The sequence below is a fragment of the Mus caroli genome, unplaced genomic scaffold (genome assembly GCF_978045245.1).
Source record: "Mus caroli unplaced genomic scaffold, Mus_caroli_1 scaffold_14, whole genome shotgun sequence".
NCBI classification, from domain to species: domain Eukaryota; kingdom Metazoa; phylum Chordata; class Mammalia; order Rodentia; family Muridae; genus Mus; species Mus caroli.
The window spans coordinates 18,974,558-19,046,646 of NW_028227269.1; the positions used below are offsets into that span (position 1 = coordinate 18,974,558).

At 43.4% G+C, this 72,089-nt stretch overlaps 1 protein-coding gene across 1 annotated transcript; it reads right to left on the reverse strand.

Moving 5' to 3' along the window:
- Positions 1–10,463: 10,463 nt before the first annotated feature.
- Positions 10,464–29,977, reverse strand: LOC147001159 (uncharacterized). Its single transcript, XM_085830234.1, is given in 4 exon segments — positions 10,464–12,156; positions 13,496–13,556; positions 13,759–13,885; positions 29,614–29,977. Coding segments are annotated over 4 exon segments (1,857 nt in total). The 5' UTR covers positions 29,740–29,977; the 3' UTR covers positions 10,464–10,613.
- Between the last annotated feature and the right edge of the window lie 42,112 nt (positions 29,978–72,089).

Sequence of the window (72,089 nt, forward strand, 5' to 3'; positions counted from 1 at the left end):
TGTGAGGAGGGAAACCACCGACCTGAAAAGCTTCTCTTGCAGGTCACACCTAGTGTAGTGCCATTAAAAACCGTATTCTGTGCTGGTAAAGAGCCTGGGGTCACTGTGATCTGGAAGCATCCCTGGGTAGGGCTAGTGACGTCCTAAGTCCTGTACTTCAAAGAGGAAATGAGGGGAGGGAAGGAAGGATGTAGCCAGGCAAATATCAGGGCAGGGAGTGCAGAGGCTCCTGTTGCTGAGGGGCAGGTCTAGTACAGGGGCCCAAGACCAAGGGCTTGCTAGACACAGGGATGGGGTTTCAGGAGGAAGGCCCCTTATCTCATGGCAGCAGGTATCCTGGGAAGTCCATGCCTACTGCTTGGGAATAGGAGTGTGAGTGTTAGGGACCCTCAGGCAGTGGCTCACACTTCATACCATACACCTTGCAAAGTTTACAGACACACACACACCCGAACACCCCTTCACCAACACAGAGATGTGTTACCTCACTTACTATTCAGAGGCTCCCATCTCCCATCCCTCCTGGCTCCAGTGATAGCACAGGAGGAAGAGCGGTTAGAAGGAGGACTCCTCAGAGCACTACATAAGACTCCGGAAGATATTTGCCCTGGGAGCTAGCTATTCTTACACACAGCAATACAAGTCCTTTGCTCATTCATTCATCCAGCCACCTTTACCAAGTATGCATGGACTTGGCCTGAAGATGTGCTGAGCGAATGACCCTAAACTTGGGCATATGGAGAAGATGCTGACTGGTGGACAGGAAAGATGGATGCTCAGAGGAAGCCTCACTGTGCTCAGAGGTGAGTCACTGTGACACAAAGGGAGCATGTGGAGAAACATGTGGAGAAATTAGGGAGGGAGGGAGCAGGTCATTATCTACTACTGCAGAGCTGTCACTCAGTACATGTTGAGCTCTGAGCTGCAGAGATTCACTGCACCCCATCAGCCTGACCCATCTTCCCATCCTCTCAGGCCACGAATATCTCCACTGCTTCTGTATCCATCCCGATGGCTGCCACTGGGCCTTTGCTCCCAGACCTTCTTCAGGCTCTCTCCGAGCTCACATCTCTTAGCATTCCTGGAATACTTTGACGAAAAGGGAAACCTCTACACACAACCTTCTAAGCCTAACCGCTTTCCAGCATTACTTATTCCAATATTATATAATGAATTAAAGGCCCAGGCTTTACTTTGCTTTTCTTTGCCATTAGAAGCCAGAGCCCTCAAGATCACTGGGGACAGAGTATATCCTTAATACATGCTGAGCACAGCCATACTGACTGCCAAGGTAGACAGCTAGCAGGAAGGCTGTGCCCCAGACTTGTACATGCTTTCATCCATAGGCAGGTGGGTGGGAATGGAGGAGGTGCCCATCATCAGAGGGATCTTTCTACTGATCATCCTCTGACTTCTGACTATATAGCAAAGTTCTGACATAAGATTAAGAACTATCTGACCCAGACTCTCCCCATTCAGTGCCCAGGTGTGTTTGGCTACAGAGGAGTCACTGGGTGTACACCAAAGCATCCAAGGGCCTCAGGATGAGAAGAGCCACTATAGGCTAGAACTTGTACTCCTCTGACCTCTTTGTCTGCTCCAGCTTCCAGACATCAGTTTCCAGGCTTGACTGGACCCTACCATACACTTGTGCATGGATGGCATCTGGAGTCAAGGACCCTGGGGCCTGGAGGTACATATGCAGGTGACATTCAGTCATATAGACTCAGAAACTGCTCTCTTTAGCCCCAGCAGTGCACACCATATTCCATTGTGTTTATTTTCCATTGAGGGGACCCAAAGACCCTCTTTCCGAACACAAGGGCCTGTTTCTGGTTATCTCCTTCAGACTTACTGACAACCTGGACAGAGTGTCTGGAATGTGGGGGAGTGAAGAAAAAGGCAGCAGGAGATATCCTCTCCCTCCAGGAGATGAAGGCCAGAAAGGAACTCCACCCACCGAAGTCCTGAGGACACCCTGTGCCATGAAATTCCCTCTATGAATGCTATAGGAGCTTGAGTGTCTGGGGCTGGGGGTATGGGTGAGGGAGACCCAGCCACTCCCCGGTCTGCTGGGAACACCTGGTCTAAGTCTCTAGGGAACTAGCTACCTTTACTAGAGCCAGGGACAGAAGTACCACTTGACATTTGCCTCTGCATCTTGCAGACCTCTTGAGGTAGCAGCCATTGGGATTAGAAAGAACCATGAAACATGCACAAACTCTGAAACAATGGTGGTGATGCTGGCCTCATGGTTAAGTAGGCCTGGCTCATCCTGGTACTTACAGGGTTCTTCTTACCTCTCAGCCTCAGTTTCCTGACCTGTCCTCTGAGATCCCTGAATAGACTGTCCCCACAGTCTCTGCAAATGGCACCCCTTTCATTCACAGCTCTAATGCTCTGCAGGCCTATTGGCCTTGGGGTGACTTATATAGGACCAAGTGAAGCCAAGGCAGAGCAGGGATCAGAACCACTTGGGGATGATGCACAGGCTCGACAAGCTGCTAGACCATGCCTGTGGAAAAGAAGACCACAGATCACAGGGCACTGGCACATGGATGAGCTCACAACATCCCTTCACTTACCCCAAGTACCCAAGTAAAGCTGAATGTGTGTGTGTTTACGTCAGTATGCACGGGTGTACTATGTGTGCATTTGTGTATGCATGTTCTGTGTGTGTGTGTGTGTGTGTGTGTGTGTGTGTGTGTGTGTGTGTAATTCCTATGATCCCCATTAACAAAAGCCTGGTGAGATACTGGTCACCCTCAGCTGGAATAACATTGTCACAAAGCCAATGTGGGTGATGGTCATGGCCATTGCTCTATGGATTCAGGTGAATGGGCTATCCAGATGCAGCTGTGTGTGGCTCCTAGAAATTTTTCTTTTCTGGTCATTAGGATGCTTGATAGAGTATCCTGGCTGGGCTTGGGAAGGCTCAAAGGAGCGCCCAAGGTCCTGCTCTGGACCTTATTGGGAGTGCCAGAGCCAGGTCTTTTCTTCAAAGCCCATATTGCCCAGATGTGCTTCGCTGGCTCAGAAAATGGCACATAGAAAATGTACACATGGAGTAAAAATATATCCCAACTCAGCACACTACCGTCACCAATCTGGTCAAAGATACACAGTCCGCATCATGAATATTACTTAGCCACCCTGTAGAGCCAGCCCTGAAGGCCATCTCTTTCCTCCCTGTCTATTCCCCACATGGGGACTGGAGGCCTCTTCCCAGTGAACAGTATTATGGGATGTTCCTACATAGTCTTGTACCTCACTCAAAGCTGTCATTGTACCCTGAGATCCTCAGGACAGATCAAGGAGGGAGGCCCAGTGTTACCTCCATTTCTTCGAGAGGGAAGATGGGGCTCACAGGGAGGCTAGTAATTGACTCAAGAGCTAAGTGGCAGTCAGAATGGGACAGGAAAGTCCTGTCACCCGAGCACAACTTCTCTTTCTAGGCTACAGCACTGTCTCTGTTTCCCCTTTTGGTACAGTCTCTCCATTCACAGCAATGATCATACTTGCAATGTTCTTACTGAACCAAGCACTGGTTTGGCCCAGAGTCTGTTCTAAAGAGCAGGAGGACCTAGGACTCCCCTTGCTCTGCAGACTAAGGATAGTGGTGGAGACTGTGTGTCTGCCCTCCTCCCACCCAGCCAGGTTGACTGAACACCATGAAGTCAAGAGGGCATCACTTCATTCATTACCTTGCATCAGTGCCTAGCCAGGAGCTATAAACAAAGCAGGCACTCAATACTCAGTGCTTTACAAAGGACTGCACCTGAATTCAGACTCAGACCAAAAATCCAAGATCTGGACTAGAAAAGCCATGCACATCCCTAACAGATATGTGCACATTAGTGTGGGAATATGCACGTTAGTGCAGGTGCCCGCGGAGGCCTTATGAGGGTTCCCGATCCCCCAGAGCTGGAGTTACCAGTGATTGTGATCCTCTCAACATGGGAGGAACTGAACTAGGGTCTGCTCAAAGAACAGTAAGAACTCTTAAGCAGGGACCCACCCCGCCAGTCCCCATATGTATTTTTTATTAGATATTTTCACTACTTACATTTCAAATATTATCCCCTTTCCTGTTTCCCCTTTGAAAATCACCTATCACTTCCCCCCTTCCTATGCTCCCCAACCCACACACTCCTGCTTCCTGGCCCAGGCATTCCCCTATACTAGAGCACAACACCATCTCAGGATCAAGGGTCTCTCCTCCCATTGATGACTGACTAGGCCATCCTCTGCTACATATGCAGCTGGAGCCATGGGATTCTTTTTGGTTGGTGGTTTAGTCCCAGGGAGCTCTGGGGGTACTGGTTGGTTCATATTGCTGTTTCTCCTATAGGGCAGCAAACCCCTTCATCTCCTTGGGTCCCATATGTATTTTTAACTGACTTTATTTTAGGGCCATTTCAGATTAATAGAAACATTGAGAGACAGGCACAGAGACATTCCCTGGGCCCATCTGGTCAACACCCTCCACCAGAATGGGGCGTCTGTAGCATGGACAATCATTGCCCTCACTCAGTCTACAGCCTACACAGCATTCATGCTTTGAGCATGTTCTGGGTTCACAGATCCATGTCCTCTACAATGTATACAGACCAGCTTCACTGACCTCGGATACCCCGTGCTCCACCTTGTCCATATTTTCTCAAAGTGTTTCAAAGCCCCAAGATTCAATAGCTTCCAGGAGGTCTGATTTGACACTCATGGGGTCAAAGTGCAGGCAGATGGTGGATCCTGTGGAAGGTCATCAGACACACAACCTGGTGGTTGCAGCAGAAATCACCAGGCAAGTAGGTATACAAACAATGTCAGCTACTGATTTCCTCATCCTGCCTTCCCCACAACCTTGGTCAAGAGCCATGCTCCAAGGGGCTCACTGAGGGAGAAGAGACTCTGGGACATTCCATGTCACTCTTGGCTAAGTGGAACACCCACAATGCAAATTCCTCAGCCCAGGCCCTGCTTTATGCATTCATTCTTGTTAACCAAACTGATCACAGGGTGTATACATGACATGTTTTCATGGAGTCAGGAAGAAAAGTGAAATCATGATACTTGCACAGAAACAGAAGGAATTAGAAATCATTGTTAAGCAAAATGAACCAGAATCAAAAAGGGAGGTGTGTGTGGTGTGTTTGTATGTATGCGTGTGAATGTATGTATATGTTATGTGTGTACATGTGCTGTGGTTGTATGTGTGTGTGCATGTGTGTGAATGTAAGTATGTATGGTGTATGTATATATGTGTGAATGAATGTATGTGACTGTGTAGGGGTATGTGTGGTGTGTGTATGTGTGTGGCTGTACGTTGTGTGTGTGCATGTGTATGTGTGGTATATGTGTGTGAATATACGTATGTGGTGTGTGTGCATATATATATATATATATATATATATATATATATATATGTGAATGTATGTAAGTGGCATATATGTGTGTGGGTGTTTTTGTGGGGGCATATTTATGTGTGTGTTTGGTGTATGTGTGGTGCATGTATGTTTATGTGTGGTGTGTGTGTGTATATGTGTGAATGTATGTATGTAGTATGTGTGCATGTTTGTTTGGAGGTATGTGTGTGCTTATGTGTGTGTGTGTGTATGTGTGACCTTATTAGCAGAGATCCCAGAGAACTTTCTTCCTCTGAAGAAAATAACTGTTTCTTATCGCAGGAAAATAAGTGTTGACCATGTTTCTGTTTTGTCTGTTGGGTTCTGAGGTTACAAGTGTGCAAAATCACATCTTACTTTCAATTGCATTTCAGTCATTGGGTACAAGCTATTTTTACAGCCAAGTTGTTGTGGTAAATGTTACTTGTGGATTTCTTACCACCACATAAATTATAGAGGTATTAAATAATAATAATAATAATCGAAGAGAATAATAAACTACTAATAAGAAATAGTAATAATAAATAATATGAAATGAGAAATAATATGAAATAATAAAATAAGAAATAATATTAATATGATGTAATAACATATTAAACAATAGTGTGAAATAATATGAAATAATAAAATAAGAAATAATGATTATGACTAATAATGATTATAAGCATTAAAGCACAAGCATGGGGCACATACCATTCCTCTATGCTAATTTCTCTATTTCTTTACTAAGAACTGTGAGATATCACTTGCCACATTCTTTTTTTTTTTTTTTTTTTTTTGAGACAGGGTTTCTCTGTAGAGCCCTGGCAGTCCTGGAACTCACATTGTAGACAAAGCTGGCCTAGATCTCAGAAATCCCCCTGCCTCTGCTTCTCTAGTGTTGGGATTAAAGGTGAGTGCCACCACGCCCTGCTCACTTGCCATATTCTGCCCAGGCTCCTCATATTCTTAGGCTAGCCCTCCTGGCCATGCTCTTCCAATCCATCCACCCATGGGACCTTTTTCCCCGCTTCTTCTTCCCTCTCCTTCATGGTCTCTTCCAAAGACACCAAGGCTGGGAACTGAAATGCCATCAACCTTTCTTCTTGCCAGCTGCAGGCATTAGATGTGTTTACTGATGATCACAGGAGGTAGGAATGATGTAATCATAATCCCCAAAATTATCGTAAAATATGGGTCCAGAGTCGAGGATCTGGTATTAGATCAAATGTTACTCATACTGTTTCCTCTCAGGCTGAATGTCTAAAACCTAGAACATAACAGTCGTTTTAGACAAGGCTACATCAAGCTAAACATATAGACAAACTTATAGATAGACTTTTATATATACATATATATATATATAAATATATAATGATATATGTATAGATATGTGGTGTATAGATAGGTGTATATATAGATATATACATATAGATGTATAGATATGTAGATATATAGATTTAAAGGTGATATATAGATATAGAGATGTATAGATTGAAGATCTATAGATGATATGTAGATATAGAGATGAAAAATATATATATATATGTATATTGTCATAGGGGGAAATGTCCGTAAGGACAGGTCAGTGTACTGACTTCAGGGGGAGAAGAGGATGGCAACCAGATAGGAAGAACAAATCTGTGAGCTAACCTGGACACTTCAGACCTCCCAGCCAAAAACCAAGGAGCATCCAGGGGCTGGTTCATTACCCCAGGTACACGTCTCTCTGTCCACAATGGGACAGGAACAGGACGTACTTAAATAAATAAAAAAATTAATTAAAAAAGGAAAAATTGAAACATAATTGAATATATATATGTGTGTGTGTGTGTGTGTGTGTGTGTGTTATCTGGCAGAAAAAAAATGGCATTAATTCAATATTCTTTGACTTGGCTCCTGTGTGCAATATCAGTTACTATGATCTGTCACATGACACACAACTACAGCCAATAATCATATGACACAGCTAATAAGGCCTGTGTCATAATCATCTGAGCTGACTAAACCCTGAAAGTGCATTGGACATATCTCTAAAGTAAGAAACTCAATATTGCTTGGACCAAGCTAAAGTCCCCAATTTACATATCTACCAATCTGGTCTGACTTCATGCACAAGACATGAATAAATACACGCTGGAAAATTACAAAGTTGCTCACCCTGTCACCATCAGCTCTATTTTTTTTTAATGGTGACTTCAAGGTTAGAGATAAAAACAGGTGTCTCACAAAAAGTAACTCTTTCAAAAAGTGCCTCACTTGGCTCCCTGTCCAGTGTAAGGAGAAAGAACAACCTTGGAATCAATCACACACCTGATTAAATCTAAGCTGAACACTTTGCTTAGATAGCGCCATTCCATTCCATGACATTGGTACTCTATAATGTAATAAGGACCAGCATTAATCACTCTCAGGCTAATGACTCTGAGCTCATTTATATTGTCAAAGAAGGTCTTAAATATTCCAACAAAGCTACATTACAAGAAAAACACTATAGCCCCAAATGTATGGAGATGACAGAGTACCTTAAAGAGGGAATGACCAAATCACTTAGAGAAATCCAGGAAAACAGAAAAAAATTGGAGGAAATCAATAAATTCCACAAAGAAGTCCAGGAAAACACAAACCAAAAAGTAGAGGAAGCCAAAATTCCTATAAAGTCCAGAAAGAACACACCAACGGGTGAAGTAAACAAACCTATTCAATACATAAAAGTGGAAATAGAAACAAAAAAGAAAACTAAATCTTAGGAAATAGTAAAAATAAAAATTTAGGACTGCAAAAAGGAACTACAGAGGCAAGGTTCACCCACAGAACACAGACATGGAAGAAAAATCTCAATCATTGAATAAGCAATAGAAGGAATGGGTAAATCAGACAATGAAAATATTAAGTCTAAATCTTCCTGATATAAAATATCATGGAAATCCAGGACACTGTAAAAGGACTAAACATAAGAATACTTAGGAAGAGAGGAAGGAGAATCCTCCCTCAAAGTCTCAGAAAGTATTGACAACCAAATCATAGAAGAAAAGCTTCCTAACAAAAAGAAAACACAAGAATCATCAAAACACCAAACAGAAGGGACCAAAAAATAAAGTCTCTTCTTGTGTAATAATCAAAACATATAGTTCAAGGAAAGAATACTAAAACCTGCAAAGGTAAAAAGCCAGGAAAAACATAAAGGAAGATCTATTAAGATCACAGATGTCTTCTCCTTGGAGTCTGTAGACGCCAGAAGGGTTTGTACAGATGTGCCGCAGAAACAACAGATGCCTTGATTTTAATATGTAATAAAATGACTACACCGTAAATGAAAAAAATTAAGATAGTCCACGATAAACTCAAATTTAAACAACCTCTCTCTAAATATACTGACCAACACAAAGAGATAGAGGTAGAATCTAACCCGAGGAAGTAAAGGATACACATGAAAACACAGGTAGTAAATAATCTCTTACTGTCTACAAAAGAAGGGAAAGCACACACACAGCCCAACACCAACACCCCCGGCAGCTGCAACAACAACAAAATACAAGGAGTTAGCAATCACCACTTATTGACTCATTCAATAAAAACAAGTTTTGATTTGGGAGAAAATGTAGCTGTAAGTTGGCACAGGACTTTGAGGTTTTTGTGTTTGAAAGCTATACAACTTTCTGTCTCAGGTTGCATGTGGGCGGTGGGGTTTTGAAGATAAACTTCTGAGTATACTTTTGTGTCTCTCACTGATCAGTAGTGACTTAATTCCAATAAATTCTTTTTTTTTTCCTTTTTTTTTCCCCAGACAAGGTTTCTCTGTGTAGCCCTGGCTGTCCTCGAACACACTGTAGACTAGTTGGGCCTCGAACTTAGAAGTCGGCCTGCATCTGACTCCCAAGTGCTAGGATTAAAGGAGTGCACCACCACAACCCAGCCCAATAAAATCTTATCCTTTGCATTGTCCTGGTGTGTGAGTTGTGTTGAGCCTTACTGGACCCAACAACTTAAAGGCTTTACCACTCTGCTGACATTCATAGCATCTGTCTCCAGTATGAATAGTCTCATAAAAAGGAGTATATACATAAAAAGAAGCTCAATGAAAAAGCTTCACCATACTAAATAGATTCACAATGTTTCTACCCAGTTCAAATTCTTCCATGATGAAGATGACTACAAAATTGTGCAAAGGCTTTACCATATTAAATATGCTCAGAGGGTTTCTCCCTCAGCCTTTCAATGGCTAGGAACAGATCTCATGACCAAACCAACTCTCAGAAAAGCAAATATTTAAATTGGGGTTTCTCTGCCATGCAGTTTGTCTTGTGTGTGCCTAAAGAATTATGACATGCAAAGGCATTACAACATTCATAACATTCACGTGGGTTCTCACTTGTATGTGATCTTTTATGTCATCTTAGATGACTGTGACATCAAATGCTTTACAACACCGATTACCTTCCTAAGGTTTCTGTCTTCTATGTGTTCTTTAAAAATAATGGGGACTATAGAGTTGTAAAAAGTCTTTATCACATTGATTATAGAGACAATAACTTTGTCAAAAGTCTTTTATCACATTGATTAGGTTTCGAAGGTTTCTCTCCATTATGGGTTCTTTTATGATACTGGAGACAACTGTGACCTGCAAAGGCTTTACCACATTGATTACATTCATAGAGTTTCTCTCCAGTATGTTTTTTTTTTTTTACATTTCAATCTTTTATTAGATATTTTCTTCATTTACATTTAAAAAGCTACCCTGAAAGTCCCCCTATACACTCCCCCAACACTGCTCCCCTACCCACCCACTCCCACTTCTGGGCCCTGGCATTCCCCTTTACTAGGGCTTAAAAAGTTTGTAAGACCAAGGGGCCTCTCTTCCCAATGATGGCAGACTAAGCCATCTTCTGCTACATATGCAGCTAGAGACATGAGCTCTGGGGGTATTGGTTAGTTTCTATTGTTGTTCTGCATACAGGGATGTAGACCCCTTCAGCTCCTTGGAGACTTTCTCTAGCTCCTCCAGTGACAGCACTGTGTTCCATCCAATAGATGACTGTGAGCATCCACTTCTGTGTTTGCCAGGTATTGGAATAGCCTCACGAGAGACAGCTATATCAGGAAAGTATGTGTTCTTTTATGATACTGGACATGACTGTGACCTGTAGAGGCTTTACCACATTGATAACATTCATAGGGCTTCTCTCCAGTACATTTAGTTTTCTGACTTTGCACATGATACCAATTACATTCTTAGGGTTTCTCTCCAGTATGTGTTCTCTTATGACATTAGAGATAACTGGGTCAAGCAAACCCTTTACCACATTGATTACATTCATAGGGTTTCTCTCCAGAATGTGTTCTTTTATGACGTTGGAGAGTACTGAGTTGTGAAAAGGCTTTACCACATTGATTACATTCATAGGGTTTCTCTCCAGTATGTGTTCTTTTATGATATTGGAGAACAATGTGACGTGCAAATGTTTTACCACATTGATTACATTCATAGGGTTTCTCTCCAGTATGTGTTCTTTTATGACGTTGGAGAGTACTGAGTTGTGCAAAGGCTTTACATTGATTACATTCATAGGATTTCTCTCCAGTATGTGTTCTTTTATGACGTTGGAGAGTACTGAGTTGTGCAAAGGCTTTACCACATTGATTACATTCATAGGGTTTCTCTCCAGTATGTGTTCTTTTATGACGTTGGAGAGTACTGAGTCTTGCAAAGGCTTTACCACATTGATTACATTCATAGGGTTTCTCTGCAGTGTGTGTACTTTTATGACGTTGGAGATGACTGGGTCTTGCAAAGGGTTTACCACATTGATTACATTCATAGGGTTTCTCTCCAGTATGTGTTCTTTTATGACGTTGGAGAGTACTGAGTTGTGCAAAGGCTTTACCACATTGATTACATTCATAGGATTTCTCTCCAGTATGTGTTCTTTTATGACGTTGGAGAGTACTGAGTTGTGCAAAGGCTTTACCACATTGATTACATTCATAGGGTTTCTCTCCAGTATGTGTTCTTTTATGACGTTGGAGAGTACTGAGTTGTGCAAAGGCTTTACCACATTGATTACATTCATAGGGTTTCTCTGCAGTGTGTGTACTTTTATGACGTTGGAGATGACTGGGTCTTGCAAAGGGTTTACCACATTGATTACATTCATAGGGTTTCTCTCCAGTATGTGTTCTTTTATGACATTGGAAACTACTGCATAGTGCAAAGGCTTTACCACATTGAATACATTCATAGGGTTTCTCTCCAGTATGTGTTTTTTTATGATATTGGAGATGACTGTGACCTTGAAAGGCTTTACCACACTGAATACATTCATAGGGTTTCTCTCCAGTATGTGTTTTTTTATGATATTGGAGATGACTGTGACCTGCAAAGTCTTTACCACATAGATTACATTCATAGGGTTTCTCTGAAGTATGTGTTCTTTCATGACGTTGGAGATGACTGGGTCTTGCAAAGGCTTTAGCACATTGATTACATTCATAGGGTTTCTCTCCAGTATGTGTTCTTTCATGATATTGGAGACCACTGTGACTTGTAAAAGCTTTACCACGTTGATTACATTCATAGGGTTTCTCTCCAGTATGGGTTCTTTTGTGATATTTAAGATGACTGGGTGTTGGAAAGGCTTTACCACATTGGTTATGTTCATATGTTTTCTCTCCAATTTGTTTTTTTTTATGACATTGGAGATGACTGAGACATGAAAAGACTTTAGAACGTTCATTACATTCATAGAGTTTCTCTCCACTATGATTGCTTACATACCTGCAATGAAAATTGGCACATGTGATATGGTTACTATATTAATTTCCCTGTTCAATCATTTCATCAAGATGAATAAAGTTTACAAATTGGTCTACTGATAAAGATGTACCAGATCATCTGGTTTTATCACTTTATATGTTAATGGTGTTCTCCCTCATTATGGGTTGTTTTGCATCTTTCGAGATATCTGTGATGGTTATTACATGGCTAACATTTATAACATCCTTTTTATATGGGATATTTATATGATGTATTTCATCTATAGAAGGAAAATAGAACAACTCATAGCTTTATAACCGTAATTGCTTTCATAATTTTTCCTGTATGTGAATTGTACCACATTTGAATGTGAACCAGGACAAACAAAAAAATTTACAAATTCCTAGTACCCATAAAGATTTTCTACAGTGTGAGCTTTGGGAAGTTCCCAGTAAAATTAGAAAACCAATTCATTGCAAACTTTTATCATATTCAGAATGTCCAGCAAAGATGGAATCTTACAATTTTCTCACAGTTCTGGAATAGAAAGTGGTACATTGCTTCTTTCAATATCCCTATGCTCACGTGGCTTTTATCCATTGTGACACATGATATATATATATATATTAATAGAAGAGTAACAGATGAAAGGTTTCCATGCTGCATTCACGCTGTTTGACCTTTTGTTCCTCATAGATGTGTAATATATGAATTAAGGTTTTTCCTATGACAACACTCTTGACTCTCATAAACTGGACCCTAAACAAATGATCAATTTCACTATAAGAATATGAGTATCACCAACTTTCCCATGGATTATTGGCTTATCGGAAGGTTTTGCATATATATTTATCACTATTCGATGTGCAATATCTAAGTCTTGTAAGTCTATACACATTGTCAGATCAGTATAGCTCTAATAGAGGTAAAAATTGAATAAAGGTGTCTCTTAAGGCAATGTTTCCTCGTCTTTTTTTTTTTTAAAGGAATGCTTTGTTAAATAAATCACATAACTACATCTAGGCAGTACATTTTTTTAAAGAATATTATAATTAGGGCTGGAGAGATCGCTCAGTGGTAAAGAGCACAGACTGCTCTTCCGAAGGTCCTGAGTTTAAATCCCAGCAACCACATGGTGGCTCATAACCATCTGTAACAAAATATGATGCCCTCTTCTGGAGTATCTGCGGACAGCTACAGTATACTTATATACAATAAATAAATAAATATTAAAAAAAATTGTAATTATAGTTATACTTCAAGTATTGACATTTTACACTCCTGCTTTGATTTAGAGCTTCCATATCATAGTAAAATTTCCTTAGAGGCATAATTGCATAAGCTTTCTCATGAAAATTACCTTTCATTTCTTCTTGAACTTTGACAATGTCTTTCAATACGATGGTTTTCCCAAGTGTAGCCTAAAAGACAGTACCAGAAAAATGAATGATACAGTATTGGAAATGAGGCAAAATTCAAGGTACTGTGAATTTTCACTTCACTGGACACTATTTATTCAGCTCAGTCTTCCTTGTTCTCAATTGTAATAACAGAGCACCATCACTCACCAAGAGACATGTCTTCCCACTATTTTGAAAAGCAAAAGAAAATTCACAGTCATACCTATAACAGTGAGGTTCCAGTAGGTCTCCAGCATCACATCTTTGTAGAGACTCTTCTGGGAAGGATCCAGCAAATTCCACTCTTCCCCAGTGAAGTTCACGTGTACATCATTATAAGTCAATGCATCCTAAAATGTCCCATACATGCGTACATCACAAAGCATGGTACTGACATCACTGTAAAGTAAATGTACGCTTCCTTGACCATATATTCATGTAATTCTGGTGCTTCCTCCACTGACTTCTGGACACAGAAGTTATAATCTAAGTACCATAACATTTTAAAGGAAATTGAGTTGAAGGTTCACCTGTGTTGCTTATGAACATTTTAAATAAATAGGGTAAAGACTTTCGAGAGGAATTTCAATTGAGAGGGAGATGTAGGGTGAAATAGATCAACAGTACTGAGGACACATCCCAGAAATTGTAAGAAGAATCACTAACGAGAAAAACCATGGACAAGCAGGGTGTATTTGTTCACGTCTTTAATCCCAGAGTCATGGACAGGTATAAGTCATTGAGCTGGATCCTAGTCTGTTCTATGTAACACATTCCAGGACAGCAAAGGTTACATATTAAGACCCTTACTCCACTGCAAAAATCAACCACTGAGACAAAAATGATAGAAAGAACTCAGTTGTGTACTACAATTCCTACAAAGAAGTAATGATATTCATATTCACGCACACAGGCAAAACACTCCTATTTATTTAAAAATTTCAAAACAAACACAAGAGTTTGGGGAAACATCAATACCCAAAATCCAATGACTCTGAAGCCTCAGGCAGTATTGATGTCATGAGCATATGCCATCCTAAAAAATAGACTATAATCTATGTACGGGGTACATAGGGGGCCCCAACCCCAATCAAAGGAGAAACAGAGGAGATTGGGAGGAGGGAGTCTATGAGGGCAGGGACCTAGAGTAGGGACAGTGATCAGGGTGATAATGAATATCTAATTTACAGGATAAACAAAAAAAAAAGGAAAGAAAGAAAATGGAAAATTTTGAGTGTATATACACTTTCATCTTCCCCAAGATAAATCTAGAAATGCTCCTGAACTGTTCAAATGTTTAAAGTCTCTGCTGACACTCAAAACAATATTTTGACAGCCACATCAGAAAGCAAAGTTGCAAAATCAAACAGCAAGTTATATCTTTCCAACATAAAATGGCACTGAATACCCCTTCCCATTCCAATCAATAGGAATGTGCACACAGTGAGAGAAGATTGGACAAAGGCAAGAAAAACAGCAGGGCAAACATCAAATCCTATAGCTTTGTCTCAAACACATTGGACTTCAATTCCTAAAGGCATAGATGGTGCTCTTCCTGTAACTTCTCATACATCTCTCAGTTTGGGTACTTCATCTCCCTGTAAGCATCTCTCCATGGCAGATTTCTCAATGCGTTAGTTTTCTCCACAACCTGTGGTCACAAAATGCAACTCAAGCATCAACCTCACCACTTACAAGCAAGGAACTCAAACAGAGTCTTCCCTGGGATCCTGACTTTGTCAAAAGATGGCTGGAGTGGTGCTAAACTGAAACCATAGAGAAAGAATCTATGACCATGGTATTTTCATCTTTCAGTTTCCAGAAGCAGCACAATGTGGATGATCCTGTGAAGTCTGACTTCTAAATTAACGGACCCTGCCTCACTTGGACCACATTTGCAGCAGGTTTTGTTTAAGGTTCCATTGTGGGATGAGGAAACACTGTGAATACTCCTCCCATTAATTTAAAACAAACAAGCAGGAGGAAGTGCTACACTTAGGGTACCTTCATAGGCACATACCCACAAGGGCATTTGCTCCACTAAGTTCATAGCCACTTTATTTATAAAAGTTAGAAACAGGAAAGAATGCAGATGTTCCTCAACTGAAAAGTAGACACAAAAACCATGTTACATTTACAAAATGGGATGCTATTCAGATATAAAAAACAAGGACATCATGAATTTTGCAGAGAAATGGGTACAATTAGAAACTAATATCTGGAATGAGGTAACTCAGGCCCAAAAGGACATGCATGTACATACTCACAAGTGAATAATAACCATAAGTACAGGATACCCCCACTGCACTTCATAGACCTAAAGACAGTAAACAAGACAAGGCACAAATGAGCTGGTTGAATCTCACTCAAAAGGGGGGTATGAAAGAGACAGAAGAGGCAGGTGGAAGGGAGAAAACTGGATGGGATGTTAGTCAAGAAAGAAGGGGAGTGTTAGGAACAGGTGTGGTAAGAGACAAGAGAATGCCAGAAAGCCAGGAAAATGAAATGAAATCAGCAGATGATGGGAGGGTTAGGGTGGAGGCATCTGTGGAATGTGCCTGAGAATATGAATGGGAGGGCACAAATGTGGCTAGGGAGGTGATCTCAGCTTAGATATAAAGCATTGAGTTATGGGCCATGAAGAGGTGACATCTTGCAGTCAGGCAGAACCACCAGTGAAGTGTTCAGTACACCAAGAAAACCAAATACCTTTCCTCCCAAAATTTGTTCTGTCTGCAAGTAAGGCAGGCAGAAACTTGAAACAGAGACTGAAGGAATGGCCAAACTATACCCTGCCCAACTGGTAACCCATCTCATGGGCAAGCATCAAGGCTGGCATTACTGAGGATAATTTGTTATACTTGCAGATAGTAGCTTAGCATCCTTGTCCTCTGAGAGTCTCCATCCAGCATCTGACTGAAACATATGCAGAGACCCACAGCCTAACATTGGACAGGGCTCAGGGAGTATTTTAAAGGAGTTGGGGAAAGAATTGAAGGCCTCTGAAAGAATAGGAAGGCCATGAGGAGACCCCCAGAGTCAACTAACCTGGAACCTAGGAGACTCTCAGAGATGGAGCCACCAACCAAAGAGCACACAGAGGCTGGGATGGAGGCCCCCACCATATATGTAGTGGATGTGCTGCTCAGTCTTCATGGGGTCCCCAACATCCAGAGCAGGGCATGTCCCTTAAGCTGTTCCTGTCTGTGCAAACTGTTTCCCTAACTGGGCTGCTTTGTCTGACCTCAGTGGGAAAGGATGTGTCTAACCCTGCAAAGATTTGACATGCTATAGTTGGGGGATACTCAAGTGGTTCCCACCCTCCATGGGGAGATAAAAGGGAGTCAGTCATGAGGGACTGTGGAAGGTGGAATGGGATGGGTTTAACAATTATAATGTAAATTGAATAAAGAAATAGGGGAAGTTTCCCAGCACTCAGGAGGCAGAGGCAGGGGGATTTCTGAGTTCTAGGACAGCCTGGTCTACAAAGTAAGTTCCCAGACAGCCAGAGCGACACAGAGAAACCCTGTCTCAGAGGAAAAAAAAAAGAAATCGGAAGATTGAACAAATACTTATCAATAGATAAAAATCGACAAATCGGGCAATATTTTTTTTGTTTGTTTTCCTACTCAAAATCTCACTGCATAAGCTAAGTACAAAAGTTTTCTGTATTCTTTCTTTCTTTCTTTTTTTTTTTTTTTTTTTGGTCAAATATCACAGAAATGACCTCTTCCTAAGGTTTTCAGTCTATTTTGCACTGAAATACTATGACCTCAACTTTGTGTGGCTGCATTACTGTCAACTCTCCAATCTTCCAGACCCTATGGGAACAACCGATTAAGCTCCATATACAGCTTTCTATGACTTTTGCCATCTCAATTTCTGATATTTTCCATATTCCTTCAAAGGAGACCATAGATTCTGTCCAGCAGCAAAATCAGCTTTTGAAACAATTGCTGTTGTTGTTGTTGCTGTTGTGTTGTTATTGTGGTTGTTCTACCTTGCAACTCTGCTGCTGTGATGGTTTCCTCTGAGCAGAAGCATCTCAGGTAAAAAATGTTTGTTTTACATGGTTCTGTCAGATCACAGCCCACCATACTGGGAGCTCAGACTAGAAACTGAAGCTAGAAAATGAAGGCAAAAATATTTGACAAACACTACTTCCTGCCTTGCTTTCTTGCTTGGCCACTTTCTGTAGCCTCCCTAGTCCTTGAAGTAGGCTGACCCAGACTTTGACCTTGCTGCCACTAAGAAGGAGATTACCTAGTGTCTTAGTCAGGGTTTCTATTCCTAAACAAACATCAACACCAAGAAGCAAGTTGGGGAGGAAAGGGTTTATTTGACTTACACTTCCACATTGCGGTTCATCACCAAGGAAGTCAGGACTGGAACTCAAGCAGGTCAGAAAGCAGGAGCAGATGCAGAGGCCATGGAGGGATGTTACTTACTGGCTTGCCTCCCCTGGCTTGCTCAGCCTGCTCTCTTATAGAACCAAGACTACAAGCCCAGAGATTGTCCCACACACAAGGGGCCTTTCCCCCTTGATCACTATTTGAGAAAATGCCTTATAGGTGGATCTCATGGAGGCATCTCCTCAACTGAAGCTCCTTTCTCTGTGATAAATCCAGCTGTGTCAAGTTGACACATAAAACCAGCCAGTACACCTAGGGTAGAGCCTTCTGAGTTGATGGCTCTATTTGCTCTTCTTCAATATTCTGCTTCTTGCTGGAAGGTCCTGGAGAGTATCTGGACACAAGCCCTGTAGATCGTCTATGGGCTGGCTCCAGGCACAAAGAATGGGCTGTCAGAGGATGGGCCTACCCTCTTTATGAGCAGGGACTCTCAGTAAACTTCTGAGGCTTTGGACAAAAAGGATTGTCTTGGCCTCATTCTTTTGTTGCCCTCTGATATCTTTCAGCCCCGGGCTGCCTTTCTGGGGAACCCAGTTCACATGGCCACAGGCAGCTACAATTCTCACCTAGCTCTCTCATCCAACCCAAGACACTTGCTTCCCAATATTGCCACCCTTCATGGAAGAGTTTTCCTATATCAATTATCAACACTATCTCTCAGAGACATAGAAACCAGCCATTCTGATGAGGGCATATCTGCAACTGAGGCTCCTTCAGATGACTGTAGTCTGAAATGTTGAGTTAAAACAACTATGACACAGAGAAATAATAAATGAGAAAGTTGTAAAATTTCAAAACCAATGATCTAACCATATCAATTACAGGACCCCTGCCACCTCATCAGGGAGGTGGAGTAGTGTCTGAGCCAGGATAAAATGGGAAGGGCTCCTTGCTCAGAGCATGGGAAAATACAGTGGAATGGGGAGAAGAGAGGCTGCACTGCCCTGTGGTGAGGTGTCCTTAACCCTGGATTCCCAGGTCAGTGAGACCAAAGAGGTAGCCAAACAGCTGGAAGGTGAATAGAGGAGCAGATTGCCCCACAGACCCAGAAATAAGACGGCTGGTCTAAGGAAGATATGTTAACTTTGCTGGAAGGGATGAAAAACAACCTCCCATATACTGACAGCTCCAAGTTCAAAACTATAGAATCACATATAGACTGAGAACAGCATTGTTTAGAAGGGGGCAAAATGAGGTCTTTGTCCTTTCCACCATTTTGCAGAGTCTGATTTTGCCCTGAAAGCGGTCATAAAGAGCTCTCTGTCAGGGGCAATTTAATGGGTACAGGTGCTCTTGATAAGAAGGACTCAACCCAAGGTGGAGGGTGAGTAACTATATCAATTGGGATGGAAACAGTCTCACTTCCTCTCTCAGTAAGAGAATACTAAAGTGGCACACACATAACAGAGGGCCACGAGGGGGCGGTGAAGGCTACGCAGCAGATTCCACCTCTTGTACAGAGGAGAAAATGGCAGTTGTGAGCCATGGAGCAGGGTTCCAAGACTTCTGTAACTTCCCAGAAATTAAGACCAGGGGCACAGAACCCCTGTTGCAGGCCCTGGAACATCTTCCTAGCCCATTCTTGCCATGACTCTCCAGCATTTCAACTTCACTGGAGTTCCACATTCACTTTGTTCATCTCCCTCCATGAGTACTCAAGAAGAATCAAAAAACCAAGGTACCCAGACACATTTCTGACAGACAGGGCACGGATACAAAGAACTAATGACACATCCTAACAACGGTCTTTCAACCCTTACGATGGGAGTTCTAAGGGTCTTGGGTTTCCAGTCAAAGCATCAAGGTTTTATGCCCAACTCACAGAAACTGCAATGACCAGCACAGAGCGTATTGCAATGAAAACACACAGAGGTCTTTTTATGAGCTCAGTAACAAGGACTCTCAGCAGTCAAACTCACATTAGGTACAAACTGAGAGATCAAGTCTAGAGGTTTTGAGTATATATTGTAGTTACAACAAGAGTGGGGAGTTTGCATACAAATCAGCATTGTTAATATTTGAAAATTGTATGTCTGGCATAATGTGCAGGAACCAAGCAAGGGGGGCAAAAAAAAAAATCTGACAACCATGATGGGTAAGCTGTTTCTGTTTTTGTTTTCTATAGGAGGTCTTAGTTATCTCTATGTAGATTCACCCTGCTGATGTACCTTAACTGGCTGTTGATAAGGGGATTTTGTCATGGGATTTTGGATGGAATGTACAAATGTACATTCTTAAAAAGCAAACTGTTTGGGCTTTACAAACTCATTTCTGTTCCTGAGCCCCTGATTATCGACAGAAACTCCTGGTTAACCACAACCATGCCTGTCTGTAGACTAGACTTTGTCCAAAGACTACCTCACTATCTGTTACTGCAGACACTAATATCAGCTGCCCTTACCACTGGAACAGAATACCACTGGAAATTTCCTATCCTCCTGTGCACGCCTCCTATAAACACCATAGACAATCCCCACCTGCACATCCATTCCTGCCTCATCCCTGTGTCTCAGCCCCCACTTGGGCAGATATTCCCTGTTCAACCACATTCCATGCCTGAAAGGACACAAGGTAAGCTTCCATAGATCAACTTCATGATTGATTGATTTCTTATCCCAGATTCAATTTTCCCACTTGTTCCAACATTGTATTAAACAGGATGGGGTACTTGACCTCTCTCCTGACTATGTCTCCTTGTGGATTACTAAGATCTTCTGTTCCTGCCTGTCTCTTCTCCCAGCTTTTATATAACAAAGCATCCACTGTTGACCATACCCACCAGTCAGTAAAATAGGAAACTGTCAGTGAACACTCTCTTCAAATCCATGCATCAAACAGTAACCCAGGAACAAAACTCCCACCCAAAAAGACAAACCCAGAGGCCAGTACCTAGGTCAATAATCACCCAAACAGAGATGGCTACACACCAGCATAGCAACATAGAGAGTAACAGCCAGGAACAATTGCAACCAAGAAATCCAAGCTATCCCATCACAGCAGGTCTGAGAAATTAAAGCATGCAACAGATAAAGTGCAAAAGAGGTTTTTTGGGGGAAGGGAGAGGAGTGAGAACCTGGGGAAGGGATAGAAGTAGACAAGAGGACCTGCAGACAGGCACACAGACCGGGAGGAGAAAGAGAGCCATGAGGGGAGAGATGACAGAGAGTGTACATGTGCAGAGAACAGAGACAGGGAACAAAAATAGAGAGCTGCTATAGCTGGCGGCTGATGTATATAAAGCACGCCTGATAACAAACACAGGGGATGGAGGCAGGAAATGACATAAGCAGTTGCTAAGTCCCTGAGCAGCACATGAGATTACTTGTACACTGACAACTACAGAGGCAATGTTCACCCACAGAACAGGAAAGGAAGACAGAATCTCAGGGATTCAAGAGGAAGAGAAAAAATTGATATCTCAGTTAAAAAATGTGGATTCTAAAAGTTTCATGGCAATAAACAACTGGGACTTCTGCAAAACATGTTAAGGCGAAATTACAAACGATTGAAATATAAGAATATCCTCTCAGAGGTCAATAATTTTTCAATAAAACCATAAAAAATTCTGAAATTATTAAAGTCCCTTTGCCAAATAATCAAATCACTAAACATATGAAGTAAAAAATATGAAAAAACTGCAGCAGAACAAAAATTAACAAAACCTAAACAAAACCAAAACAAGTATAATGTATGAAATCAGACCTATTAGATTTTTACCTGTCTTCTTAATGTATACTAAAAGACAAAGGGGTTTGGACATGTGTGCTACAGACTCAAAGAAACCACACTTGTTTTCACAAGCCAGCCTAACTAAGGTCCAAAGGATTTGCGCAATGATAGGGAAGTCATTCAGAGGTCACCCCCGATGGAGCAAGTAAGGAGCAACACGAGAGACCTCACAGGTGCTCACATATGACTTATACTTCCCATTCAGCCCCAGAGAGGACTCACCACCCCAGCTTCCACTGCTCAGCACCACCCTGCCCCTATCCTCTGTGGGCAGTAACCCTGTGCTCATCATGCCTCGAAATCAGAGCTTCCTGAGTTCCTCTCACAGCACCCAACAGCAGAGCTCAGAGCAGGACACAGAGAACCATTCAAGCCTGCACAGCCACAGTGAACTTGGGGAAAGGCACCTGGAAGATCCCTCCTCCTTGATTGGTCAATGGGTCTCACCCTTCCTCAAGGTTAAAGTGTGCTTCAAGTCCAGGGCCAGAGCATTTCCAGATCTCAGATGTGATTTGCACTACATTAGCATTTGAGCCTGTCCTACAAGTGGACTCTCACCCCTCCCAGCCCTGGGAGAGAACTCAACATTCATGTGGGGCATTGGGCTATGCACAGACAGGTTGGTCTCCAGTTGAGCTGAGGTCTGAACCCCAGAAGGGTGATAATTCACTTACTTGACAAGGAAGGCATTAATTCCCTCATGCTTCTGGAACTCAGGCTCCTGCCTAAATTACTGTCCCCCACCCCCACCCCAGCCACCACAAGAGAAGCCTGGCTAAAAGTCACTTAGACAATGCCCCTAGTTTCTGACCTTCAGGCTAAACTACTCCCCAGTTACCTAGCAACAGTAAAGCCCATAAAAAGGACTGTTCAGCCCCACCTATCTCTCTTGATCTAGCTCCTTTGTTCTCTTACCTCTCACTTCTCTCACTCCTCTCTCCTCTTTCCTTTCTCTTTGTCTTCTCCTCTCCTCTCTCCCTCTTACTCTCTTTCTATCTAGCCTTCCCCCTTCTAGCTTTCTAGGGGGGACTCTCTCTCTCTCTTCTACCTTCTCTCTTTCTCCCTGCCTTTCTATAATAAAGCTCTAAAACCATAGAAAGTCTCTGCTCATCAAGGCCCACTGAGCTTGGAGGACGGGATAGGCTTTCTCCTAATGAGCCCTTTCTAAATCTCCCCATGCAAGGCCTTCATGTGCGCCAGTCAAGATCCACTGTGCTCACTCTCACAGGTGTGGGAACCTCTCATCCCTCTCTCCCATAACCCCAGGACTTTAGGAAAGTAGCCCTGGGGCTCCCAGGTTGGGCTGCCCCTTGTTCAGACCCGAAGAGTGGGTCAAAGGCTTAGATGCACACCTGGGGCTGACAGGGGAGTGTATGGCAGCTGTCCCACATCTCTGTCCAGATCATAGGTGGAACTCTGGCAGGGTGTGGGCCTTCCCCCCTTTCCTTTCTTCCCCAGGGCCCCCTTTTAGTTCCCAACACATTCCAGCTCAGGCTAGTCAGCTGCCTGCTCCTGCCCTCTGTGAGCAATGATCCTGCATTACCAGGACCTGACTTCAGACCTTGCCTGAGCTTGCCTCACAGCACTTGCCTCCTTCTTCCTGAAATCCAGGGAAAGAGCTTGCATAGCCCATTACCCAAGGTGCAGTGGGGTTATCAATCTGAGTGGGAGGGAGCCCAGGCAATGAACATTAAAGAGGGATTTTAGGAAACAAGAGTTTTGTTTGTGGCTCAGTGCTGGGCTCAGGGAGACTGCAGCTCCCTTTCACCAGATGATACCAAATAATCCTGGGAGGAAAGCCAGAAATGTAAGGGAAGGCTCACTGTTGAGCCTTCTTGGTAGCCAGCACATCGCCATCAGTGGCAAAGTAGAGAAAAGCCACAGTTGTATTAGGACAGGTTCTCTAGGTAAACATATCTCAAATCAGAATGAATTTCTCTATGGATACAGAAAGGAAATTTGATAGAATGTCTCTCTAATGTCTAATATAGAAAGGCTATCAGCCAAGGGAACTTAGAAAAATCAAGGACGGGTTATCTCATGTTGCAGGATATTGCAGCTGATATTCACTATGTACCAGAATTCTGAAGAAATAAGTACTTAGTACTTGCACTAAGGAAACCCACCTCTGCACAGTGAAAGGACATTAAAGAACCAACCAGAGTGGTCAGAACTCCTGTTTTGTCAACTGCTGAAACCCAGAGTCACATGACTCCATGGTGCCAATATGACCTCTCTCAAAAAGGAATAATCTTAAATGAGCCCATTTAATGCTTTCTTACTTTACAATTACTTTTCTTTATTCTTTGAAAGTGTAATATAATCTCATCGTTTCTATTCTCTAAACCAACCCATATATCCCTGCTTGCTCTCTTTCAAATTCATTACCTCTCTTTTCATTTCTTATTTTATACATATATGTATATTCCCTAAATATATAAACACAGCCTGCACAATCTGTATAATATTATTTATATGTCTGGCTGGCAACCAACTGGCAAAAGCACATTTTCTTAACATAGAATTAAAGCACATAAAAATACTGGTAATAGCCAGGCGTGGTGGTACACGTCTTTAATCCCAGCACTCAGGAGGCAGAGGCAGGCAGATTTTCTGGGTACGAGGCCAGCCTGGTCTGAGTGAGTTCCAGGACAAACAGGGCTATACAGAGAAACCCTGTCTCGGAAAACAAACAAACAAACAAAAAAAACAAAAATAAAAATAAAAAAACAAAACCAAAACCAAACAAACAAACAAGCAAAAAAGGACAAGTCCTCCAGCCAGCCAATCTTCACAGTAGACCTGGTCTCTACCACTGAGGCATGCTGGACAGTGCCACTTTTACCTTGGAGATGATGCTTCAAGTATCATCAGGGAATGACACCCAGTTCAAAGGACATTTCTACAGTGCCACTACTGCAGACACAAATGAACCCCTACTCCTTTGCTGGTCTCCCCACTTTTCTCCAAGGCCTAGGAACTAGCACTGAAATGTCTTTAAACTGTGAAGCAGTGGCTGGAGAAATGGTTTATTGTAAGAGAACTTCCTGCTCTTCTGGAGGTTCCAAGTTTCATTCCCAGCACCCACAACCAAGCAATTCACAGCTGCCTACAACTCCGGCTGCATAAGCTCTGAGGGCATTTGCACTCTGAGTGTCACACACAGATACAAATCGATAAAAAGTAAATCCTAAAGAGGAAATCAGACCATGGGAGTCTGAGCCCCAAACCCTCTAATAGCTTTGTGCCACTCCACAGCCAAAGTGCAAATTCTCTCCCCAAGGTAAAGCCCAGTGCTATCTGGACCTAAGCCACCCCTCCACACAGACAGGCCCCTCTGCTCTCCCTCACCTCTGATCACAGGCCTTCTGTCTGCCCTGATACTCACATCTCAGCCCTTTTCCAGGACTCATCTATGCACAGGTCTTTGCAAGCAGGCAGCCTCTACATTCCAGACTGCTCAAAGGTCACCTCTGCAGAGATGCCTGTCTTGACTTCAGTTTCCTCCCCTCCAAAACCACATCCTTTCCCCAAGTTATGCATAACCTTGATTCATCACTACCTGGCACACAACATGACATAATCACCTGTCTATCAGTGATTATCAACTAGGGAGGAGCCTTTTATAAATATAAAAGCTCCAGGCCTCACCCAAATCATATGAAATCAGAATTTAGGAGACAGAACCAGGTTCTTCCAGTCCACAGACCCCCCCCTCCCCCACCCGGCAACTCTGAACACAGCCAGGACTCAGGGCAGCCTACAACAGTACTTTCAAACCCTGGTGCACACACTGCTCCTGAGAGTGCTGTTAAAATGCACACTCTATTTCCACAGCTCTGCCATGGAACCCGAGGCTCTGCAAGTTCCACACCACACTGACTGGTGCTGTCAGGTGAAGCATTTTGCAGTTGCAAGGGCCTATGCTCATCAACAGGACTTCCTGCAAGTATGTAAAACAAAATCCTGAATATACATCACACAACAGAGTGGCCACCAACCCATGTGGCCACCAAGCATCTGAGACCAAGTAATGTTAACAAAGAGCTGACTTCATTCTTGGGCTACAATGCTGACCAAAAGCAAAAAGCACAGTCCCCCACCATGAAAGGCCTCTGTAACTTCTTGGCCTAAGCAGCCTTCTGCAGCCTGGATGGATAGGAAAATTCCACCAAAGGCCTAGTTGATCACCAGCCCGAGTGGATACTTCCCTAAGGTAGGGACACAGATATGGAAGACTGGATTAAACCACCCTGGAGCCTCTTACACCAGGCTTCCATTCAAGGCCCTTTCATCCACATCCCTGATCAAATATAAGCATTCCCAGTCTTCCTGTTCTCTATATCATCACCACAGATGGTCTGATCACAAGTAAGAAGTCCCAGTCTTCCTGTTCTCTATATCATCACCACAGATGGTCTGATCACAAGTAAGAAGTCCCAGTCTTCCTGTTCTCTATATCATCACCACAGATGCTCTGATCACATGTAAGAAGTCCCAGTCTTCCTGTTCTCTATATCATCGCCATAGATTCTCTGATCACATGTTAGCAGTCCCAGTCTTCCTGTTCTCTATATCATCACCATAGATGCTCTCACAGACATGGCCTCACGTCACTGATCTGCCTGGAAAATCGGTTTCTCCCCACGGAATCACATATTCTTTCAAAGAGAAGAGATGTCTAATCCCTTCACCTAACACACAGCAGCAGGTCCCAAATGAACCACTGCAAGAGCTGGGATGCACAAGGAGTGGTATCATAGTAACTGCACTACTAATCATAAAAGGGAAATTGAATTCTACTGGAGGGAAACCAATTCACCCTAACTGATTCAAGATGTTCCAGAGACACCAATTCAAATTTAGGGGCAGCATAAAATGATGGCCTGTTAACCTACTCCCTTCCAAGGATACACTGAGAAAAAGGGGCCATCCTTCTGACCATAGATTCAAAATCTGTTAGCCTGGGATTCTGAAGGAGCTGGTTTACAAAGAAGTCACAAAGGACTACAACTCAGAATCAAATGCAAGGCCAGTTCCCACTGGAACTGCTAGGCGGAGCCTGGCCCCATGAACAGCATCCCCTGGGAGTCTGTACAGTCTAGATGTTCATTCTCCTTTTGCAGTTAGAACAGCAAAGCAATTTCCAAGGTAACCAAGGACAACAGAATAAGAGACTCATGGCCATGGAAGGAAAAAGTTAAATTTTAATACTTAAGAGTCAATATCAAATTTATTTTTAAAACTACATCAATGCCAAATGAGCAGGGTAGGCATGAATGGAGCTATGAAGAAGCCCTAACAAACAATAGGAGTGTCCCAGGAATGCACACAATGTTTCTCTATTTCCAGAGTATTTTGAAGTAACCAGAGGCTTAAATAAACTAAGACATAAAAATCAAAGCTGGGAAGGGGGTGGGGGATGGCACAGCTCAGTTTTTAGATTTATGCCACAACTACTTATTTTCTCCCTTATTTCCAAAGCACAAAGCTGACACCAGTTGCACTCTGCACTTTGCAAACTGTGCAAAGTAAGTGACCCAGAGAAAGTCAACAGGAAATCAAAAGTTTCAAACCAGCTACACTCTGACCTGTTACCAAGACAATAAGCTCCTTAGAAAGAATACATGGGGGCTGGGAAGGCAGCTTAGGGGGTTAGGGGGTCTGGTGCTTGCTACACAAGCTTGTGAATCTGCAAGGGGATCCCCAGGATTCATGGGGAGCAGAGAAAGGCTGTGGGGAACTTATTCAGCAAAGCATTGCAAGTTCATCCTCTGTGCTCAGTCAACACAGGAGCCAACACACACACACTCTCACAGGCACACACAGGCACACCTAGGGGGAAGGACAACAATTTCCATTTATATGCACACCTTCATCCATTCATCCATTTTCTCCTCCCCAGTTCCATTCTTATTCCAGGGTCTATATATTAACTACAGTGAAATCTGGTAAAGCAGCTACCATTTACTAAGTCTACTGTGTACTGTACCAGAACCTTCAGTAATAGACATGATTATCTAGACTGTGAAGTGGACTGAAAACTGTAAAAGAGTGTGTGGGCAGGGAGGCTCTCATCCTAATTCATACACCTGGAAAGTGAGGGAGCCTGACTTGGAGGTGGCTGATCTAGCTATGGGCAGTTTTGAGAAAGCACCATCACTAAGCATTAGAAAAAGCCATGCAGTTTGAGTATGCAGCATCCAGCCAAGTTCAAACTCCACTTGATGTGTCTATAACCTGAACTAATCTCCTAGCCTCAAATTCCTTATCTGCACAGCAGGGATAGAGATTAAACACAACAGTTTGATACCTGTAATACAGGCCACGCACTGGCGAACTACTGACATTCTAGCTACGGGTATGCAAGCCAAGAAAGCCTATTTCAGTCAGAAAATGACAATGGCTAGACATATTTTCCATTGGAAGCAAACAGGTTTGCCAAAGTTAATAGGATAAGTTTACTAATTCCTTAACTCATTAAGTAGAAGACCAGGGACTAATTTTTTAAGTTGTATTTCTATGAAATTCATAACATTTTGTACGTCACAAAATCTACTCTAATGTCTCATTTCACCATAAAAAGACATTTGCTTAAAGTCCAAGTATTGTGAACATGGTGTGTTACTTACTACACTAGAGAGAGAACAACACTTTGTATTGCAAGTGAACATTAAATAATGTAGGAGGAGAAAGAAAGCATTATTTAAGTAATCTACACTGAGTCCTTTCACCCTTCAAATCAGTTCATACACACTATTATCTTAGAGTGGATGCTGGCTTTACTTAAAATGAGATAAGCCTGCAAAGATTTCAGGTTTTCCCTGTTTCCAACTCAAATCCATTTTCTGCTTAGGAGGCTGAGTGAAGCCAGCCTGCAATTTAACAGAATGACCAAATCCAGTCTCTCTTTAATCTACTCAGTAACTGAGCTCTTGGGTAATCTACACTGCATGGAAAAGCAGCTTTGGGTTCATCCAAAATAAACTAAAATTAATCAGAGAGAGGCCATGCCTACTTTAATTGCAACTTGTATTTTCCTGGCTTTCCAACATCTGCCAGTATTACTGATACCTAACTGATTCAATACAATGAGAGAAGCGTCCTAACTTTATAAACACGGGCTGTCTTTTAAGGACAACACACACAAGTGTCCTTTCCACAGAGGAAATCCTACCTTTTTTGATGTAATTATTTTCATAAGCATTAATGATGCATTTTCGAAACACTGTGACTATCTTCCTAGTGCTTTTCAAGGCCCTCGTGGGGGAGGGGCTCTCATCCACCTCATCCTCCACCTGCCTCATTAAAGGCATCAGTGGAACCTAAAGGCCAGGTTGAGAAAAGTGGACTAAAGCAATCTGCTCTTACTGAACTGTATACAACAGATTTACAAGCGGATCTTTGGGAAGAGGAAAGAAAGGGGACAAGGATGAAGGAGAAGAATGGATACTGGAGCTCACTTCCAAGAGCAGGATGCTGAACCTAGTATGTTTCATTGAGTCTAGTCCTGACTGTGTAGGTCTACAAAGACAAATATTTTACACGAACTAATAATAGTCTAGTTTTGTGTTTGTTTTTTCAGGCGAAGCCTAATAGCAAGTGCTTTGTTCAGGCAAGGGGAAAGGATGTAACGACACAGCTTAATTTGAAAACTCTCTGAACAACAAGCTCTGGCACAAGTATTTTAAAATATCTACCCCATCTTAAAAATCTGGGCAAAGGAAATGTAGGCTTGGGTTCACTTTGCTACACGTGTGTGTCTCGTTCTCCAGCTCATTCTCTGGCTGGGCCCACAAAGCCTACAGAGCCGTGCGGGCGCAGGTGGAGGGCACTGGGTATCGGACACCAGGCGCAGAAGCCTACTGAGTGCACAAGGAGCAGCGCGATCCCAGCCGCCTTGCCTCCCGCCCCGCGCCGGCGACGCTACCGCTCACCTCCTCGATGGCCGCCACGGTGTCCGGGCACTGGGCCGTGCCCGTGGTGAAGCTAGAGGCCGTGGGCGCCTTGTAGTCCTCATGGGTCTCGGCCACGAATTCCGACACGGAGATCTGGTCCGGCATCGCCAGGGCGCCGGGGCGCGGACTGTGGCCGCCTCAGTCGCCCAGGGCGCTGGCTCCGACCCAGCCGCTGCTTGGGGAATCGGACAAAGGGGAGCGCGGGCCCGGAAGTCGCCGCAGGGCGCCGGAGCCTCCACGGGACACGCCCTGGCAGCAGAGGGCGTGCAGCCCACAGCTCTGCCCACCGTGCTCCGGGAGACGCCTATGCCTAGTTCTCAGCGAGTGCGCACAGCTAGGGGAAACTGCGCACCACCAAGTGGCTGGCCGGAAGGCCTCCCGCCGAGAGGGGCCGAACCGGCGGGGGGGGGGGGGGAGCGGTGGCCTGGGGCGGGGCTGGGCGGGGCGGGGCGGGGCAAAGGTCTGGCCGCCAATCGGGGCGCTTGCCGCCTCCGCGCTGCCAGGAAGTGGAGGCCACAGGAAGAAGGGCGATGTGCGCACTGGCCTGTCAGTGGCTGTGGGTCACCGCCTTGTGTCTGCCTTCGGGACGTGCTGGGTTCGAGGGCGCGCCTCTCCCGGGCTGCAGTGCCCAGCTCCCACCCTGCACCCGCCATGACCTCTAGCAACATTACCCAGAAGGCGTGGAGTGGAACCAGGAATACTGGCTTCCGGGCTGGAGAGGAGCCCACCCTTTTGCTCCCCAATCCCACCGTTAGCCTCAGAACCCCCTGAATTCCCCACCAGAACCTCAGGGAAGGGCCAGTGAGACAATGTGGGTAGCTCGCCAACAACAGGACAGTGAAATCCTCGAGGGCACTTTAGTGGGACAAGATGTAGGGACAGTTGGGGATGCAATGATAGGGACCATGTTCTGTCTGTGTGCCTTCTGCAGCCTTAAGAAGCCATGGGTAAAGGCAGGTGTTTTGCATAGGGAGTTGACCATGGTACAAGCCGAATGGGAATTCAAACCCATGACCTTCGACTTGGAAGAATACTCCAACCCCTAGTAAGCATCGTGTTCCCTAAGCTTGTTCAATTAGGGACACTCCCAGTTACTTGATGACAGTTTTAGGGTGGTAGGGCAGGCTTCACCCTGAGAAAATCATAGAATGAACTGATGTGCTGTCGGAAGTGATGGATATCCAAGAGAACCAGAGGTAGAGCATGAGGGGGGTATTGTACCTGATGGTTCTCAGAGAGTATTCCAACCCATAGCTGATTGATCACAGACACAACTGGGCCAAAAATAATCTGAATTAGGACATTTTCGTCTATATCTCATTCAGAAATTCTCAGCTGTATTTTAAAAACCCAAAGGTTCTGAAGACACTAGTCAAAAATCACACCCTCTAACTCTCCGAGGCAAGAGGCATGGTTACTGCTGCTGTCAACAATACAGCCTAGAGAAACTTTACAAAAACCTTTTGTGTGTCTGAAAAGGAGGGAATGTGAGAGACATTGTAAACCCAACATGGGAAATAAAAGTGGTCTCCTACTGCCATAGGACAGTAGACCAGTCAATCTTTTTAAGGCTCCCATGTACAAATCTGCTGTATGAGGTGGCAGCTGGGTTCAGACATTATGTATGGCTTCTGGTATTTTACCAGCACTGCCTGTGAATAAGTTCAGCCTTCAAAAATAGCTGTGCCAGTGGGTAGCTTTTATTCCTATGATAGGCAATAAATTGCAATCCCAAAACTCTCTAATTCTCTGCCACTTTCCACCATTGTGAACATCCTTCCATTTAGTGTCTCAGGGACACACCTATCTCAGCATGTATAACTCGAGGGTATTGTGTTGTAGTACAGGCTCTCCTTCACAAGGCAATTTCTGATCCCTCTGCCTCTCTTCTCACCTATAAGTCCTTTTGTTCTTTTCTGAAATTGAAGAATATTCCATGTAACTTTTCAAGGGTTTATTTTTGGAAACTTGGTCTCTGTGATGTCTTGGGAAGTTAAAAGAAAATAGTGGTTTTCCTTGGCATAATATAGTACCAATCAAACGAATCAATGTGTTTAACATACACACACATACACACACACACAGACACATAGACACACATAAACACACACAGAAAAACACACACCTACACACACACACAGACACACACACAGACACACACACACAGACACATAGACACACATACACACAGAAAAACACACACCTACACACACACACAGACACACACACAAAGGCACACACCCACAGGCACATACACACAGACACCCAGACACACACAGGAACATACTCACACAGACACACACATAGACACATACAAACACACAGACACACACAGACACAGACACACACAGACACACACAGACACATACTCACAGAGACACACACAGACACACAGACACAGACACATACACCCACAGACAAACACACACACAGACACACACACAGACACACACACACACACAGACACAACGAAGGGACACACAAACACATACACACACAGACACACACACACCCAGACATGAACATAATTTAAGGTTTAAAGGTTGAACAGGAATCAAGAGAACACTACCCACTCCTTTGTATGTGGTGCTGAGGATTGAATCCAAGGCCTTGAACCTATAGGCAAGTGCTCGAACACAGAGTTACTACCTCAGCCCTCATTTACATATTTTTAATGCATTGAGAAAAGAAGATGCTGGTATTACCATTACAGACACGGACACCACTAAGTTTATTTTAAAACATACCTGAAATATCTATTTTTAAAAATAATTCTTGTTGGGCATAGTGTCACATCACTTTAACCTCAGCACTCAGGAGTCAGAGACAGGTGGATCTCTATGAGTTTCAGGACAGCCAAGTCTACAAAGTGAGTTCCAGGATAGCCAGGGTTCTATGCAGAGAAAACCTGACTCAAAAAATATATAATGATTCTCAAGGATAAAATTGTACTAAAACTGAAGTGAGGCATATACAATTTCAATTAACCCATACAAACATTTATGTTTTGCTGTAAAATATAAATGCCATCGATCATACAGTATTCTTTTAGACCTCACTAGGGGCTGGTTCAATTTACATACCATGTAAAATATGTTACTTTTAAAGTCTGAGAAATTATGAATCCATATATATTTCAGCCTATATTTTTCATATAAAAGACTATAGTCCTATTATTTTTTTGGGGGGTGTACTGGTCTGTTTCTGTTGCTCTAATATACCTGAGGTTGAAATTTTTGAAGAAGAGGAGGTTGGCTAGGATGTTGCCCAAATGGTACATTGTTAGTGCTTGTCTGGAGTATATGGAGCCTGTGGGTTCATCTCTACACTGGGAGAAAATACGAACAGCAAGGGGAGGGGAGAGGGGAGGAAGTTAGATAATGGTTTTGGAAGCTGCCCTGGTTAGTTTTGTCAACTGGACACAAACCTAGATATAACTAGAAGGGGAATCTCAGTCAAGGAATTGTTTCCATCAGATTGGGATTCAGACATGTCTGTATGACATTTTCATGATTGTTAATTGATGTGGATGGGCCCAGTCCACTATGGGTGGCACAATTCCTAGCAGGTGAGCCTGGCCTGTGTAAGAAAGATGCTAAGTAGATCAAGGAAGGCAAGCCAGTAAGCATCATTCCTCCAAGGTCTCTGCTTCAGCTCCTGCCTCCAGTTCCTGTCTTGGCTTTCCTGAATGATGGTCTAGAATCTGTAGCCCAGATAAACCCTTTTCTTCCTCGAGTTCATTTTAATCAGTGTTTTATCACAGCACAGAAAACAAACTAGGACAGAGGTGTACAGTCTAAGATCAAGCAGCCCCTTCCATGTAGCTTCATGTAGGTGGTAACATAATGTTGACATTATTTACTTGTAAGATTGATCACAGGCTGGAAGCCAGAAAAACAGACATCAAACTTCCTACTTTAGAACTTGCTTTAATGAGAACTAATGGAGGTTCCCAAGAAAACTCCCTTAATTGCATCCAAGGATAGTACCCTCAGTGCCCTAACTCCTCCTAGTCCCCACCTGAGCCCCACCATGACACCAAGGCCAAGGCTAAAATACGAGGACCATTAGGGGATAAACCACATCAGAGCAGTAGCACAGAGAGTAAGGGTTTGTTATCCCAGAAGTTGGGATAAGCAAGAACTATGCATAAATTCATACAAGTTCACTTCAGATCAGTTTTATTTTGTTTTGCTTTTGTTTTTGTTTTTTCTTTGAGACAGGGTTTCTCTGTGTAGCCCTGGCTGTCCTGAAACTCACTTTGTAGACCAGGCTGGCCTCGAACTCAGAAATCTGCCTGCCCCTGCCTCTCAAGTGCTGGGATTAAAGGCAAGCACCACCATGCCCAACACTTTAGATCAGTTTTACCACTGAGAGTTATTTTTAAAAACTAGACCTTTGCCAGGTGTGATGGCCATACCTTTAATCCCAGCACTCTGAAGAAAGAAACAGGCAGATCTCTCTTAGGCTGTGGCTAACCTGGGATGCACAGTGAGACCCTCTCTCAGACAAGTGGATTCTTTTTGAGACTTTGAAGAGCTAAAAAGGTCTGGATAAAGACTTCTAGACCTCTGATGACATCATTGGCATCCTCTCAACAGTGCTTCTGGGAGGAAATGGAAGCTAGCAGAGAGGCCTTTGTTGGGGAAGTGTTACTAGATCCTTTCAGGGAAGAAAATGCTGGAAGTCTGGCTTCTATCCTCTCTGTGATTCACCTCTGTCATGCTGTGAGCATCTCCCCTCCCCTGCATTCCTCCACCATGATGTCTTGCCTCAATTACAGGCCCCAAACCAGCAAGACCAAAGGACAGAAACCTCTAATCCTGTGAGCCAACATAAGCTTCATCCTTTACTCGATTCAGCTAAGGCAACCAAAGGAAGAAGGATAGAAAAGCCCATGCCTGGTGCACAGTAAGATTGGGTAACAGCCCATTTTCCAGAGGAATGTTCTGCCTCTAGTAATTCCCAAGAACCTGAGATTTCTCACTGTCCAGCCAAGGGAAAAGGTAATGTTCTCAATTCCGGAATTTTCTGGAGGCTTGGCTGGTTTAACACAGACATTTCCAGTTTGCTTGCAGTTAACTTGTAAATGATTACTCTTGGAATGAACAGGTCTGAGTCTTAAAGGAACTTTGTGGTAAACAATGCAATAAAATGGGGACACCATCAAGTACCTGTGATGTGAACAGGGAAATGTCACTGGGACTTTCTCCTCCACCTCATGGTGTACTTGCCCCCAGATAATGTTGTGAAAGCAACCCATTTACACCTCAAGGTGAGAGACAGCCACATGCATGGGTCACTCACCTCACGGTTTGTGCTTTGGGGACAGAGGCAGGGAAGGATTTGGCATCACACAATTATAACACAGATAGAAATTTAGATCTGGGGATCAATTTTTTGCTGGTGTGTCCAAAGACCAGAGAGGGTGTCAGATCCCCTTGAACTGGAGTTACAGATAGTTGTTTTGGGTTTTGTTTTTGTTTTTGTTTGTTTTTGTTTTTGTTTTTTTTTTCGAGACAGGGTTTCTCTGTATAGCCCTAGATGTCCTGGAATTCACTCTGTAGAACAGGCTGGCCTCTAACTCAGAAATGCACCTGCCTCTGCATCTCAAATCTTGGGAATAAAATCATGTGCCACCACTGCCTGAACAGATAGTTGTAAGCCACCATGTGAGTGCTAGGAACTGAACCCCATTCCTCTAGAGGAGCAACAAGTGCTTTAAACTGCCAGTTCATCATTTCTCCACCCACAACTATCTTTAAAACACACTCACACACATGCACACACATGTACAAGTGCACACATACACATGCACACAAACATGCACAAGTGCACACATACCTGCACACATACACACCCATTTTAAAGTTTTTGTCATTATTGTATGTGGCTGTTTTGCTTTCATGTATGTCTGTGCACCAAATGCATGCAGTGCTCTCAGAGACCAGAGAGGGCATCACATCCCCTGGAACTGGCATGACAGATGATTGTAAACTTCTGTGCTGGGAGTTGAACCTGCTCTCAACCTCTGAATCATTCCCCCTTTAAAAGGTGTTCTTCCACTGAGCTATGCCCTAGATGTGCTCATGTCTACACCACGAGTCTCTGCTCTAGTGTTCACGATCCCATTATCCGTGTTTTGTGTTTGTTTCTGCAAAGAAAGAAAATACTGTAGGAAGCTCATCCTTGGGCCCAGACACTTGTGTTTGTTCTTATTTTTTGAGACAGGGTCTACTTTGTAGCCTGGATAGCCTGGAATTTTCTTGTAGACCAGGCTGGCCTCAAACTCACAGAGATTTGCCTGCCTCAACATTCCTGAGTTCTGGGATTAAAAGTAAGTGCCACCATGTCCAGTTTAGGCCTCAACATTTGAAAATGTGTATATTCTGTGTCACCTTTATGACAAACAAAAAAATCCCTCTTCCTTCAGCGTGTGGATGCATTCATAGGTTTCTCTCCCTCTCCTTTAGAGGGGGCAGGCATTTCTTCAGTGTTTTCCTATTGTCTATGAAATAAAACTGATGCTCTTGATTCTACTCTAGCCCTTTCCCCAATCCTTCTCCCAGCTACCCTCTGACCTCTAAGGACCTCCAAACCCTGCCTGCATGTGTAGGGGCCTTCCACTAAGAATAACTTTGACAGGTTCAGTAGGACTCAGCCATGAATGACTGGGAAACTTTTTTTATTATGCATTTCATAACATGCTCATAGTATATAATATGCTGCATAGCCTTCTAACAGGAACAGATGACCATAGCTGAGTGATTTTTCTCATTAGCCCGGAAAACACTTCCTTAGTCAATGTTCTCCAGGCGCTTGGGGCTGAACTTGAGCAGCTGTTTCCTTGCCCCTGTTGGTGAAATTGTGGATGGATGCAGTGGACACCCCAGAGATGATAAAGCACACCCCCATAATGGCGATGCCAGGGAAAATCTAGAACCACAACACCACACCATTACTCACATGCCAACCTGACACTGACTGGCTCCTCAGAGGTGACCCTGCTTTACCTCTCTTCCACTGAGAAACTTTCTTTCTTTGTTTCTTTCTTCCTTTCCTTCCTCCTTCCTTCCTTCCTGTTTTCTTTCTTTGTTTCTTTCTTTGTTTCTTTGTTTCTTTGTTTCTTTGTTTCTTTCTTTCTTTCTTTCTTTCTTTCTTTCTTTCTTTCTTTCTTTCTTTCTTCCTTCCTTCCTTCCTTCCTTTCTTCCTTCCTTCCTTCCTTCCTTCCTTCCTTCCTTCCTTCCTTTATTCCTTTCTTTCGTTTTTGTTTTTTGAGACAAAGTTTCTCTGTATAGCCCTGGCTGTCCTAGAACTCACTTTGTAGACCAGGCTGGCCTCAAACACAGAAATCTGCCTGCCTCTGCCTCCTAGGTGCTGGGATTAAAGGCATGTGCCACCATGCCCCGTCTGAGAAACTTTCTTGACCACGCCATTCATTCACCTGTAGAGAGTTGAGAAGTTGCAACACTCACCCAAGAGCCCCACACTAAAGCATATGCAGTACACTAGACCTGCTCAGCAGAGAGTGTCAGCCACATCCTTGAGATTTCAAGCTGCCCTTCCCAGCAGCTCACAGTGCCCCTCTGTGTTTCCCCACTGAGAGCAGCTCTGCTCCTCATTGGCTTCCTGTAGGACAGGCTAGCTAGCTTTTGACCCTGGAACATTGTTGTAAGCTTCCTCATCTTCACACACCTTCATACCCTCGCACCAAATCCTTGGCCTAGAATACTTTCTTTTTCTTGACTGCTTGGGAAGTGTCTTGGTCAACTTTCAGAATCAACCCCAAACCTGAGCCTGAGGGTCCAGCTCTTTTCAATTCTTTCTCAGCCTGTCTGGGCAAATTTGGTGGTCTTGGCTACTCTCCTTCCTTGAAGCTTTAGACAGAATCTGTGAGGCAGCAGAAAAGAAACAGAGCAGAGCACAGCACTAAGGTCTTGGTGCATGGGGGCAGCGTGGAGGGACATCCTCTTGGAGACTGGGAAGAGGAAAGGGATGAGAAACTGTCAGAGGTTAGACAAGGAGGAGGATAATGACTGGAATGTAGAAAGAAGAATTATTATTAATATGAATAATAATAATAGATCTTGGTGCACAGTGAGACACCCACCACACTTTTCTCTGCCTGTCTCCATCCTCACTGGCATGTGAAGTGATTGGTTTTTGGCCAAATATTGAGTCAGACAAGGTGAGAGCACTCATTTCACTGAACTTACAATACATCTCAACCCCAATCTGTTCTAGAAGCTTCCATTATAGAACAATTTGCACGGTAAAGCATCTGCTTCTTAATATTTATTTATTTATTTATTTATTTATTTATTTATTTATTTATTTATTTATTTATTATATGTAAGTACACTGTAGTTGTCTTCAGAAACTCCAGAAGAGAGCATCTATTGTACTATGGGGATTTAATCTAAGAAAAATCAGAGGTTTGGGTCTCTATCATATGAATGTGTCATTTTGAAGTTGTTTGTCTCTGTGTGTTTAGGCTCATGTGTCCCCCAGGTTATCCTCTAAATTGATACATGGCTAAGGATAACCTTGAACTCCTGAGCCTCCTACCTCTACCTCTTATACATGGGAATACACTCTATGCACAGTTTTTTTGTTCTGGGGTCAGGGCGGGGGCGGGGGTGGGCAGAGTTACAACTCAGAGTTTTGTGCATGCTGGAGAAGGACTCTACCACTGAGCTACATCTACAGTCCTCCTGTGAGTCCTATTGAGAGAAACAAAATGAGGTGACGTAATAATAACTGAGGCAGGGGCAGGACATCAACAGTGGCAGTCAGAAAAGGCTTCCTAGAGGAAGCAACTTTCGAGCTAAGTCTGAGATGAAGAGAAGAAACAGCTGAGCCTAAGGGGCTGGGGAGAGTCCTCCAAAGGAATGTAGAGAGCCAAGGCCCTGAGGTGGGAACTTGTTAGCTGTGAGAAAGAAGGCCTTACATGGGTTAGAGTCCTGCCCCCAAAGGAAAAAAAAGCCTATCCCATCCCACGGGATTCAGTTATTTGTGGGTGCAAGGGGGACTGCAAACTTGGAAGGGGATGAGAGGAAGGGAAAGAAAGCAGGAGACCAAGCTAATTTGTCCAGGTCTCGTTTATTATGCTGAGGTGCCTTCTTATTAAAGCATACATCTCGGGGAGTAGGGGAGGGGCCGAGGGGTTATTTTACAAAGAACAAAGAAGCAGGCATCTGCTGATATGGGGGCGAAGTCAGGCACCAGGCAGCGGGCACTCTGCATCTTATCTTGGGAACATAGATCCTCCTTGACAGTCTTGGGTGTCAGGCTGGGCTAAGGCATAACTCCTGTCCTTGGATGGCATGGGAGTTCAGGAAGAGATAGGGAAGAGGGGACTATAATTCAGCTTTTACAGCCTCAGGTGCCAGGAAGGGAATAGGGAGGAGGGGGTGATAACCAGCTCCTAGCAAAGGCCATTTCGCCTAGGGAGATTGTGAAGGGCTTGCTTTCTCACGGGATGGTCTCTGACAAAAGCCAGTGCTGCAGACATTGGCAGGCACTGACTACACAGGGACTTAGAACCTTCTAGAGTGTGGTTTTTCATGTCTGCAACTAACACAACTGTCCTTTCACTTTAAAAACAAAGAAGACTTGACTCTGGGGAGACGGCTCAGCAGGTAAAGTGGTCACTGCTCCAGCATGGGGACTCCTAACACTCGGGTACAAACTGGGTGTGGCAGCTTTTCATCCCGTTGTTGATAGACAGAGGCAGGAGATTCCCAGGGACACACTACTCAGCACTGTAGCCAATTGGTGAGCGTCAGGTTGAGAAAGAGACCCTGTCTAAGCTTAACAAGACAAGAGGGCAGGGAAGCAATGAAAGGGGATATCCAACAATCAAATGTTAACAGTACTCATGAAACTCACACACTACACTCACACACACACACACACTATTATTCCTTTGGCTGCTTGTAGAGAAATGATTTCATGGGTTAAGCGTGGAGCCAAAACAGATGGTAAAACACTTATTAGTAATAGAAAGTCAGATTACATCCACCTGTTAATTACCTTATGTTATTTGTACAAAATGACAGGGTTCATTATGAAATTATACATGGGTGTGCTTTGGCAGCACACATCAAGGAAGTAAAGGTAGGAGGCCACAGTGGGCTCCAGATAAAGGGGGATCCTCGAAGTGCTGGCCTTGCTGCCTGCTGCTAAGCAAGCAAGCGATGGAGGTGGGCATTGTGATGAGATACAGGCCGCAGAATGCAAGAATTAGAAGCTTTTGTTGAATGCTGGGTTTTAGGAGTCTATCAGAGCTCTGGAAGAGTCCCTCCTGACCAAGCACTAACTTTTCATTGGATTCTTAATTTTCATCATGTGTCTCCTCCAAGACCAATCTGGGACTTCCTAAAAGCTTTGCTGAAAAATAGCTGGCACAGTCAACTGCATGTTAATTACTAACTAATTAATTAATCACTAATTAATTACTCACTAATTAAGAAAATGCCCTACAAACTTGCCTACGGGTTATATAAAGTATATGATTTGGATAGCTAGAGAATACATATCTGGAGATATACATATACACAGATATGAATATGTGTATATCCATCTACAAATATCACAATCAAAATCATAAATCAAATGGGTTGTGGTATAGCCTAAAAAAATTTAGGAATGACTGAAAATTCAAATTAACATTCAGTGGAAACAGTAGACTATTTAGCATGCAACAAACCCTGTGTCATAGTTAGGGTTCTTGTTGCTGAGACAAAACACCATGACCAAAGCCGGAGATGGTACACACCTTTCATCCAGCACATGGGAGGCAGAGGCAGGCAGATTTCTGAGTTTGAGGTCAGCTTTGTTTACAGAGGGAGTTCTGGGGCTGCTGGGCCTACATGGAGAAACTGGTCTCTGTCTCCAAAAACAAACAAAACAACCCCGAACAAACCAAAGAACAAAAGAAAATTGGGAAGGAAAGGAAAGGGTTAATTCCATCTTTTGCTTCCACATCACTGTTCCTTATTAAAGGAAGCAGGGGCAGGAACTCAGGGCAGGTACTGAAGCAGAGGCCAGTGAGAAGGGCTACTTACTGGCTTGTTCTTCATGACTTGCTCAGCCTGCTTATACATTCCAGGACCACCTGCCCAGAGGTGTCCAAATGGGTAGAACCTAACCCTAATAGTGACTAATTAAGAAAATGCCCTACAGTCTTGCCTACAGGTCAGTTTTGTGGAGGTATTTCTTAAAAATTATGGTTCACTCTTCCAGCTTGCGTCAAGTTCATATACGAAAAGAGATAGATGAATAAATAAATACATTTACCCAGGAAACCCTGGTTTCATCCCCAATACCACAAAATAGGAAAGTAGATAATGGTTGACAAATATAGATTATAGATGATAGTGGTGGATAATAGAAGACAGATGAGCAGATAGATAGATTGATAGATAAATTATAGATAGATAGATAGATAGATAGATAGATAGATAGATAGATAGATAGAGAAGATGATAGAAAATAATGATATAGGTGATAGGTAAAAGACAATAGAAGAGAGATGGATGACATATACAATACTATCTATAGATGATAGGGAATAATAAGGTACATGATCAGCAGATGAAGAGGTAAGAAAAGAGAAGACAGAGCTAGGTGGATAACAAAGACAATAGATAAATAAAGTAGCCCAGCATGGTAGCCTGATTCTTTAACCACAGTACTCAGGGGCCAGAGTTAATAGGATGTTTGTGAGTTCAAAGGCAGCCTGATCTAAATACTGAGTGCTAGGATAGGTAGGGCTATTCAGAGAAAGCTTGTCCTGAAAAACTAAAAATAAAACAAAACCAAAAGGCAGATGAAATAGATGGCAGGTCTAGATCATAGAAGAAGATATCACAGAGATTGATTGTCATACAGGAGATCTGTAGTTAATAGAGACAGATACTAGAAGATAAGATTAGCTGGATAAGAAGATGAAAATAGAACAAATATTAGGAAAGGTCTGGTAAGGCATGGGAATTGTTAGACCACAGAATGAGAGGAGAGCCTAGTTTGAACTGGGCAAGCATTCCACATTTGTCCTTTCATAAGTACAGTAGTCATAATAGTTACTTCCTATTGCTGAGAACCTCCCTCCCTGCCCCTGCCACCATGAACAGCAGTTGAGAGCTCATGTCTATCTTTTTTCTTCATTTTGCCACGATAGTTTTATTTTTTTAAAGAAAATATTCGTTTTCATTCTAGTGCAATGGTATTTCACCTGCATGAATGTCTGTGTTAGGCTGTCTGATCTCCTCGATCTAGAGTTACAGAGGTGTGAACTGCCATGTGGGTGCTCACCTCGGGATTCATGCTGATCTTACTGGCTGACTCTGCATTGCATTTTGTTGAGTCCCACTTACTAGTGCCAAGAAGTGAACACAGAAGCAGCTAGCTCCTGTCCTGGTCAAAGTTTCCTAGGGTCTCCCAGCCTCCCCAGGGTCATGCCCTGAACCCTCCCCTGGGTGGAACCCCTGAGTGTGGCAAAGAAGGTCCCTGCATGGGCCAGAACTGTCAACTTAACACAAGCTAGAGTCATCTGAGTGGAGAAATCCTGATTTAGAAAATGCTTCCATAAGATCCAGCTGTAAGGCATTTTCTTAATGAAGAAATTAAGGCAATTTCATAATTAGATGTGGGAGGACCCAGCCAATTGTGGGTGCTGTCATCTCTGGGCTGGCGGTCCCGGGTTCTATAAGAAAGCAGGCTGAGCAAGCCAGGAGGAGCAAACCAATAACTAGCACTCTCTCCTTCATGACCTCTGCATCAGCTCCTGACTCCAGGTTTCTGCCCTGCTCAAGTTCCTGTTCTGACTGCCTTTGATGATGAACTGTGAGGTGGAAGCCTAAGCCAAATAAGCCCTTTTCTCCCCCAAGATGCTTTGGTTATGCTCTTTCTGCACAGTAATGGTACCCCTGACTTGAACGGGTCCCTTGTCAGATTAACTACTTGGGTAAGTAAAACATGCTCACTTTCATGGAGGTCCCAGTGGTTGCAAACCCACAGGGAGTGGCCACTGTTCCCTGTCTTTGTTCTTCTCCCTCTAGTTATCTAAGCAGAAGCTTCAGCACCACTTTCCAGGCTCTTCCTCTTCAACTATCGACAATCAGTTGGCAACGAATCCACGTGCCATTGGATTGGATATTTCAGTTTATTATCCAAGGGCACTGTGGTCCTGAGCCCTCATTTCCCACTGTGCCCTTATCCATTTAGGTCTCTACTCATCTGCAAGTGTTATTTTATAATAAATCTTCCCATCTCTGGGTTAATCAACTTTCCAATCACCCTGTTTACTGGATGCCAAACTCTTTCCCATAGTGATCCTTCTAAAAAGCAAATGTAGGTTTTTTTTTTTTATGTTACAAACATATAGTTTTTATTTTTTTATTTTTTTTAAATATTTTTATTACATATTTTCCTCAATTACATTTCCAATGCTATCCCAAAAGTCCACCATACCCTCCCCACTACACTTCCCTACCCACCCATTCCCATTTTTTTGGCCCTGGCTTTCCCCTGTACTGGAGCATATAAAGTTTGCATGTCCAATGGGCCTCTCTTTCCAGTGATGGCCGACTAGGCCATCTTTTGATACATATGCAACTAGAGTCAAGAGCCCAGGGGTAGTGGTTAGTTCATAGTGTTGTTCCATCTATAGGGTTGCAGATCCCTTTAGCTCCTTGGGTACTTTCTCTAGCTCCTCCATTGGGGGCCCTGTGATCCATCCAATAGCTGACCGTGAGCATCCACTTCTGTGTTTGCTAGGCCCCAGCATAGTCTCACAAGAGACAGCTATATCTGGGTGCAAATGTAGTTTTAAGTGGCTCAAAATCTTCCAGGGTCTCCCTAAAGTCTATGAATAAACCTCAATTTCTTCAATATGCTCTAAGAGATCCTTCATGGCCCAGAATGCCTGACTTGCTTCCTCACTTCTCCTCCAACCTTGCTGGTACCCAGAGATTGAACCATAGTCTATTGACTCAGGCATTTCCTCATTCAGTTCCTGCTTTATTTATTTTTAAAGGTGTGTCTATTTATTGTATGTATATGAGTACACTGTAGCTGTCTTCAGACACACTATAGCATCAGAACCCATTACAGGTGGTTGTGAGCCACCATGTGGTTGCTGGAAATTGAACTCAGGAGCCATGGAAGAGCAGTCAGTGCTCTTAACCTTTGAGCCATCTCTCCAGCCCCAGTTCCTGCTTTATTTTTCATTACACAATTAGTGTTGGGGGCAGGGACTGGAGCATACATATAAGGGAGTGTGCATTTGCCCTAGCATGAGGTCAGAGGGCAACTTGCAGGAATTGGTTGTTCTATCTTCCCATGATTTAGGTCACAGGATCAAACTCAGGTTGTCTGCTCATGGAAAGTCACCAAACCACTTCAAGAAGGTTTGCATTTTCAAAGTATCTCCCTGATTGGGAATTTAAGAACATTTTGAAATCCAGGCATGGTGGTACATGTCTTGATTCCCAGCACTTGAGAGGCAGAGGCAGGTAGATCTCTGTGAGTTTGAGGCCAGCCTGATCTCCATAGTGAGTTCCAGGTAAGCCAGGACTACATAGTGAGACTCTGTCTGGAGAAAACAAAAACCAAAATGAATTCCTTGAACCCAGATTACCACATGGTCTTCTGTGCTTAACAGAAGCCAACCAACGCTTCATCCACTAGGGCTGACATCCACTTCAGTCTACCTGATGAATTCATTCCCACAGTCCAAAACTCAGCTTGCAAGCTTTAAAATTCAAGAGCACACCTTCCAATCTTCCTGTGCCAAGTTGAGCATATCTTCAACACTTCCCAAGGCACCTTGTTCTGTTATAGCATGTGGTAGTTTAGATGTGAAATGTCTGCCAAAGACCCAAGTTTTGAAGAATTGCTCCTCTAGGTGTGGCCTGAGGAAGAAAGTTAGATCATTGGGAGCATGCCTTTGAGGCTCTGTTGGGACCTTGCTCCCCTTCCCCTCCCTGCTTCTCTGCCATGGTAAACGTGCTACATGCTGCTACCATGATGCACTAAGTTGCTAGATGCCCAAAACTACGGGGCCAAGCAACAATGGACTGAAACCATGAGCCAAAACGTAACTCTTTCCTCCTAAATTGATTCTTTCATTTCTTCACAGTGATGTAAAAGTGAGTGACACACAACACTTTCCACTCACAGGTCTGTGTTTGTCACTAGATTTGTTTGCTGAAGATCAGATATATAATCCTTTCAGCTTTATGTCCCTAAAACCCAGCACTTGATTTAATTGTATCCTTTGAGTGGATACATTTATACTGGTGTTTGTTTGTGTGTGTGTGTGTGTGTGTGTGTGTGTGTGTGTGTGGTGAGAGTACAGAAAGGTCCTCCTTTGAATCATAGAAAATGCCTTTATTCACGGTCTTTCTCTACTGGAGGATCCTGTCCATCTAAGACCCAAAAATCTTGTAAGGGATAGGTGGACCTTGTGTTGCTCAATATTCCACAAACAAGCTTCTAGAGGAAACGGAAAGAGGGCTTATTTTTATTGATTGGTTTAGGTTTGGCTGTTGCTGTTGTTGTCCCGGGGAGTCAAACCCAGGATCTTAAGCTTGCCAGACAAGCACTCTGCCATTGAGCTGTTCCTTCGCCCAAGGAGGGGGGTTTTGAGCATTCTCCCAATATTGCATGATTTGGAATAGAAGTCTCTTGAACACAGACCTACATGGGAGGTGTAAACTCACAGTAGGCTTGAGTGAAGCAGGGCAGAAGGCCATACAGACTGGGTGACATGGAACTATGGTGAGGAAGGGTCCCCTTGTACTTCACAATTGGCAAGATCGACCTGCAGATTTCCTAGGCTCCATAGCCTATGTGTGACATTGGAAATAAGAGAAATAGGTAACTTTTCCATGATGAAAACAGCTCCCCACGACTAGACATACTAAAGCTTGTGAGGTTTGAAAACCTGAGGGGGGGGGGGGGTTTGAGTGAGAAGCTTGACTGAATTTGTGAATAAATCGTGTCAGTCTTTAGTTGAGATTAATCAGTTTAGGAAGAAGCAGTTTGGGACTCGAACTCGGAATGCACCTAACACCTTTGCTCAAATGGTAAGCTCATTTCTATATACGAATCCTTGAAAACTGAGATTCACTCATTCTTTCATTCATTTCTTCATTCATCCACTCACCATGTTCATGAAGGACCCCTTTTCTAATATTTTTATTTCATTTAACACTTTAAAAATTATTATTTTCTCACTTTTATCATTATTAATCTGTTTATATCACACACACACCACACTATGCATGCAAAAGTCATGGGGTCATTTTCTTTTCTCAGAAAGAAAAAAACAGTGGGGATTACTGGGTGAGAAAATTTTTTGGTGCTAAAACACTGGTGTCCAAACCTCTGTCTTCAGGCTTACCAAAGTGCTAGACTCAAAATGAAGAACAGTTGGCATGAGAAGTAGAAAGGAACCTTCAGAAGATAGACCTGGGTCCTTCAGTCCCACACCTGTTGCTGCTAATGTGAATGGAGCTGATCTCTGACCCTAGCCCAGAGGGCTGGATCCCAAGGACTAACCTGAATAGCAGGAAAATTGGTACTGGAATGCTGGTCAGAGGGCCTTTAGCAGGTGGACATTGTTGTAGAACACAGCCCTCTGACCAATAACAGACACCATCTTTATCAGATCAACCATGCATTCTCTCAAGAGACCATCAGAAGCAACTTGTGGAATGCTGACCTTCCCTCAGAAAAGGAGTCCCTGGATCCTTAGGAGAGACTCCAGCTTCTCCTTGCAGGCATTTTATTCAATTCTGCCCTAATTGGACTTAGTCTGGGGCTTAGGGATTACTAAAGCATAATGGCTGTGGAGGGGATGTAGTTAGATGGGATGTATCAGATGTGCTGTGTGAAGAGTTTCCAGTGCGCCTTCTTAGGGGTCACCCGTGTACCTGCTTGTAACTCTTCACCCCCACACTGTAAGGAAATAGTTTGCTTAGTTTGTTTTCTATTGGTGTAAAGGACTGCCCTTAACAGAAGTGACTTGGGGTAGAAAGGGTTTATTTCATCTTACAGCTTGTAGTCCATCATGACAGGAAGTCGAGGAGGGAGCTAAAAGCAGAGACCTGGAAGCAGGAACTAAAAAAAAAAAATGCCCTGGAAGTATGCCGCTTATTGGCTTGCTCCCATAGATTGCTCAACCTCTTTTCTTATGCTGTTCAAGAGCAGGAGCTTAGGGGAACACAATCCATGGTGGGCTGGGTCATCCTCTCTCAATTATTAGTCAAGAAAACCCTGCAGATTTGCGTATAGTAAATCTGATGGAGGCATTTTCTCAATTGTGGTTCTTTCTGTTTGACTCCAGCTTGTGTCAAGTTGAGAAGAAACTAACCAGGACATAACCTCAGTAAACTCATTGGTTCTGCTGGATGATCATCAGTAGAAACATATGTTGGTTTGTCATTGGGGCCTTAGGAGGAGGGAGTAGATGCTGCTTATGTTTCTCCAGGGAGAAACCAAGGCCTATCATTACATATCTAGCCATAGAGTAAGAAGGAGGAATTTCCAAGATAATAAGATTAAGCTGGCACACTAAGCCTCATAGAAGCAAAAATCTATGTCCTGTGTTTTTCCCCATCAATTCCTTAGAAAGCAGATCCCGTGGGATGATAGAAAGGGAAAGTGGGTTCTTTGCTTTTCTGTTGCTATAACAAAACCCCTCACCAAAAACGACTGGTGGAAGACAGGGTTCATTTTAGCCCATAGCTACAGAGGGATACGAGTCTCTCATGGCAGGAAGGCACAGCAGCAAGTGACAGGCACAAACGGAGGAAGAGGAGGTTGAAAGATCACATCTTCAACTCCATTCAGAAAGAGGAGAAGAGCAAAATTGGAAGTGGGGAGCATTTATAAACTCTGAAAGCCCACCCTTATGCTATGCTTGATCCAACAAAGCTATACCTCCTGAACTTCCTCTGACAGCACCACCAACTGGAGATATGCTCTTTAAATCCCTGAGCCTATAGGGCAGTGGTTCACAAGCTGTGGGTGGCTAAAACACTCCCTTGGGGGGAGTCACATGACCTTTTAATACGAGAAACATATAAGATATTTACATTATGTTTCACTACAGTAGCAAAATTACAGTTATGATTTAGCAGTGAAATACTTTTATGGTTGGGGTCCCCACAACATGAGAAACTGTATTAAAGGGTCACAGCATCAGGATGGTTGAGAAGCACTGCTCTAGGGGATATTTCTATTTCAAACCACTGCAGAAAGGAGGTGTGGCCTGTGTTCTGTCATACTTCACCATTTTAACTATCTGTGAGGTAGGCTTTCCATGCACACCTTACAAACAAGACTCAGCTGGCTCTGTGAGCTAACATCACTTCAAAGTGGTGCTCGAGCATCTGTAAGCACAGGTTCTTCCCTGCTGTCTGGTTCTCATTCTGTGAATGTTCTATATAAGCCAGACTCTAAGGATCAGGGTCCATATGGAGGTGGTATAACCTAAGCTAAAGGAATATGTCTTTTTAGGTTTCAAACTAAGCTGGCTGTACAGTGCACAGTGCACCTTCCTTGGCAAGGGAATAAAAACAAGCTGCCTAAATCAGATGGGAGAAGAGACAGCCGTATTTGGTTTGTCCATGGGAGGAACATGCCAGAAGCCTACCTGCTCTTGGAGATAGCACTTCAGAGTCCTTCTTACCATCTTGATAACTACCAAGAAGTAGGATAGTGATACCAAAATATTACACCTCCCAGAGAAAAAGCCAGGAGTAGGCCTGGCCTTGCAGCCTGATCACCCCCACCAGCCCCCCTCTTCCTAGCTTGAGCATTAAAGTTTTCTCTGTGGAAGCTGGATGGTCAGTCAGTCCCACTGAGACTATTCACGTCTGCGTGCCTGAGCTGACTAAAATAGAATGTGATCTCAAATGGGTCTCAACAACCAGCTTGCTCCATCGTCATGGTCACAAGGTGAAGATGTCCAAGGTTGGTCTGCAAAAAAGGAACCAACACAGGGCTCTGCCCACATCAGGGAGGTATTTGTTTCATCTCCTGCTGTTAAGGTTCTCTGTATAAACTGCTCTGATCACAGATGATTTAACAAAAGCCACATAGGAGAGTAACAAGATCCAAGGGCACTGAGGTCCCTGCACAGCCCACAGGAGAGACTTTGGGGGTCTAAGTGAGTTTGGGAAGTTTCCAGAGTCGGCAGGTCCCACACTTGGGTCCCCAGAGGGGTCTGGGCCAGGGACAGTCCAGCCAGAAAGACAGAATTAAAACATGGCAAGGTCTTTGCCAAGGGCACACTAATAGCTCCCATCTATCACCCAGGGAAGGCAATATATGGGAAGAGACAATTGCCTTTTCATGGAACAGATGAAGTTTTATGTGCCATGCTTCATGGGTGACAGCTTTGCCTTAGGACAGCAGCGGCACGCAGAAGGGAAAGCATGTTCAAACTCTCATCCTATCTTAGGGCCAGGGTCTAACTTAGACCTGCTAGGTTGTTTCCATGACTTAGACCCCAAACTCCACCTGTCTTTGTAGTCATCCCAGAAAACGGAATGGTCCCTACATTCCAGTCCACAAATTGCTATTACTTTTATTTTCAGGTTTTTGTAAAAATATGCTTACACATTTTGTACCTTTTTATTGCTACCCTGGTAACAGATATGCTAATGGTATGCAAGGAGTGACAAGATTTTATCTGGTTTACCTGTAGGTAGACAAAATGGGGGCAGGCACTAATATACCCTCTGAAGTTCAGAAAGGCAAAGTGTCACACTCATTTTCGCAGAGCAAAGCTGGGCTTGACCTCATCCTTCACTTCTCAAGCTCTGCCTAGACACTGTGCCGCAATTCAGCCCACAGGTAAGAAATGCCTCCATACCTGATGATCAAGGATTATGTGACAAAGCTACCTGCCCTTTATCCTCAATGTTTATCATGAGTCTCTCCTGTAATGACACTGCTGCTCACAAAGTCTCCAATCAAGTTTTCCCCAAGCAGACACATGCAAATACCTGTCTTCCTTAGTGGGTCTCTCCTGTCTTTTCCCGAGCTTGGTGAGGCACCAGACCACCGTGCCTGTCCTTCCTGTCAACTTCCAGCCTCACAGCTGGGCTCTCAGAGTCACCCAAAGGGACATTTATATCTCTGTTCAGACTTCTGGAACTCCTGAAGCTGGTTCAACCAGAATGATTTTTCTAACAATAGAGGTTTTGCCTCTGTGTTGCTGTAAGCACCTTATTTGTATAAGGACTTCACAAGGTGTCTTATACATAATCAGCAGTTAACAACTGAGGATTAGAGGGTGTTCCTAGAAAGGACCACACTTGGAACAGGGACACAACACAGGAACACACTCATAGGAGCACCTAGGAGAAGCTCTGGGTGACAGAACACATATGAGTATGTCCCTTTAGGCTCCAACACCTCCCAGGGGTCTCCAGTTCCTACCAGTTCACACTGCTCAACATTCCACATACTGTTTCTGTTCTGAGAGATCAAAGTTCTATTCTAATGGACTTAATACCAGCAACATATGTTGATTGGCTTTCATGCCTACCTGCCCACTAAGGAGTGCAGACAGGGGAGTCACAGAGAGGCTACCACATGCCTGGCTTCCTGAGGCAAGACCTAGGAATTGCACACAGTCATGGGGACATGAAGAGGCAGAATAATGGGAGGTGTGGCCCTGACTGTTCTGAGCTCTGGCTTTGATGCCATCACAACACATGGGCATGCAGGGCAGCCTACTGCTGTCTCTTTGGGTGCCCCCCTAGTGGGTGTTGAGGACTTTCTATAGCACTTCCTTAGTTAGGGTAAGGAGAGAGGGAAACACTCCCAAGAAGGAGAGATGGTAAAGCGGTCAAGAAAGCCCACCCAGAGCAAGTCATTTACAAGAAACCCCTCCTCCATGTGGATATCATTTCCTTCCTGTTAAGGAATCAAGGAGAGAGCTTCAGGACCAGGGCTGCCCTGGATAACTTACACTTGGGGCCAGAAATCAGAGAACTGCTTCCTGCTTCTTCACTGTGATTTGTTGTGGCTTCCCCTTTGTCAACATGGGATTTCCCCCATTCAAAGAGGTTGATACAAACCAGCCACATTTCCAGGAAACCCCCTGGAAACCCAGGACAAGTTGATGAAACCAAGGTTGACAGCTCCTGGAACTACTGCCAGCATTAGTCTGTGCTTGGCATGGACTACTGTGGTTCACATCTGATGGGTTCCTATTGGCTGTGTGTATAGGAGGGACACATTTACCATCACTGTACATTCAGGCAGTTCTCATAACAGATCAGGATGTGCTGCAGGCCCACAGAAACCTTGGCTGCTTCCTCTGCTTCTCCACCCAACCATTGCACACAGAAGCCTGAGTGAATCAGATGAGACCTTGAGGCAGATGTTTAGGACATACCACTATCCAGATCAGCTCATGTTTACTGATTGTCTCCTCCAATAACAGTATCATCCATCTCCTACATTAGAAATGTTAAGTGAAGGGCTGGAAAGAAGGCACAACAGTCAAGAACACTAGCTGTTCTTTCAGAGGACCTGGGTTCAATTCCTAGCACCTGCATGGCCCCTCACAACCATCTGTAACTCCAGGTCCAGGGGATCCTATGCCTTCTTCTGACCCCAGTGGTCAGCAGACACTTCAGTGGAGCAAAGCCATACATACAAGCAATGCACCCATCCAAAAAAAAATAAATAAAATCTATGTAAATTTTTATCCATCAGGTACAGTCTAGAGCAGTGGCTCTCAACCTTCCTAAAGCTGCCATCCTTAAATATAGTTCAACACTTAAATACAGTTCCTTATATGGTGGTGACCCCCAACTATATTTGTTGCTATTTCATAACTAATTTTTTCTACTGTTGCAAATTGTAGTGTAAATATTTTTGGAGATAGAGGTTTGCCAAATTGGTTATGACCCACATGTTGAGACCTGCTACTCTAAATAGACACTGCATCTAGCTGCCTGTGGGGATGTCCCTGGCAAGTCTCTAACTCTTTCTGAGCCCTGGTTCTTCCTTTGGGAGGCTAGGAAACTTGGTTGTAGAACACACAGAACTGTGTTGTACATATACTAAATGTTCCATAAGTGGACTCAGAATTATCTATTATACTGCTACAGAAAGTGATTCACCTAGAAGCACAGCAGACTGTAGACACAGCATCTTTTCTAAATAGCCCTGGGAAAGCTGTTTCCCTTTGCCACCAGGGCCAGGCTCTTTACCCCCCACCCCAACTCTGGGCCCAGGACCAGAACACAAGATCCTAATGGGAAGGTCAACTGGGAGCTTTGGGTGTGTTTCCTCTCATTGGCCTAAATTAGATGAGCTGATTGATGGCTGTTTGAGAAAAAAACAGCTGCATTCTTCATGTGGTTTTCCCCATTAAAACATGTCTGTTTCATTCTCTTTTAAAGGGCACCCATGAGTCATTTAACAGGAACAAAGACATCTCAGGCTGCAACTTTCCAGGTGATTCACCTTCAACAGTTTGTGTGATAGAATCTTTTAAGATCTGAAAACATGCCCCAGAGATTCCCACAGGCACCTGAGAACAGGGGCTGTCCTGACAGAGCATTACAGAGGTGACATCAGAATTCTCAGCATCCTTTACTCACAGATGTTGTCTGGCAGAGAAGGGAGTGGCTCCAATACTCTCATATATTTAAATATTATGGCGTCAGTTGATGGAACTTCTTGGGAAGGATTAGGAGGTGTGGATTTTTTGGATGAGGTGTGTTATGGGGGTGGGATTTAAGCTTCAGAAGTCTCCTGCCATTGCCAGTATTTCTTCTCTGCCTCTTACTTAAAAAATCAAGATGTGATCTTCCAGCAGCTGCCTCAGTGGCCTGTTGCCATCCGTGCACTCTACCAGCATAGCTTCCAACCCTCTATAATTTGTCTTGGTCACGGTAATAAGCACATTAATAGAAAGGTAACTAAGGCCCTTTAACAGCCAGCAGTGACATGGCTGCCAGGCCCAGTGACTTGCACCTGCAGACTCAACACTTGGGAAACTGAAGCAGAAACATTGTCACAAGTTCAAGGCCAGCCTAGGCTACATGAGGAAGTCCACACCAGCCTAGCCTGGCTGCAGAGTGTGACAGTCTCAAGCAAAAAGAAAAAGATGAAGCCTGGAGAATCTATTGGTATTGATGAGACACTGCACAAATTCTGGGGCCTGTCTGCTTTCATCTCTCCAGAGTAGGAGAGCCCAGGGAAATGGTTAAAATCTAAAATTAACCAAAGATCCTAGGAATCCCTAACCATCACATATCCCTGTGCTCTGGACCAAAACATTTCACATTCTGGAATTTCCCCAGCCTAGGGTATGCTTGTTATGACAACTACACAGGAGGCTGATGCAGGAGGATTACAAGTTCAAGGCCTGTCTAGGCAACATAGTGAGCCTTATTTGTCTTATTTGCCTCAAGATAAATAAAAATAAGCACAAGGATATAGCTCGGGGGTAGTATACTTGCATAGTGCACATGAGGCCATGCGTTCATTTCCTGGTACCACAAAAAGACAAAAAGTGCTTGGATTTCAATTTCCTTTTCTGTAGCATGGATCGAGAGTCTTGTGACGTAAGAGAAAACATCCATGCAAAGTGCATGTAATGACAACAGCTTGCTGTTCCCTTGGTGTGCTGTGGCAGACAGGCCCTCGTTCCTCTATCAGATGGCCTGTTCCCCAGGCTACTGTCACTCAGCTCTTGAGAGCCAAGAATGGTACTCACCAAGGGCCTCTGTTCACACTGAGCCAGTTTACATCCTCCTAGTTGTGACTCAAAGTCCATGATTTAGTTATGCATCTGCAGGCAGTAAACCCATGGTGTAAATAGAGTTATACAGAAGCAGCAACTTCATCTTAGAGCGGTGGTTCTCAATGCTGCGACCCTTTGATGCAGATCCTCACATTGTGGTGATCCCCCACCCACAATCAAATTACTTTGTTGCTTCTTAATAAATGTGATTTTGCTATGTTATGAATCTTTTTGTTTGTTTCTTTTTGGTTTTTGAGACAGGGTTTCTTTGTATAGCCTTGGCTGTCCTGGAACTAACTTTGTAGACCAGGCTGGCCTCGATCTCAGAAATCTGCCTGCCTCTGCCTCCTGAGTGCTGGGATTAAAGGCATGTGCCACCACACCTGCTAGGACAGAGGTGTACAGTCTAAGATCAAGCAGCCCCTTCCATGTAGCTTCATGTATGTGGTAGCATAATGTTGACATTATTTACTTGTAAGATTGATCACGGGCTGGAAGCCAGAAAAACAGACATCAAACTTCCTACTTTAGAACTCGCTTGAATGAGAACTAATGGAGGTTCCCAAGAAAACTCCCTTAATTGCTTCCAAGGATAGTACCCTCAGTGCCCTAACTCCTCCTAGTCCCCACCTGAGCTCCACCATGACACCAAGGCCAAGGCTCCAATACGAGGACCATTAGGGAACAAACCACATCAGAGCAGTAGCAGAGAGAGAAAGGGTTTGTTATCCCAGAAGTTGGGATAAGCAAGAACTATGCGTAAATTCATACAAGTTCACTTCAGATCAGTTTTATTTTGTTTTTGTTTTTGTTTTTGTTTTTTGAGACAGGGTTTCTCTGTGTAGCCCTGGCTGTCCTGAAACTCACTTTGTAGACCAGGCTGGCCTCTAACTCAGCATCCTCTCAACAGTGAGTGCTTCTTGAGGTAATGGAAGCTAGCAGACAGGCCTTTGTTGGGGAAGTGTTACTAGATCCTTTCAGGGAAGAAAATACTGGAAGTCTGGCTTCTATCCTCTCTCTGATTCCCCTCTGTCCTGCTGTGAACATCTCCCCTACCCTGCATTGTTCCACCACGATGTCTTCCCTCACCTACAGGCCCCAAACCAGCAAGACCAAAGGACAGAAACCTCTAATCCTGTGAGCCAACATAAGCTTCATCCTTTGCTCCATTCATCTAAGGAAACCAAAGGAAGAAGGATAGAAAAGCCCATGCCTGGTGCCCAGTAAGATTGGCTAACAGCCCATTTTCCAGAGGAATGTTCTGCCTCTAGTTATTCCCAAGAACCTGAGATTTCTCACTGTCCAGCCAAGGGAAAAGGTAATGTTCTCAGCTCCGGAATTTTCCGGAGGCTTGGCTTGTTTAACACAGACATATCCATTTTGATTGCAGTTAATTTGTAAATAATTACTCTTGGAATGAACAGGTCTGAGTCTTAAAGGAACTTTGTGGTAAACAATGCAATAAAATAGGGACACCCACAAGGACCCGTGATGTGAACAGGGAAATGTCACTGGGACTTTCTCCTCCACCTCATAGAGTACTTACCCCCAGATAATGTTGTGAAAGTAACACATTTACACCTCAAGGTGAGAGACAGCCACATGTACGGGTCACTCACCTCACGGTTTGTGCTTTGGGGACAGAGGCAGGGAAGGATTTGGCAGCACACAATTAAACACAGATGGAAACTTAGATCTGGGGGTCAATTTTTTGTTGCTGTGCCCAAAGACCAGAGAGGGTGTCAGATCCCCTTGAACTGGAGTTACAGATAGTTGTTTTGTTTTTGTTGTTGTTGTTGTTGTTTTTGTTTTTTTGTTTTTGTTTTGTTTTGTTTTGTTTTGTTTTCAAGACAGGGTTTCTCTGTATAGCCCTGGATGTCCTGGAACTCACTCTGTAGACCAGGCTGGCCTCGAACTGAGAAATGCACCTGCCTCTTCCTCCCAAGTGTTGGGATTAAACGAATGTGCCACCACTGCCTGGCCAGATAGTTGTAAGCCACCATGTGGGTGCTAGGAACTGAACCCCATTCCTCTGGAGGAGCAACAAGTATTTTTAACAGCCAAGTCATCATTTCTCCACCCCACACCTATCTGTAAGACACACTCACATACATGCACACACATGTACAAGTCCACACATACACATGTACACACACACATGCACAAGTGCACACATATACATGCACACATACACACACATTTTAAAGTTTTTGTCATTATTTTATGTGGCTGTTTTGCTTTCATGTATTTCTGTGCACCACAGGCATGCAGTGCTCTCAGAGACCAGAGAGGGCATCACATCCCCTGGATCTGGAATGATAGATGATTGTAAACTTCTGTGCTGGGAGTTGAACCTGCTCTCAACCTCTGAATCATGCCCCCTTTAAAAGGTGTTCTTCCACTGAGCTATGTCCTAGATGTGCTCATGTCTACACCACGAGTCTCTGCTCTAGTGTTCATGATCCCATTATCCATGTTTTGTGTTTGTTTCTGAAAAGAAAGAAAATACTGTAGGAAGCTCATCCTTGGGCCCAGACACTTGTGTTTGTTCTTAGTTTTTTGAGACAAGGTCAACTTTGTAGCCGGATAGCCTGGAATTTTCTTGTAGACCAGGCTGGCCTCAAACTCACAGAGATTTGCCTGCCTCTACCTTCCTGAGTTCTGGAATTAAAAGTACGTGCCATCATGCCCAGTTTAGGCCTCAACATTTGACAATGTGTGTTTTCTGGGTCACCTTTATGACTGACTTTAAAAAATGAATGACAAGCAGACCTATCCTCAGCTTATTTTACAGAACAGTACACAAAGACTGTTCATTTTTTCATTTTAATAAAGTCTGTAGACTCTCCGTGTGGAAATAAAGTAGACAGTCCTAGATAAAGGAGCCTTAAACTGGAGTCTGTGGGGGCTACTCAGGTTAGCTCTGCCACACAGTCAGGAAAGCTGGGTTTGGGAACTTGTGTATGTGATAGAAATACTACATGGTGGTATGTCACTGTGCATCTCTACCCAGTTCCATAGTCTGGCAGCTTGAAATTGCTTCGTAGGAGTACTTACACCAGAGAAATGGGCAGCTGCTGATCATGACTAGACTTCTTGCTTAACTGATTGTCTAAGCCAAACAAGGCAGGGGAGTGTCGTGACTTTGTTGAGGATTATATTCATAGGCAGGCATATCTGAGCCACCGCATTGTGAGTAGCAAATAGGTTTGTGGAAAAGCGCTGCCAATCCTCTCTGTTATATCAAGGAGGCCGCAGGTGTCATGGGCAGATGAAGTTACACCAGACATCTTTACCAGCCTTGCTTGCTCATTAACATAAACAAATGTTAACTGACATTGATGTCAGAAAGAGACTCATCTGTCAATGACAGCAGCTACCTCTTTGCTGACTGAGTTGGATAATAAGCATTTCTTCTACGTCTTATTTTGTCCAGACATGGTTAAACTGCAAGCTGGGTATTGATGCAAGCACTTGGCAAAAATCAATAGAGGCATCTATGAGAATCAATTAGCTACACAGGCTTCACTATAGAGTAGCTAATATCTCTGAATGCTTTGCAGGTTGTGTGCTGTCCAGTGTTTAAGTCAGCAAACATAAAGTAAGTGTATTTATGGATATACACACACATTTATTTTCAGAGCCTAGGCTTTCAGTATTTACCAGCCCACTTTGAATACATTTCTATCTTTCCTAGCAACAGACAGAGCAGGGGCCCTCCCAACTCTGATTCATGTTCCTGGAATTAAATACATATAGGATTAAAGCCCTGATACACTGAAATGCAAGCAAAGGCAACTAGTGTTAATAAATATTACTTGTCTTTCAGCAATTAAGGGAATGCCATTTGTTGTTTTCAAGCTCTTAGAATAATACAAACAAGTGCCAGCAGAGGGCAGGGTTTGTTTTCATGGGAAAGCAAAACAAACTAAAAAAAAAAGAGTTTAATTAGCACTCCATATGCAGATAGCTTTTGCTAAAGCTTTTAAAGAGTGCTTGCAATACTTTATTTTTTTTCTTAGATCACAGCACTCTCTTCATTGCTGGGTGTGGTGGTGCATGCCTGTGATCCCAACACCAGTGAGGCTGAGTGCGAAGCTTAGGAATTTGAAGCTACAAATTCTGGGCAGCAGAGCCGATTAGAAGCCAGACATAGTAAGATCCTGTTTCTAGACAACAAAACAAGGAAACAAACAAACAAAAAAATCCCTCTTCCTTCAGCGTGTGGATGCATTCATAGGTTTCTCTTCCTCTCCTTTAGATGGGGCAGCCATTTCTCCAGTGTTTTCCTATTGTCTATGAAATAAAAGTGAAGCTCTCGATTCTACTCTAGCCCTTCCCCCAATCCTTCTGCCAGCTACCCTCTGACCTCTAAGCACCTCCAAACCCTGCCTGCCTGTGTAGGGGCCTTCCACTAAGAATAACTTTGACAGGTTCAGTAGGACTCAGCCATGAATGGCTGGGAAACTTTTTTTTATTATGCATTTCATAATGTGCACATAGTACATAATATGCTGCATAACCTTCTAACAGGAACAGATGAACATAGCTGAGTGATTTTTCTCATCAGCCTGGAAAACACTTCCTTAGTCAATGTTCTCCAGGCCCTTGGGACTGAACTTGAGCAGCTCTGTTTCCTTGCCCCTGTTGGTGAAATTGTGGATGTATGCAGTGGACACCCCAGGGATGATCAAGTACACCCCCATAATGGCGAGGCCAGGGAGAATCTAGAACCACAACTCCACACCATTACTCACACTCCAACCCATCACTGGCTCCTCAGAGGTGACCCAGCTTTACCTCTCTTCCCCTGAGAAACTTTCTTGACCACACCATTCATTCACCTGTAGAGAGTTGAGAAGTTGCAACACTCACCCAAGAGCCCCACACTAAAGCATCTGCAGTACACTAGTCCTGCTCAGCAGAGAGTGTCAGCCACATCCTTGAGACTTCAAGCTGCCCTTCCCCGCAGCTCACAGCGCCCCTCTGTGTTTCACCCACTGAGAGCAGCTTTGCTCCTCATTGGCTTCCTGTAGGACAGGCTAGCTAGCTTTTGACCCTGGAACATTGTTGTGAGCTTCCTCATCTTCACACAACTTCATAACCTCGCACCAAATCCTTGGCCTGGAACACTTTCTTTTTCTTGAATGCTTGGGAAGTGTCTTGGTCAACTTTCAGAGTCAACCCCAAACCTGAGCCTGAGGGTCCAGCTCTTTTCAATTCTTTCTCAGCCTGTCTGGGCAAAATTCGTGGTCTTGGCTACTCTCCTTCCTTGAAGCATTAGACAGAGAATCTGTAAGGCAGCAAAAAGAAACAGAGCAGAGCACAGCACTAAGATCTTGGCACATGGGGGCAGTGGGGAGGGACATCCTCTTGGAGACTGGGAAGAGGAAAGGGATGAGAAACTGTCAGAGGTTAGACCAGGAGGGGGATAATTACTGGACTGTAGAAAAAAGAATTATTATTAATAAGAATAATATATCTTGGTGCACAGTGAGACGCCTACCACCCTTTTTTCTGCCTGTCTCCACCTTCACTGACATGTGAAGTGATTGGTTTTTGGCCAAATATTGAGTCAGACAAGGTGAGAGCACTCATTTCACTGAACTTACAATACATCTCAACCCTAATCTGTTCTAGAAGCTTCCATTATAGAATGATTTGCACTTATCACTAAAGCATCTGCTTCTTAATATTTATTTATTTATTTATTTATTTATTTATTTATTTATTTATTTTATGTAAGTACACTGTAGTTGTCTTCAGACCCTCCAGAAGAGAGCATCAGGTTTTGTTACCAATGGTTGTGAGCCACCATGTGGTTGCTGGGATTTGAACTCAGGACCTTTGGAAGAGCAGTCGGCACTCTTAAACACTGAGCCAACTCACCAGCTCCAGAATCTGCTGCTTGATGCTCACCTCTTTTACTCAGCTTCTGGGAAGCTCTAAAATGGGGCAGACACAGAGTAGGACCTCCATAAATTTCATATGTCTTTTTGAGACTGGGTCTTTCTATGGACTCCATAACCATTACTAGAAAACTAATTGCATGGCACCACTTAGCTTTTGGAAGGCAGAATGTGAGGCGACATGAAATCCTTACTGAGAAAGCCATTGGTCTGCCATCTGCCAAGACAGAATGGGGTCTTCACCCATGATAGGTTAAGCAAGCTGCTCAAGTAGTCTGGGAAACTTATTTACAGGGGAATGAACATGCTGGTTGCGAGGGTGGTGATTGAACCACCTTGCACTTCCCCACACTGCCCCCAATCAGACACAGTAACTTTCAAGTCTCCTCCTCCTCCATGTTGGAAGCCTAAGGCTCAAGATGACAGCCATGAACACAGTTCCATATGAATAAAGGAACCCCTGCCTCAATCTGTGGTGTGCCAACTGTGGTCTGGAGAGCAGCAGCTGCCTGGGAGCCTGGTAGAAATGCAGAACTCACTCCTACCAAGACTTAGGGAGACCTCGAGCTAACTCGTTTGCACTTAACCTTTGAGAGATGTTTTTCTAGCTTACACAGGCATACACCAAAAACAAGGACTTTGTTTTCTCATCTTGTCAGAAGGGTTCAATTTCAAAGCATGCGAATTCTATTGTAGTATTGGGATTTAATCTAAGAAAAATCAGAGGTTTGGGTCTCGATCATAAGAATGTGTCAGTTTGAAGTTGTGTGTATGTGTGTGTTTAGGCTCATGTGTCTCCCAGGTTTTCCTCTAAATTGATACATAGCTAAGGATAACCTTGAACTCCTGAGCCTCCTGCCTCTACTTCTCATATGTGGGAATACACTCTATGCACAGTTTATTTTGTTCTGGGGTCAGGGCGGGGGCAGGGGTGGGTGGAGTTACAAGTCATAGTTTTGTGCATGCTGGAGAAGGACTCTATCACTGAGCTACATCTACAGTCCTCCTATGAGTCCTTTTGAGAGAAACAAAATGAGGTGACAAAATAATAACTGGGGCAAGGGCAGGACATAACCATTGGCAGTCAGAAAAGGTTTCCTAGAGGAAGCAACTTTTGAGCTAAGTCTGAGATGAAGAGAAGAAACAGCTGAGCCTAAGGGGCTGGGGAGAGTCCTCCAAAGGAATGTAGAGAGCCAAGGCCCTGAGGTGGGAACTTGTTAGCTGTGAGAAAGAAGGCCTTACATGGGTTAGAGTCCTTCCCGAAAAGGAAAAGAAAGCCTATCCCATCCTGCCATATTCAGTTATTCCTGGTTGCGTGGAAGGAGATGAGAGGAAGGGAAAGAAAGCAGGAGACCAAGCAAATTTGTCCAGGTCTCGTTTATTATGCTGAGGTGCCTTCTTTTGAAAGCATACATCTCGGGGAATAGGAGAGGGGTCAAGGGGGAATTTTACAAAGAACAAAGAAGTGGGCATCTGCTGACATGGGGGGCGAAGTCAGGAACCAGGCAGCGGGCATCTGCTGACATGGGGGCGAAGTCAGGAACCAGGCAGCGGGCACTCTGCACCTTATCTTCGGGACATAGATCCTCCTTGACAGCCTTGGGTGTCAGACTGGGCTCAGGCATAACTCCTGGCCTTGGATGGCATGGGAGTTCAGGAAGAGATAGGGAAGAGGGGACTATAATTCAGCTTTTACAGCCTCAGGTGCCAGGAATGGAATAGGGAGGAGGGGATGATAACCAGCTCCTATCAAAGGCCATTTCGCCTAGGGAGATTGTGAAGGGCTTGCTTTCTCACGGGATGGTCTCTGACAAAAGCCAGTGCTGCAGACATTGGCAGGCACTGACTGCACAGGGATCTAGAACCTTCTAGAGTGTGGTTTTTCATGTCTGCAACTAACACAACTGTCCTTTCACTTTAAAAACAAAGAAGACTTGACTCTGGGGAGATGGCTCAGCAGGTAAAGCGGTCACTGCTCCAGCATGGGGATCCCTAACACTCGGGTACAAACTAGGTGTGGCAGCTTTTCATCCCGTTGTTGATAGACAGAGGCAGGAGAATCCCAGGGACACACTGCTCAGCACTGTAGCCAATTGGTGAGCGTCAGGTTGAGCAAGAGACCCTGTCTAAGCTTAACAAGACAAGAGGGCAGGGGAGCAATGAAAGGGGATATCCAACAATCCAATGTTAACAGTACTCCAGAAACTCACACACATGCATACACAACACACTACACTCACACACACACACACACACACACACACACACACACTAATATTCCTTTGGCTGCTTGTAGAGAAATGATTTCATGGGTTAAGGGTGGAGCCAAAACAGATGGTAAAACACTTATTAGTGATAGAAAGTCAGATTACATCCACCTGTTAAATTAATTACCTTATGTTATTTGTACAAAATGACAGGGTTCATTATGAAATTATACATGGGTGTGCTTTGGCAGCACACATCAAGGAAGTAAAGGTAGGAGCCACAGTGGGCTCCAGATAAAGGGGGTTCCTCACAGTGCTGGCCTTGCTGCCTGCTGCTAAGCAAGCAAGCGATGGAGGTGGGCATTGTGATGAGCTACAGGCCTCAGAATGCAAGAATTAGAAGCTTTTGTTGAATGCTGGGTTTTAAGAGCCTATCAGAGCTCTGGAAGAATCCCTCCTGACCAAGCACTAACTTTTCATTGGATTCTTAATTCTCATCATGTGTCTCCTCCAAGACCAATCTGGGATTCCTAAAAGCTTTGCTGAAAAATAGCTGGCACAGTCAACTGCATGTTAATCACTGACTAATTAATTAATCACTAATTAATTACTCACTAATTAAGAAAATTCCCTACATCGCTTCTCGGCCTTCTGGCTAAGATCAAGTGAAGAAAATTCCCTACAAACTTGCCTACAGGTTATATAAAGTATATGATTTGTATAGGTAGAGAATACATATCTGGAGATATACATATACACAGATATGAATATGTGTGTATATCCATCTACAAATATTATCGCAATCAAAATCGTAAATCAAATGGGTTGGGGTATAGCCTAAAAAAATTTAGGAATGACTGAAAATTCAAATTAAAGTTCAGTGGAAACAGTAGACTATTTAGCATGCAACAAACCCTGTGTCTTAGTTAGGGTTCCTGTTGCTGAGACAAAACACCATGACCAAAGCTGGTGATGGTACACACCTTTCATCCAGCACATGGGAGGCAGAGGCAGGCAGATTTCTGAGTTTGAGGTCAGCTTTGTTTACAGAGGGAGTTCTGGGGCTGCTGGACCTACATGGAGAAACTGGTCTCTGTCTCCAAAAACAAACAAAACAACCCCGAACAAACCAAAGAACAAAAGGAAATAGGGAAGGAAAGGAAAGGGTTAATTCCATCTTTTGCTTCCACATCACTGTTCCTTGTTAAAGGAAGTAGGGGCAGGAACTCAGGGCAGGTACTGAAGCAGAGGCCAGTGAGAAGGGCTACTTACTGGCTTGTTCCTCATGAGTTGCTCGGCCTGCTTATACATTCCAGGACCACGTGCCCAAAGGTGCCCAAATGGGTAGGGCCTAACCCTAATAGTGACTAATTAAGAAAATGCCCTACAGTCTTGCCTACAGGTCAGTTTTGTAGAGGCATTTCTTAAAAATTATGGTTCACTCTTCCAGCTTGCGTCAAGTTCATATACTAAAAGAGATAGATGAATAAATAAATACATTTACCCAGGAAACCCTGGTTTCATCCCCAATACCACAAAATAGGAAAGTAGATAATGGTTGACAAATATAGATAATAGATGATAGTGGTGAATAATAGAAGACACATGACCAGATAGATAGATTGATAGATAAATTATAGATAGATAGGTAGATAGATAGATAGATAGATAGATAGATAGATAGATAGATAGATAGATAGATAGAGAAGAAGATAGAAAATAATGATATAGGTGATAGATAAAAGACAATAGAAGAGAGATGGATGACAGATATGATACTATCTATAGATGATTGGGAATAATAAGGTACATGACCAGCAGATGAAGAGGTAAGAAAAGAGAAGACAGAGCTAGGTAGATAATAAAGACAATAGATAAATAAAGTAGCCGAGCATGATCGTCTGATTCTTTTTTTTTTTAATTAGGTATTTTCCTCAATTGCATTTCCAATGCTATCCAAAAAGTCCCCAATACACTCCCCTCCCCACTCCCCTCCCCACCCCTTGGCCCTGGCATTCCCCTGTACTGGGGCATATAAATTTGGCAAGTCCAATGGGCCTCTCTTTCCAGTGATGGCCCACTAGGCCATCTTTTGATACAAATGCAGCTAGAGTCAAGAGCTCTGGGGTACTGGTTAGTTCATAATAATGGTCCACCTATGGGGTTGCAGTTCCCTTTAGCTCCTTGGGTACTTTCTCTAGCTCCTCCATTGGGGGCCCTGTGATCCATCCAATAGCTGACTGTGAGCATCCACTTCTGTGTTTGCTAGGCCCCTGCATTGTCTCACAAGAGACAGCTATATCTGGTTCCTTTCAGCAAAATCTTGCTAGGGTATGCAATGGTGTCAGCGTTTGGAAGCTGATTATGGGATGGATCCCTGGACATGGCAGTCTTTAGATGGTCCATACTTTCTTCACAGCTCCAAACTTTATCTCTGTAACTCTTTCCATGGGTGTTTTGTTCCCAATTCAAGAAGGGGCACAGTGTCCACACTTTGGTCTTCGTTCTTCTTGAATTTCATGCGTTTAACAAATTGTATCTTATATCTTGGGTATCCTAAGTTTTTGGGCTAATATCCAATTATCAGTGAGTACATATTGTGTGAGTTCCTTTGTGAATATGTTACCTCACTCAGGATGATGCCCTCCAGATCCATCCATTTGCCTAGGAATTTCATATATTCATTCCTTTTAATAGCTGAGTAGTACTCCATTGTGTAAATGTACCACATTTTCTGTATCCATTCCTCTGTTGAGGGGCATCTGGGTTCTTTCCAGCTTCTGGCTATTATAAATAAGGCTGCTATGAACATAGTGGAGCATGTGTCCTTCTTATCGGTTGGAACATCTTCTGGATATATGCCCAGGAGAGGTATTGCTGGATCCTCTGGTAGTATTATGTCCACTTTTCTGAGGAACGGCCAAACTGATTTCCAGAGTGGTTGTACCAGCTTGCAATCCCACCAAAAATGAAGGAGTGTTCCTTTTTCTCCACATCCTCGCCAGCATCTGCTGTCACCTGAATTTTTGATCTTAGCCATTCTGACTGGTGTGAGGTGGAATCTCAGGGTTGTTTTGAGTTGCATTTCCCTGATGATTAAGGATGTTGAACATTTTTTCAGGTGCTTCTCTGCCATTCGGTATTCCTCAGGTGAGAATTCTTTGTTCAGTTCTGAGCCCCATTTTTTAACGGGGTTATTTGATTTTCTGGAGTCCACCTTCTTGAGTTCTTTATATATATTGGATATTAGTCCCCTATCTGATTTAGGATAAGTAAAGATCCTTTCCCAATCTGTTGGTGGTCTTTTTGTCTTATTGACGGTGTCTTTTGCCTTGCAGAAGCTTTGCAACTTTATGAGGTCCCATTTATTGATTCTCAATCTTACAGCACAAGCCTTTGCTGTTCTAATCAGGAATTTTTCCCCTGTACCCATATCTTCGAGGCTTTTCCCTACTTTCTCCTCTATAAGTTTCAGTGTCTCTGGTTTTATGTGGAGTTCCTTAATCCACTTAGATTTGACCTTGGTACAAGGAGATAGGAATGGATCAATTCACATTCTTCTACATGATAACCACCATTTGTGCCAGCACCATTTGTTGAAAATGCTGTCTTTTTTCCACTGGATGGTTTTTGCTCCCTTGTCAAAGATCAAGTGACCATAGGTATGTGGGTTGATCTCAGGGTTCAATTCTGTTCCATTGTTCTACTTGTCTGTCATTATACCAGTACCATGCAGGTTTTTTTTTTTTTTATCACAAGTGCTCTGTAGTACAGCTTTAGGTCAGGCATGGTGATTCCACCAGAGGTTCTTTTATCCTTGAGAAGAGTTTTTGCTATCCTAGGTTTTTTTGTTGTTCCAGATGAATTTGCAGATTTCCCTTTCTAATTCGTTGAACAATTGAGTTGGAATTTTGATGGGGATTACATTGAATCTGTAGATTGCTTTTGGTAAGATAGCCATTTTTACAATGTTGATCCTGCCAATCCATGAGCATGGGAGGTCTTTCCATCTTCTGAGATCTTCTTTAATTTCTTTCTTCAGGGACTTGAAGTTCTTGTCATACAGATCTTTCACTTCCTTAGTTAAGTCACGCCAAGGTATTTCATATTGTTTGTGACTATTGAGAAGGGTGTTATTTCCCTACTTTCCTTCTCTGCCTGTTTATCCTTTGTGTACAGAAAGGCCATTGACTTGCTTGAGTTAATTTTATATCCAGCTACTTCACCGAAGCTATTTATCAGGCTTAGGAGTTCTCTGGTGGAATTTTTAGGATCACTTATGTATACTATCATATCATCTGTAAAAAGCGATATTTTGACTTCTTCTTTTCCGATTTGTATCCCCTTGATCTCCTTTTGTTGTCTAATTGCTCTGGCTAGGACTTCAAGTACAATGTTGAATATGTAGGGAGAGAGTGGGCAGCCTTGTCTAGTCCCTGATTTTAGTGGGATTGCTTCCAGCTTTTCACCATTTACTTTGATGTTGGCTACTGGTTTGTTGTATATTGCTTTTATCATGGTTAGGTATGGGCCTTGAATTCCTGATCTTTCCAAGACTTTTATCATGAATGGGTGTTGGATTTTATCTAATGCTTTATCAGCATCTAACGAGATGATCATGTGGTTTTTGTCTTTGAGTTTGTTTATATAATGGATTACATTGATGGATTTTCGTATATTGAACCATCCTTGCATCCCTGGGATGAAACCTACTTGGTCAGGATGGATGATTGTTTTGATGTGTTCTTGAATTCGGTTAGCGAGAACTTTATTGAGGATTTTTGCATCAATATTTATAAGGGAAATTGGTCTGAAGTTCTCTATTTTCGTTGGGTCTTTATGTGGTTTGGGTATCAGAGTAATTGTGGCTTCATAGAATGAGTTGGGTAGAGTACCTTCTGTTTCTATTTTGTGGAATAGTTTGTGAAGAACTGGGATTAGATCTTCTTTGAAGGTTTGATAGAACTCTGCACTAAACCCATCTGGTCCTGGGCTTTTTTTGGTTGGGAGACTATTAATGATTGCTTCTATTTCTTTAGGGGATATAGGGCTGTTTAGATCATTAACCTGATCTTGATCTAACTTTGGTACCTAGTATCTGTCTAGAAACTTGTCCATTTCATCCAGGTTCTCCAGTTTTGTTGAGTATAGCCTTTTGTAGAAGGATCTGATGGTGTTTTGGATTTCTTCAGGGTCTGTTGTTATGTTTCCCTTTTCATTTCTGATTTTGTTAATTAGAATACTTTCCCTATGCCCTCTAGTGAGTCTGGCTAAGGGTTTATCTATCTTGTTGATTTTCTCAAAGAACCAGCTCCTCGATTGGTTGATTCTTTGAATTGTTCTTCTTCTTTCCACTTGGTTGATTTCACCCCTGAGTTTGATTATTTCTTGCCGTCTACTCCTCTTGGGTGAATTTGCTTCCTTTTGTTCTAGAGCTTTTAGGTGTGTTGTCAAGCTGCTAATGTGTTCTCTCTCTAGTTTCTTTTTGGGGGCACTCAGAGCTATGAGTTTTCTTCTTAGAAATGCTTTCAATGTGTCCCATAAGTTTGGGTATGTTGTGGCTTCATTTTCATTAAACTCCAGAAAGTCCTTAATTTCTTTCTTTATTCCTTCCTTGACCAAGGTATCATTGAGAAGAGTGTTGTTTAGTTTCCACGTGTGTGTTTGCTTTCTATTATTTATTTTGTTATTGAAGATCAGTCTTAGTCCATGGTGATCTGATAGGATGCATGGGACAATTTCAATATTTTTGTATATGTTGAGGCTTGTTTTGTGACCAATTATGTGGTCAATTTTGGAGAAGGTACCATGAGGTGCTGAGAAGAAGGTATATCCTTTTGTTTTAGGATAAAATGTTCTGTAGATATCTGTCAGATCCATTTGTTTCATAACCTCTGTTAGTTTCACTGTGTCCCTGTTTAGTTTCTGCTTCCATGATCTGTCCATTGGTGAAAGTGGTGTGTTGAAGTCTCCCACTATTATTGTGTGAGGTGCAATGTGTGCTTTGAGCTTTACTAAAGTATCTTTAATGAATGAGGCTGCCCTTGTATTTGGAGCATAGATATTCAGAATTGATAGCTCCTCTTGGAGGATTTTACCTTTGATGAGAATGAAGTGCCCTTCCTTGTCTTTTTTGATGACTTTGGGTTGGAAGTCAATCTCATCAGATATTATAATGGCTACCCCAGCTTGTTTCTTCCTACCATTTGCTTGGAAAATTGTTTTCCAGCCTTTCATTCTGAGGTAGTGTCTATCTTTTTCTCTGAGATGAGTTTCCTGTAAGCAGCAAAATGTTGGGTCCTGTTTCTGTAGCCTGCCCGTTAGTCTATGTCTTTTTATTGAGGAGTTGAGACCATTGATATTAAGAGATATTAGGGAGAAGTAATTGTTGCTTCCTTTTATTTTTGTTGTTAGAGTTGGTGTTCTGTTCTTGTGGCTGTCTTCTTTTAGGTTGAGGGATTACCTTCTTGCTTTTTCTAGGACTGGTTTCCGTCCTTGTATTGGTTTTTTACTGTTATTATCCTTTGAAGGGCTGGATTCGTGGAAAGATAATGTGTGAATTTGGTTTTGTCGCGGAATACTTTGGTTTCTCCATCTATGGTAATTGAGAGTTTGGCTGGGTATAGTAGCCTGGGCTGGAAATTGTGTTCTCTTAGTTTCTGTATAACATCTGTCCAGGCCCTTCTGGCTTTCATAGTCTCTGGTGAAAAATCCGGTGTAATTCTGATAGGCTTGCCTTTATATGTTACTTGACCTTTTTCCCTTACTGCTTTTAGTATTCTATCTTTATTTAGTGCATTTGTTGTTCTGATTATTATGTGTCGGAAGGAATTTCTTTTCTGGTCCAGTCTATTTGGAGTTCTGTAAGCTTCTTGTATGTTCATGGGCATCTCTTTCTTTAGGTTTGGGAAGTTTTCTTCTATAATTTTGTTGAAGATATTTGCTGGTCCTTTGAGTTGAAAATCTTCATTCTCATCTACTCCTATTATCCGTAGGTTTGGTCTTCTCATTGTGTCCTGGATTTCCTGGATGTTTTGAGTTAGGACCTTTTTGGATTTTGTATTTTCTTTGATTGTTGTGCCGATGTTCTCTATGGAGTCTTCTGCACCTGAGATTCTCTCTTCCATCTCTTGTATTCTGTTGCTGATGCTCGCATTTATGGTTCCAGATTTCTTTCCTAGGGTTTCTATCTCCAGCGTTGCCTCAGTTTGGGTTTTCTTCATTGTCTCTACTTTCCTTTTTAGGTCTTGGATGGTTTTATTCAATTCCATCACCTGTTTGGTCTGGTTTTCCTGCAATTCTTTAAGGGATTTTTGTGCTTCCTCGTTAATGTCTTTTACCTGTTTAGCAGTGTTCTCCTGCATTTCTTTAAGGGATTTTTGTGCTTCCTCTTTAATGTCTTCTACCTGTTTAGCAGTGTTCTCCTGCAATTCTTTAAGGGATTTTTGTGCTTCCTCTTTAATGTCTTCTACCTGTTTAGCAGTGTTCTCCTGTATTTCTTTAAGTGTGTTATTAAAGTCCTTCTTGATGTCCTCTACCATCATCATGAGATATGCTTTTAGATCCGGGTCTAGCTTATCCGGTTTGTTGGGGTGCCCTGGACTGGGCGAAGTGGGAGTGCTGGGTTCTGATGATGGTGAGTGGTCTTGGTTTCTGTTAGTAAGATTATTACGTTTACCTTTCACCATCTGGTAATCTCTGGGGTTAGTTGTTATCCTTGTCACTGTTTAAAGATTGGAGCAGACGCTATGTTCCACTCACCAGAAGTCTTAAGATCCTGTGGCGGGTGTTCTGGGTAGCTGGCGGGTGTCAGCTGACCCTGTGCTCTAGCTACCCCGGTGCTGGTCAGACCGGAAGAGGCTTGTGGCCCTTCTAAGGCCGGTTTTCTGCCTCCCCAACCAAAGCAGTCTCAGGTCCCGCGCGATTGGACTGGAGCAAAAGCTGTGTTCCACTCACCAGAATTCTCAAGATCCTGTGGCGGGTGTCATGGGTAGCTGGTGGGTGTCAGCCGACCCCGCACCCCAGCCACTCCAGTGCTGGTTAGACAGGAAGAGGCCTGTGGCCCCACTCAGGCCGGCTTTCTGCTTCCCTAACTCGATAGTCTGATTCTTTAACCACAGTACTCAGGGGCCTGAGTCAATAGGATGTTTGTGAGTTCAAAGCAGCCTGATCTAAATACTGAGTGCTAGGATAGGTAGGGCTATTCAAAAAAGCTTGTCTTGAAAAACTAAAAAAAAAAGAAAACCAAAATGCAAATGAAATAGATGACAGGTCTTGATCATAGAAGAAGATATCACAGAGATTGATTGTCATACAGGAGATTTGTAGTTAATAGAGACAGATACTAGAAGATAAGATTAGCTGGAGAAGTAGATGAAGATAGAACAAATATAAGGGAAGGTCTGGTAAGGGAGCATGGGAATTGTTAGACCACAGAATGAGAGGACAGCCTAGTTGGAACTGGGCAAGCTTTCCACATTTCTCCTTTCATAAGGACAGCAGTCATATTAGTTACTTCCTATTGCTGAGAAAAAAAACCCACCATGACCAGTAGTCCAGAGCTCATGTCTATCTTTTTTCTTCATTTTTCCACAATAGTTTTCTTTTTTTTTTTTAAGAAAATATTCTTTTCATTCCAGTGCAATGGTATTTCACCTGCATGAATGTCTGTGTTAGGCTGTCTGATCTCCTCGATCTATAGTTACATAGAGTTGTGAACTGCCATGTGGGTGCTCAGTTCGGGATTCATTCCATCAACATCAGCCCCACGTTATTTCAGAAGTATTATCCAAGAATGGGCTATAAACTCCAACACACAGAATAGTCCAGCAAAACCTCCCCTCTCCACCTGTTCAGAATGCTGTGTCTTTTCTCATGGCCAGCCTAGGCCTCTCCACTCCTGGGTTGCCATAGGTACAGTCCTCAGCATCTTTTCTCACCTACTGGGGCTATGGTTGCAATGACCATGGTCCAAGCCATGATCATCTCTTTGGATGTGATCCCGTGCCAGAGCTGCCATGCTGCTGAATTAAAATTCCTCTCCACATGTGTGCTAGGCTTTGAACTCAAGTCATGCTTGCCCAATAAGTACACTTGCCCTGACCTCATTTTCCAAATCTAGATTCTGGGAGGCCTTACTTAGACCTTTAAAATTAGTCTTCAGGAGAGGAGCTCAGGTAGCTTGTATGCTTAATAGGATTTTTATGCTTAATAGTTAGGTGGAGAAGCTCAAAGCCAGAGTGTTGGGAATTTCTTTTTGAGTGTAGGCAGACAGGGGGTCATTCTTGGATGTAAGTGAGCAGTGAACCTATTCCAGAGCCCACAATCCAGCAAACCTCTGAGGATCCGTCTACAAAATAATGACTCGAGAATAAACATGGCCAAAAAGTAGGGAAAAACACTTGCCACAAAGCCTGGTGACCTAAGTTCAGTTCTCAGAACCAACATGGTAGAAGAGAGAACCAAGTCCTGCAGAGTACCCTCTGATTTCCACATTAGTGTACACTCACACAAATATAATGAGAAATATTTTTAAGACCAAAAGCGTTCCCAGTGGAGCTGAAAGTGTCTAATATCCATGCTTGGATCACTCCTTTGCTCTCCTGGTATGTGTTTGAGGCAGAGGGATTTGCTTGTAGGATTCTGAACTACCTGTAAGTGGAAGAAATGCCCAAATCACAGAGGCCACCTAGTCCCTATAGACTGTTTTCTCAGTGCAGTGGAATTCCTAGTGTCTGATGCCCCGTGGGGGGGCTTTCTTTGCAAAAAGCTTATAGATTGTTTTCCTGAAGCTTTTTGATTTGCTTGGAAAACTAACTCTAGCAGCCTGAGGGTTGGGCATAATCCCCCCAGACAGCAGTGGGGAGCCAGGCACTTTGCCCCCAAACATTCCCTTTTCTGTTAGTGCTTAAAAAACAGGGTTACATTCTGGTTCTGTTTGTTCCGGTACTCCTCTCCTCTCTCTGCTGACCTCTCCCACTCAGCTTGGGCTTCACAGCCAATGCTGATCTCACTGGCTGACTCTGCATTGCATTTTGGTGAGTCCCACATACTAATGCCAAGAAGTGAACGCAGAAGCAACTAGCTCCTGTCCTGGTCAAAGTTTCATAGGGGCTCCCAGCCTCCTCCCCTGGGTAGAACCTCTGAGTGTGTCAAAGAAGGCCCCTGCATGGGCCAGACCTGTAGAAATGTCTGGTTACGCGGGCTCTCTGGGTCCCTCTGAGTAATTAGCTGGAGATGGGAGCCCAGCAAGGCCAAGACCAAGGGATTTGACAGCATGGTTGCCAGCTGATCAATGTGGTCCTTGTCCCTTGTTCCAAAAAAGATGACACAGTGATCCAGCCTGAAGCTTTTAGGAACAAGCAGCATCCCTGGAAGTTGCTGCTCACTACTGTGAACCAGGAAGAGCACTGATGGCAAGCAAGGAGTAACCTCCATCCTTCATTTCTCAGGGGACTCATAGCCCATATAAGCAGGCTTTTCCCTTGTCTGAAGTCTGATCCTACAGATCCTGTCCTGGATAGTTTTATGTCAACTTAACACAAGCTAGAG